Source organism: Danio aesculapii, chromosome 5 (assembly GCF_903798145.1).
Source record: "Danio aesculapii chromosome 5, fDanAes4.1, whole genome shotgun sequence".
Lineage (NCBI taxonomy): Eukaryota > Metazoa > Chordata > Actinopteri > Cypriniformes > Danionidae > Danio > Danio aesculapii.
The window spans coordinates 10186590-10249089 of NC_079439.1; the positions used below are offsets into that span (position 1 = coordinate 10186590).

Sequence of the window (62500 nt, forward strand, 5' to 3'; positions counted from 1 at the left end):
TACTGATATTGAAGTTTAAAACAGCGCTTTCTTATAATCACACACACACACACACACGCACGCGCACGCACACGCACACGCACACACGGATTTAGTGTTTAGCTGGACGGTTGAGTGATGGGGTCATGTTAGCTTTGAGATGCTGTCGTAGTTGTGAAGGATTTCCACATGGTGACCGGCTGTTTGTGGAGGAGTGTTTATGCTGGAGAGCCGCATCACTCACAGATGAACTTCATACACACAGCAGGTCACATACAAACACACACACCGAGAATCCCCCTCCAACATGGACATCCCCGATACTCTTTATAGGCCAAATAATGGACTTTTAACCCTTAATAATTCTTTTATAGTGGAAATAAACATTATAATATTTGCTTGATATTAAATAAAGGCTAATATCAATATATTTTTTTTCTTTATTATTGATATTATCATCATCATTATTATTATCATTGTTATTTTATATAATTGTCATAATTTAGATTTATTATTATTTTTATAGTCATCGTCAACACTGAATAATCTAATTTGATTTTTAAACATTTTAAATAAATAAATGTGTGTGAATGGGCCTATATATAATCATTATTTAAATACATTTTATATATAAATATAAAAATTTTATATATAAAAATTTATATAAAATGTATATATATATATATATATTTATATATATATATGTATGTACATATCAGAATTCAGAATTTTTACCCAATTTCTGTTTAACGGAGAGATTTTTTCAACACATTTCTAAACATAATAGTTTTATTATTTAACTTATTTCTTATAACTATTCAAGACACTTCTATACAGCTTAAAGTGACAAAGGCTTAACTAGGTTAATTAGGTTAACTAGGCAGGTTAGGGTATTTAGGCAAGTTATTGTATAGTGATGGTTTGTTCTGTAGACTATTGAAAAAAAAAATAGCTTAAAGGGGCAAATAATTTTTACCTTAAAATGGGTTTTAAAAAATTAAAAACTGCTTTTATTCTAGCCGAATTAAAACAAATAATATTATCAGACATACTGTGAAAATTTCCTTGCTCTGTTAAATATCATTTGAGAAATATTTAAAAAAGAAAAAAAATTCAAAGGGGGGCTTGTAAATCTGACTTCAACTGTATATGAAAATATATATATATATATATATATATATATATATATATATATATATATATAGGAACAACAAATAATAACTTGACCAATAGTTGATCGTTTGGTATCAGAAGTGACTTATATGAAAGGAAAGTCCTCTAGATTACACTTATTTTATTTTACACTTATTACACTTACAAAATAAAATATGATCATGCCTTGATTTTTAATGATTTCATTAGGACAGTAAGGTCTGACTTTGCTTAGACAAAAGTCTTGTCACTTAACAGAAATAATGTAGAGAATAGAATATAAAGTCATGCTGCAGTGGAGAAAGAATGAATATTGGGTATGACTCCCATGAGCTTGGATGACTGCATCCATACATCTCTGCAATGACTCAAATCACTTATTAATAAAGTCATCTGGAATGACAAAGAAAGCGTTCTTGCAGGACTCCCAGAGTTCAACAAGATTCTTTGGATTCATCTTCAATCCCTCCTCAATGCCTTACCCCAGACATGCTCAATAATGTTCATGTCTGGTGGCTGGGCTGGCCAATCCGGGAGCACCTTGACCTTCTTTGCTTTCAGGAACTTTGATGTGGAGGCTGAAGTATGAGGAGCAGCGCTTTCCTGCTGAAGATTTTGCCCTCTCCTGTGGTTTGTAATGTAATGGGCAGCACAAATGTCTGGATACCTCAGGCTGTTGATGTTGCCATCCACTCTGCAGATCTCTCACATTTCTATGAGAATATTGGGTCCATGCGGGTTCCAATAGGTTTTCTGCAGCATTTGTGATGATTGGGATGCAGTTCCACTTTTCCAAATGATCAACTGGAAGTCAAGTTATTATTTGTTGCTCTTACAACTGAAATTGACGACAAGACTTTTGACAGGTAGTGTATATATACACATACTATTTAATATTGTATTGTATTGTGTATTTAAAACATTGTGGATTATTTTTAATTATTCCAAGTATAAATGATACAATATACAGTTCTAAAGGAACTTTAGAGACTACTTCAACATGGTCATCGCTTGTCTAGACTTGCCATGTATGGGTTTCTATTAAAAAAATAGTAATTTCATGTGATTATTCACAGCATTTCTTTGCAGAAAAAAATAGTAATATGTCACTCTCCGAATATTTAAGAAAACAGGCTCTGAAAAGTTTAAAGACTTGTTTCTTTTCTGCTTATAAATTCTCTAAATGAAAAAAAAATGTACAATATAAGAGGTTTTGAAAAAGACATTAAAAGTTTATAACATAAAATACACACAAATATTTTACACAAAACACACAATTATTAATATCAAACACAGGGAACTCATCATAACTTGTGGTCTCTTCATTTTTTTTCCAGAGCTGTAGCCAATATCTGTTTAGCGGAGACATTTTTCTTAACACATTTCTAAGCATAATAGTTTCAATAACTCATTTCTAATAACTAATTCTATTTTATCTTTGCCATGCTGACATTTAAAGGCTTAACCAGGTTAATTAGGCAAGTTAGGTTAATTAGGCAAGCCATATAATGATAGATGTTCTGTAGACAACCGAAAATATAAATGCTTAAAGGGGCTAATAATATTGACCTTAAAATGTTTTATAAAAAATTAAAAGCTGCTTTTATTCTAGCCGAAATAAAACAAATAAGACTTTCTCCAGAAGAAAAAATATTATCAGACATACTGTGAAAATTTCCTTGCTCTGTTAAACATCATTTGGGAAATATTTAAAAAAGAAGAAAAAAAAGGGTGAATCATTTTGACTTTAACTGTATATATTACATATATTACAGATGTTTGATGTTTAAAGTGTGGTTCCGGCATGTCCAGTCATGCAGTCTGATATATCTTATACTCTTATAAACAGGCTGCTGTAAATAAACAGAATGAGTTTGGCTCAAGGTGATCAATCACAAAACAAACTAGATGTTGTTTAGATGTTCAGTGAAGAAGTGAGTGCTGCAGGAGCCGACAGAAGCGCACTGCTCTACTGTTGTCTGCGGTCGTCAAGACACTGGTTTGCAGTTGCTAAGGTGTTCTTAGCGGTTTTCAACATGTCGTTAGGTGGTTTCTTCCTGGCCTGAGATTAAAAGAGCCCAACCCAAAGTCTCTAGAAGATGTTCTGGTGCCTAAATAGGCCTCAGTGTACAGTAAGCATGTGTTAATTATTCACCTTTTATAGCCTGACAGAAAGAAAATCGATTATAGTTCACAAATCATTCAAGTGATCGCTTTTTTTTAATATTCTTACAGCGGGGAAAATAAGTATTGAATACATCACCATTTTTCTCAGAAAACATATTTCTAAAGGTGCCGTTGACTTGAAAATTTTCCCGGATGTTGGTAAGAACCAAAGAAATCCATATATGCAAAGAAAACAGAACTAATTTGTTTGCAAATGAAGTTATGCGTGATAAAATGAAACGACGCAGGGAACAAGTATTGAACACATGAAGAAAGGAAGGTGTAGAAAGGCAGCGAAAGCCCAGACAGCAGCTGAAATCTCTCAGTAGTTCTTCAGCAACCCTCTGCCCTTCCTCATTGTAAATGAATATTAACTGCTTCAGTCCAACATCTACATTAGCAGTAGATACAACAGATTGTATAAGCAATCGAAAATTGTGACAGTAGGCTACATATTTGCAATATACTGTAATCTAAGTGTCAATTAATATTGATTTTGAGAGTATTGGGGCTAAACTGTTTAGTGTTTTAAGATAAGCCATTCAAAAAAATCATGATGATGATCTTATTTTTTTTGTATACAGTTGAAGTCAGAATTATTAGCCCCCCTGAATTATTAGCTCCCCTGTTTATTTTTTTTCTCCAATTTCTGTTTAACGGAGAGAAGGTTTTTTTCAGCACATTTCTAAACATAATAGTTTTAATAACTCATTTCTAATAACTGATTTATTTTATCTTTGTCATGATGACAGTAAATAATATTTGACTAGATATTTTTCAAGACACTTCTATACAGCTTAAAGTGACATTTAAAGGCTTAACTAGGTTAATTAGGATGTTAATAAACGATGGTTTGTTCTGAAGACAGTCGAAAAAAAAAATATAGCTTAAAGGGGCTAATAATTTTGACCTAGCCGAAATAAAGCAAATAAGACTTTCTCCAGAAGAAAAAGTATTATCAGACATACTGTGAAAATTTCCTTGCTCTGTTAAACATTATTTGGGAAATATTTAAAATGTAATGTTTTTATATCAAGATAAGACATACAAAAAAAAAGATGAAAGTGTTGGACGGTTTACATAAATTGCATTCACATTACATATATTTTATCGAATGAGACAATATAAAACGTTTTAAAGACATCATAGGTTTATAACATAAAATACAAATACAAATATTTTACTCCAAACACACACCTATTAAAACCAGAACTAATCAGAACTTTTTGGTCTTAATTTTTTCCAGAGCTGTACAGTATATGTATATATTATATTTATTATTAAATGTCTTAAACGTCAGTGTGGATGTTACTTAAATTGTATTCACATTACGTTCAATACATTTATTTAATCGAATGAGACATATTTAGGCATGTTTTAAAACCATTAATGGCCAGGAAAGCCCTTATTCTCTGAAATGATAATGTACAAGTTTTTTTCTGGAATGTTATAGTACTTAATTTTATTTATTTAATTTAATAGTATTTAATAGTGACAGGAATTGAATCGTTATTGTATCATCCCAGTTTTTAGTTTTTAAACAATTTTTGTTTCCCAGAATGTGCTCTGTTGGTTAACCAGGAACGTTATTTATGCAGATATAATATTCCCTCTATATTGTTACAAATGTATCTCTGAAATATTCTGTAAAGCTTAGATTTTGGTTACAATAGAGAACATAATGTAATGTGTATTTATATAGCGCATTTATCGTGTATGGCCTTACACCCAGAGCGCTTTACAATCAGGGGGGGGGGGGGGGGGGGGGGGGGGGTGTTCTCTTCCCCAAATTCCTTCCTGGAGGGAATTTGGCCAGGACAAAGGGGTTACACCACTACTCTTTATGAGAAGTGCCATGGGATTTTTAATGACCAGAGAGAGTCAGGACCTTGGTTTAACGTCTCATCCGAAAGACGGCACCCACTGACAGTATAGTTTCCCCCCTTCAATATACTGGGGCATTAGGACTTACACAGACCACAAGTTGAGCGCCCCATGCTGGCCTCACTAACACCACTTCTAACAGCAACCTAGTTTTCCTATGTGGTCTCTCATCCAGGTAAGAACCAGGCTCAGCCCTGCTTAGCTTCAGTGAGTTACCGGTCTGCTGCAGGGTGATATGGCTGTGGCATACAGGGGTGATCTGGAACTGGTGTGTGTGTGAGGTGCCTGATGGGATATGTAGTTCTTTAAAGTGGTGAATGTGTAGTTCTCCAGCAATCTGCAAATGCTGGTGATTGTAACAACATTCAACACATATTTAATCGAATGAGACCTATATAGGCATGTTTTCCAACGATTAACGGCCAGGAAACCCCCTATTCTCTGAATTGATAATGTACAAGTTGTTTCTGGAATGTTACTGTATTTAAATTTATTTATTTATTTAATAGTATTTAGTAGTGGTGTTTAACAGCAATTTAATCATTTTTAGAGTAGGTATCATCCCATTTAACAATTTTCATTCCCAGAAAGTTCTCTGTTGGTTTACCATGAAAGTTTTTTTTTTATACAAATAAAAGTAATCCCTCAAGGTTGTTACAAATGTATCCCTGTAATATTCTGTAAAGCTTAGCTTTTGGTTATAAAACAGAATGTACTCAGAATGTTCTTATATGGATAAAAATACACACACACACAAATTGGAGCCAACCAGAAAACATACGGCTATGAAACTGTTATGGGAATGCACTGTGTGAACTGGAGAAAGCTATTTGTGACAGCGAATATGAGGGAAAATTCAGCATAATATTTCTTTCATTCATTTTCCTTCAGCTTAGTCCCTTATATATCAGGAGTTGCCGCAGCAGAATGGACCGCCAACTATTCCAACATGCATTTTACAGAGGAAACCCACGCCAACACAGGGAGAACATGCAAACTCCACTCAAAATTACCAACTGACCCAGCCTGAACTCGAACCAGTGACCTTCTTGCTGTGAGGCGACAGTGCTAACCAGTGAGCCACCATTTCCACCAATTTCAGTTATTTTTTTTATAACTTCATAATTATCTTCAGCTTATTCACCTAAAAGTAAATCTAGCACTAGGAAAGTTCAAGAATTAGATTGGGACTCTCATTCTCCCTTAATAGTGACACTGAGTTTCCTCATTTTGGTAAAATGAGTGTGTTTTGATAGTATAACAGGTAACTGATCTTGCTGAAATAAGTAGGTCAGTGATGTTTGTCATTCATAACTGTGAGAGTTTCACATTTTGTGTTTTCAATGCGTTTCAGTTCCTGATCTAAATTTTGTAAGTTCTTATCCGCTTTGCTCCATTATGTTTTCCTGTTTCCTGTTTGCAATTTGAAAACATCAGCATAAAGTAAATGTGCAGATGTATTGCACAGTAAACCACACCCGAACCGCAGTACTGAAGCAGTGGAAAGTTCTGGTGCATTGAAAAGATCCAGTTAAGCAAGATCCTCAGTGGCCAAGAGAGTGATTCTGATGGAGTGGAAATTCACGACACCTACAAGTATTTTTTTTTTTAAGTGGTTAGCTGAAATGGTTTCTGCCCTCAAGCTGGGAAGGTTACGTTTCCCTAGATTTGGCAAACAGAAGTTATATGATAAAATATGGGGCCTCTTCAATAGATGTATATTTAACAATGTCTCTAACAATTTTTTTTTCTGTAATAATTTTTTACATGTCATTCTGTTGTGTTTATTCCATTAGTCTGGCTGAGATTCTTTTGATGGTGCTGTATAATTGCTGTATTGTTTGCTAGTGTTTTGGTTAGGGATATCTAGATCCGATCACGTGATCAGAAATCGGGCCCGATTATGCGGTTTCAGACTCAATTGGAATGATACGTTACATCATACCTGCCAACACTCCTGTTTCTCAGGGAGTCTCTTGTATTTCAGACCCATCTCCCGCCACCCTCCTGTTTTGTCATTTCTCCCGGAAAACTTTCACACCTCCCTTCCCCCTCAGCTTTTTGGTATATAGTCTCTAACACCCCTGGATCGCTGAATTTGGTATAGGATCCAATCTCAGCGGCTACGGTCTGGAGGTATTGTAAAGTTGATGACGACAACATTGCCATAGTAAACTTTGAGATATGTAAACTTGGCATTGCAAGAGGTGGAAAGAAAAAGACTACATTTACCACAACAAACCATGGGGCACCTCGAAACCCGACACAATGAAGAGAGTTTACCCAGGCAACCCAACCGAAGACGAGTCAACTCATGCTGCAGGAGATAAAAAAAAAATACTCTTTAACAATGCGAATGCACAGGGCATCACAGCCAATATAGCACTAATGATCGCAATGAGTGGCTTGTCATTCGCTTTTGTAGAGAACCCTGGATTTCTTATGGAACACATATAACCTCGATTTAATTTCACTGAGAAAGCTCTGCAAGTCATTTATAAGAAGATTTCTGACAAATTACATCTCTTGTTATCAGATGCACCCCATGTTTCGTTCACCACAGACATATGGAGTTTGTCCGTAGCTCCCATGTCTCTACTAAGCCTTACAGCACAATGGATTTCTTCACTCTTCTTTACTCTTTTTTTTTAAATGTATTTTAGAAGTATCAGATCGGGTTTTGGTACTGATGGATACTCAAAATCAAATGACTCAGATTGGAGGGCAAAAAAACCTGATCGGGACATCTCTAGTTTTGGTGCAGGTTCTAGTTGGTATCAGGTAATAACACTGAGATAATTTTGCTAACATATGATGTGCACTATTGAGTGTTTTGTTTTCATAAAAACTTCTATAAATAAAGTAAAAAATAAAGTAATATCCTCAATTATGGTGCAAAACATGGTAATTTTGCCTTAAAGGAGACCTATTATGTCCCTTTTAGCAAAATGTAAAAGTCTCTTATGTTCCTATGTAAAGTTTCCGCTCATAAATAATGATTTATAGCTCTTTAAACTGCGCCTGCTAGTCTTTGACCTAAATTGTGCCATTTTGGTAACTGTCACTTTAAATTCAAATGAGATTGTGCTCTTTTCAAAATAGGGCGGAGCTACAAATGCCTGTGTGTCAGCATAGTGGCAGGTTCAAAACATAATGTTATCTCTGTGAAAATGAAAATGTCAAAAGAAGTGGCTCAGAAAAATCCTAAAACTCCCCATTTATAATCCTCTTCGTCACTCTAATGGCAAACAGCTGCTTCTCACTCAGGGCTGTTTATGCTGATGAGACAGAGATCATCTCTAATGTGCGGGGCTTTCCCTTCTGATCAATTGCATCAGCAGACTGTTTTTATCAAGTGTGATTATTCATTCATCCGTTTTCCTTCAGCCTAGTCCCTTATTTATCAGGGATCATCACAGTGGGATGAACCGCTAACTATTGCAGCATATGTTTTACGCTGTGGATGCCCTTTCAGCCACAACCCAGTACTGGGAAACACCCATACACTGTCATATTCACACTCACAAATACACTATAGTTTATCCAATTCACCTATAGCGCATGACTTTGGACTGTGGGGGAAACCGGAGCACCCGCAACAAGCAAACTTCACATAGAAATGCCAACTGGCCCAGCCGAGACTTGAACCAGCAACCTTCTTGCTGTGAGGCGACAGTGCTAACCACTGAACCATTGTGTTGCCAAATGTAATTCTAAAAAATAGAATTAATGAGTTTTACTATTAGACTCTGGCTACATTCATACACTTTTTCCACACAGCTGTGCTTAAACCCCTTATAAATGTGATATTTGTATAACAGCTCCCCTTTAAAGCCAGATTAAAGTATGAACAGTAGAATAAAGCCTTGAAGAAGGCAGAAAACATTATTATGACAATAATATTAATATAAAAACTCAATAAATATTGTATCCATACACATTTCTACCATACTGCAGTGAAAAGCACTTATATTTGAAAGCATGGAAAGTTTGTACTTTTGTAGTGATTTCGTGACAGTTTAAAGTTCCAGTTTAAGCTGTGTTTCACTTCCTGATTTACTCTGCACGTTTTGTAATTTCTCATCCAGTTTTCTCTATTAGGTTTTCCTATTTCAAGTCTTGATATTTGCAACTTTAAAACTGGTATCAGATTTTCTTGTTGTGATTAATTGCCGAGTTTTTATCATGTAGAGTTATTAGCCCCCCTAAATTATTCCCCCCTCCTTTTATTTATTTTTTTCCCCAATTTCTGTTTAACAGAGAGCAGATATTTTTCAACACATTTCTAAACATAATAGTTTTAATAACTCATTTCTAATAACTGATTTCTTTTATCTTTGCCATGATGACAGTAAATAATATTTGACTAGATATTTTTCAAGACACTTCTATACAGCTTAAAGTGACATTTAAAGGCTTAACTAGGTTAATTAGGTTAACTAGGCAGGTTAGGGTAATTAGGCAAGTTACTGTATAATGATGGTTTGTTTTGTAGACTAAAAAAAATAGCTTAAAGGGGCTAATCATTTTGACCCTAAAATGCTTTCAAAAAAATTTTAAACTGCTTTTACTCTACATGAAATAAAACAAATAAGACTTTCTCCAGAAGAAAAAATATTATCAGACATACTGTGAAAATGTCCTTGCTCTGTTAAACATCATTTGGGAAATATTTAAAAAAGAAAAAGAAACTCAAAGGGTTAATTCTGACTTCAACTGTATATAGTCACAAGATTGACCAGTGATTGAACTAGGTATTGCACACCTGGTTCAAAACACACGCAAGAGCAGGTTGCCAGATTGACAACACCAACAGCAGTGTGCCTGATTGTCGAGCCTAAAGGCTGATTTAAATCGTGTTCTATATAGGCCAAAAGCAACGGCACATGATAGAAGAAATATTCTCCATATTCAAAGGAGTTTTTGTCCTTACCAACACCAGAAGTTCAAATTTCAGAAACGGCTGCTATTTCTTGTTGCTGAACTCCAGCATAAACTGACAATGATCACCTCAGGTACACCTCATGTGCTTTATTTAGTGTTAAATGCTAATAATGTGAGTTTGAATGCTATTTTACAAGATATTTATTGCCATATTACTGTAAACAGCAGCAGATAGTTCACCTCAGATCTTGAAAATAAAATAAACCGTTTGAAATTGAACTTTAGAAATATGACAAACCAACACATATCAGTGATTCCTCATGTATATTTAATAATGTTAAAGAGGTTTAATATGTATTAATTAGATTATAAACCTTACCATTTCGTTGGAGTGCAGTGAGTGCACTAGTGTCTGCTTCTGAATGACTGTATTTATATTTCTGTTGTGTTTTGTCTGGTACAAACAGTCCAATTGCTTATCACTGCAAATCTTTTCATGTACAGTGTTTTTAGGACACGGGTTACAATGTAACCTGCTCACCTAATGTTTACATTTCTAATGTTTATGTTATTTGCTTATTAATAACCACCTCATGTGAAACTGAATAATTGGCTAAACTGGCAGGGGGCGGGTTAAATGACCAAAACAAAGACAGACATTCTGGCACGTAACGCACATTTTCAAAGCCGAATATCTGACTTCAGCATTGTTTTTCAAATAAACAAGAATGTTCACTTAGGATGTTTCTTAAATATCTGCAAACATATTATGGTGTATTTATGCTTAAGAAGGGTCAGAAACTTACATACAGCACCTTTAACAGGTATAATAGCAAAAATACTTTTCTGTATTGCTTTATTGTATATAGATGTTTAGAGCAAACAATTTGTTCAACCAAACTGAGTAGCAAAATTATGATAAAGTTACAATAGAATATTGTAAAGTGTTACAACAGGTAATAAAATCTCATTAGTAAATTAGATTAGTGAAATATAATCTCATTAGTTAATGGATTAAAATCAGCAGTGAAACATAGCCTTATTAAAGTTGAATAGACTTTAAGTTGATAAAAAAATACATCTGAGTTTTATAGTTATTAGCTTCCATTGACTTGGTTGATCTTAACAAATGGAGCCGTAACAAAATACATATAAATAGTCAGAGAATGTTCAGTGCTGTAGGCCATATTAACACGTTAAATTGGTAATGTATGAAATTAAAATAGTCTATTAAATATGTATGCATTTGGTGCTGTGATGAACAACTAAAACAACAATCTGAATACTCCTTTAAACGGCACTCCAAAAGTTTATAATAAATAATTAATCACTGTATTTTTAAGTGCCCACACTGTAAAAAATATTCACAAATTAGTCGTTTTTTTGTATTTTATGATTCATGTTTTTATTTTTCCCCATTTATTTATGCCTTTTAACTTTGAAAAGTTGGAAAAAGTGACTTCTATTAATATTTTTAATAGTTTAAAGTAATACATTGTCTGGGTTGGTGTTATATATTACGCTACAAAAACCTTGTAATAAACTGCCTGGACATTTTCTATCATTTAACAGACTTATTTCTCTATATATTACATTATCTTACACATTATATTATTCCAAACAACTAAAACGCCAATAAAAGTCCCTTTGTCAAACTGTAGAGTTGAATTTTTAACATCAAAAGTCGACAGAGCAGAGATCAACATCCCATAATGCAACTCAATAAATGGACAACACGTGTGAATCACAAAATACAGAAGCTGTTCATTACCAGCTATGTTTTACAGTGCATTATAGCTTGTTCCTTATGGTGATATTCTGAATTATTGAAAACTGTCATATGTCTACTTCAGCAAATGTGCAGATGTATTGTACAGTATAATCCACATCCAGGCCGCAGTAGTGAATCAGTGGAAAGTTCTGGTGCATTTAAAGTTCCTGTTGCAGTAAAATCTTTGGCAGCTACGCAGAGTTATTCTGGCTGAACCACAAAACGCAGGAATGTGCCGGTCTCCATCTCCACCTTCCTTCTCATATTAACTCTTAGGGCTCAATAACTGCACATAATGTAAAAATCAGACACACTATCAGACCTTTATATGCATGACCTGCTATAACTTTACACTTTTCATCATATTTTATTATTCGATCAAATGACATAAAGTGCTTCTTTTGCAAATTCTCCAATCTGCTGTACTGTATTATCTATTTTTATTTGAAAGAGACAAACATTTGACCCCTCCAGCACCTCTGCACTTTTCCACCCTTGTAACTTTTTTGATTCCCAGCGATTTACCTTAATTGAACTGTCTGTAAATGCTGCTGTCAGGATTATGCGTGCCTGAACATTGATACTGGCATTATTCAACCACCACATGTCACACGCTTTATTTGCAATCAAAAGCGGGAAAGGGTGCAGTGAAAAAGAAATGAAAGTATCAACAGCGGAATTAGCGTGTGGTGAAAACGTGACAATGGGTGAAAGACATTTTGATGCTCGCAAAAAAATGAAAAATACTCATACATAGAAAGCATGTCAAAATATGCGTCAAATAATGTTCGTCTACATTCGGCATATCCAGATGTTTATGTAGAAATGAAACAATATATTTATACCACACTATAAAACGTGAATGGTTACTTTAAAGGGAGTAAAACTGTTAAGTTGACTGAACGTAATTTGTATGATTATTCATTCATTAATTTTTTTCCCAGCTTAGTCGCTTTATTAATTAGGGGTCGCCACAGCGGAATGAACCGCAAACTTATCCAGCATATGTTTTACGCAGCGGATGCACCTCCAGCTGCAACTCATCACTGGGAAACATCCATACACACTCATTCACACACATACACTGCGGACAATTTTAGCTTACGCAATTCACTTATAGTGCATGTCTTTGGACTTGTGGGGCAAACCAGAGCACCCAGAGGAAACCCACGCGAACACGTGAAGAACATGCAAACTCCAGACAGCAATGCCAAATGACCCAGCCGAGGCTTGAACCAGTGACCTTCTTGCTGTGATGCGACACAGCTACCCACTGCACCACTGCGCCACCCTTGTATAATTATACACAGTTAATTTACTTATTGAAAATCAACGGGCTTACTCAAGTTTTCTGCGTAAAGTCAACTAATCGCTTTAAAAACAACAGGTTTACTCACTTTTCCTGAGTAAAGTCAAAAAATGACTTTAAAAGCAACTGGATTACTCACCTTCTCTGAATAAAGTCAACTAATCACTTTAAAAGCAACAGGTTTACTCACTTTTCCTGAGTATAGTCAAGCAATCGCTTTAAAAGCAACAGGTTTACTCACGTTTTACTGAGTAAAGTCAACTAATCGCTTTAAAATCAACAGGTTTATTCACTTTTCCTGAGTAAAGTCAAAAAATGACTTTAAAAGCAACTGGATTACTCACCTTCTCTGAGTAAAGTCAACTAATCGCTTTAAAAGCAACAGGTTTACTCACGTTTTACCAAGTAAAGTCAACTAATCGCTTTAAAAGCAACAGGTTTACTCACGTTTTACAGAGCAAAGTCAACTAATCGCTTTAAAAGCAACAGGTTTACTCACGATTTACCAAGTAAAGTCAACTAATCGCTTTAAAAGCAACAGGTTTACTCACGTTTTACAGAGCAAATTCAACTAATTGCTTTAAAAGCAACAGGTTTACTCACGTTTAACTGAGTAAAGTCAACTAATCGCTTTAAAAGCAACAGGTTTACTCACATTTTCTGAGTAAAGTCAACTAATCGCTTTAAAAGCAACAGGTTTACTCACATTTTCTGAGTAAAGTCAACTAATCGCTTTAAAAGCAACAGATTTACTCACGTTTTACTGAGTAAAGTCAACTAATCACTTCAAAAGCAATGGGTTTACTCACTTTTTTGAGTAAAGTAAGCTAATTGATTTAAAAGCTATGCGTTTACACAACTTTTCTGAGTAAAGTCAGCTAATCGCTTCAAACGCAACAGGTTTACTCACCTTTTATGGAGTAAAGTCAACTAATCGCTTTAGATGCAACAGGTTTACTCACGTTTTACTGAATAAAGTCAACTAATCGCTTTAAAAGCAACAGGTTTACTCATGTTTTACTGAGTAAAGTCAACTAATCGCTTTAAAAGCAAGGGGTTTACTCACTTTTTTTGAGTAAAGTCAGCTAATTGATTTAAAAGCAATGCGTTTACACACCTTTTACTGAGTAAAGTCAGCTAATCGATTTAAAAGCAACGACTTTACTCAAATTTTCTGAATAAAGTCAACTAATCGATTTGAAAGCAACGGGATTACTCACTTTTTAGAGTAAGGTCAACTAATCGATTTAAAAGCAATGAGTTTACTCGACTTTTCTAAGTAAAGTCAACTAATCGCTTTAAAAGCAATGGGTCTACTCACCCTTTTCTCAGTAAAGTCAACTAATTGCTTATAAAGCAATGGGTTTACTCATCACTAATTCCACTAATGTACCTAATAATAAAGTGAATGTGCTACATTTTATTGTAAAATAAATTAAAAAAAAAAGATACAAAACTGTAATTTTTAAGAAACAAATGGCTATCACTGGGGTTATAAACTGAATGCTACCCTTTAGTACTGCTATTTTACAGTTTATAACCGTTTAAAAAATTTAAAAAAAGAGTTTATAAAATACCTTAAGATTCATCGCAGACTGTTAAGGGTACAGTTATATATTTTGTATTTCTGGATGCAAAATTGTAACTTCATTGTACATACTTCTGTCAGTGTATTTTAAAAGATTAAAAACTTCCCACTGACAAATGGGTAAAACTTGATGGTTTGAGGGATTGAGGCAAAGTATAAAGATTTAAAATCAGATTTAGTCTTTTTGAACTGTGCTGTGATGCTTAAATATAGTCTTTTAATATGCTCTCAAATGATTATTGTTCTAAATATTTCTGACAAGATTTATTGTAAAAAAAAAAAGTGTTTTATAAAGTGTTTAAAAAGTATTGTATAAAGTGTTGTCACAATGTTAGTTGGTGCCTTCTGTAAATTATGCAAAATACAATGAAATTAAAAAGGAAATCTTCAAAGTTGTATACAGAAATATACAAAACTAGTTGAAGCTTGTTGTATGCACAGAATAAATATATAATACAATATTTAATAAGAAATATTTATGCAAAATCATGAAAAAAAGCACCATTTTAATCTTATATCATTGTTATTCCTAAATTATGATGCAAAACATGGTGTATTTTGCCTTAACGCCATTTTAATAACAGGCTGAAGTATGATATAAAGCCTTGAAGAATGTAGAAAACATCAATATGACTCTGAAAACTCAATCTATATTGTATCCTTACACACAAGTGTACCATTCTGCAACAGAAAGCACTCGTTTTTAGCTTCTTGATCCTTCTAATGTGTTTATATTTTATTATGTTTCTATGTTGCATCCTTGTATTTTATTACATGTTTGGTTTTCTCTGTTGTAGAGCTATTGGTTTCAGAAAAGCTTATATATATATTATATATTATATATTGCTTATAAATAAAATGTATTATTATTATATTCGCAGGCATTTGGTATATAAAGTGTGTGCTTATAGCACGATCGCGTGACATAGAGTTTTCGGCCGTGTGTTAAAGTGATTAAAGTGGATCTTGTTGTGTTCAGCATTCTCAGACAGATGCTTTGGGCTGTGTAATTGGGATCCAGAATGATTTGTGGTGGTAACCAGGCTTCTGTCTCACACAAATGAACACACACCAGGGTGAAATCAAGATCAAGCTGCCAATCACAGTGCGGGAAACAAACCCCCAAAAAACCAAGAGAAAACAGCAGAGCAGGCCACAAACAAAAACAAAACAAACAAAAAAAACAAGCTGATGCATTTAAGGTTTTGCTATTTCTTTTGCGTTTGAGATCAAATGCAATATATACATGTCAGGGTTTCACTCTTAAAAACCAAGCTGCTAGGAAGAAACAAAAAGGAGGGATGTTGAAGAAGAAACTTTTAGTAAAAAGTATTTCAAAGAATAAGTGCTTCCATCCACCTTTTTTATACAGATTTTGCCAAGATGTGCATAAATTTAGAAAAGGAGCATGAAAAATATATAGGATTGACTGAGTAGGATAAACTTGTTCATCCAATATGAAAACATTTGCATAAACTACCATGAAAACGCAATAAATTAATATATTCCTGTATGCGCCGGGGTGTAACGGATGACGGTTGATCCGTGATCACAACCTACATTTCAGAACACATGTGACCTGTGGATTAATCCAAAATTTTTAACGATCGCAGAGAGATCACCTCTCTTGTCATTCAAATCACATGTATGAAAGCATTTAGGCTTTCCTGTAAAATATTATGATGACAGAAGAAGTTGTGGTGGGTTATTCAGAATGTGGTGGGTTTCTTAAGTTATTAAAGGTGTTTTCTGTCACTACTTGTTTAGCCTGCATTAATGCATTCAGTGTAAGCTGCACAATAAATCATTAAAATATCAGATCTAAACACCCATGCAACATTATGAATGATGGTGATTTGCATACATTTATTAATCTTCCGAATCGCTGCATACAAATCTGTGTTCGAAAAAACGCAAAAATTAAAAAAAGAGATTGAGTCTTTAGTCATTTGAGTTATGAAGATACATACAGTCAAATAACACAGAAGTACCGGGATAACAGTTTATAGTTTAGATATAACCACTGATGTTTATGGTAAAGGTTAAAATCATTGTCATATGCATTTAACCTGATGCTCAAAAATGAAAGCTGTAGGCAGCAATTACATTATTTAACCAATAGGTGGCGACAACCAACCATCAAAAATATGCCACTGAATAATTCTTCAAAAATGACACATCTAGCAAAGAAACAACTGAATCATGTATTGAAAATGAGACTAAAAATAAATATGGGTTGTACAAATTGTAATGTTAGATTTCTACATTTAGCGTTATCAGCAGATCTTAATTTGTGAATTGCGAGGTCCCGGAACAGATCCGGCATGTTACCCGAGGATGTAGAGGTAATTGCGCACGAAAGTAGAGAGCGGGGGCCGGGGGGGAAGGGAGGTGTGGGGGGAATGCGGGGCGTTGGGTGCCGGAGCGGTGTCACGGGCGAAAGTGAACGTGAACAGCGCACAGGCGAGTAGTGCAGTTGAGGAGGGAGATCGGTAAAATGAGGTGGCGGCACCGGATCCGGCGTGTTCCGGCACAAATTAAGCCCTGGTTATCAGCAACAGTAGTAGTAACAGTGAATTTTTCACAGTACTAAATATTTTACAATTTATGTTTATTCAGCTGATTATTTCTTCATTTTATTTTTAATAAAATTACTAAAAAGCGTAATGTGATCCGAACCGTGAGATTTGTGATCTGTTACATTGCTAATGCACATCAAAATAGTCATTTAATTTTGTTTCAAAAGATGAAGTGATTACAAAAATTTGTACAATTGTACAGCATTAATGGACAAACCAGTGGACCGACCACATTTTAAAACATCTCAAATGTTGCATTTCATGCTTACATTTGAACACAAATTCATGGACAATCAAATCTCGTACTTATACATTATTCTACGCCATTTTGTAGTATAAATAGTGTAAGTAGTGCATTCACACTGAAAACTATTAAAGAAAAAAGAATAAGTGCACTTTTAATACCCAGATGATGCACTTCTTCAGCCATTAAATTGAAGTGTGGAATGTTGGACAGGTCATGCACTCAACAGCCACCGCTTTGTTTACGTAGCGGAAGGGGCGGAGCTTTCGGGCACTGATGTTGGATTACTTTATTTTGGATTGTGAAAGCAAATTTTTCTCCTATGAGAGTGATTATCGCATCTCCCGATGATGAATGTGGTTATATTCATAGCATGTATTATTCGGTAGTTTGGTCATTTACTTCTCTAATTTGGCATCCGTCAAACGTGATCTGGAAAACGGTTTGAATTTCAGCTTAGTTAAAAAAAATTAGTGTTCCATTTGGGACAACACTACATACATATACTATGCTGCTGAGTGTGTAAGGGCATAAGTGCATAGTGTGTCATTTGGGATGCAGTTCTAGACTGATTCAGTCCAGTAAGTGTTTATGTTGAAATTTGACCTAATTTTGCACGTAAGATTGGGCGAGACCATTCTAACCTAATTGTGTCAAGACTTGCAGTCTCATTCACTTCCATTCATTTTTAGCTGTACAAAACAGCTCGTTATAGTGCTTGATTTAGCAAATTGTTCTTTTCTTATCATTCATTTGTTCATTTTCTTTTCGGCTTAGTCCCTTTATTCATCAGGTGTCACCACAGCGGAATTCCAGCCGCAACCCAACAGTGGGAAACACCCATACACACTTGCATTCACACACATACACTATAGCCAATTTAGTTTATTCAATTGACCTGTACCGCATGTCTTTGGACTGTGGGGGACACGGAGCACCCAGAGGAAACCCACACAAACATGCAAACTCCACACAGAAATGCCAATTGACCCAGCCAAGGCTCGAACCAGCGACCTTCTTGCTGTGAGGCGATCGTGCTACCCACTGCACAATTTTAAAGTTTAGCCATTAACACACTGCTTTGTACAGCAAGTATACTTTATTAGTTTATTGCCATTTCTAGTAATCTACCCAAACACTCTCACAAATAATGGTACGAATGTCATCACTGAGGTGATACTTGTAAAATGCTCAGGATTGTTGACCACTCTTTGTATTAACCCTGAGATATCTTTTTGGTTGGCCATCCATTTTTCTAACGGGTTCTCTTGACTATATTAATAACAGGCTGAAGTATGATATAAAGCCTTGAAGAATGCAGAAAACATCAATATGACTCTGGAAACTCAATCTATACTGTATCCATACACATTTGTACCATTCTGCAACAGAAAGCACTCATTTTTAGATTCTTGATCCTTCTAATGCGTTTATGTTTTATTATTTTTCTATGTTGCATCCTTGTATTTTATTACATGTTTGATTTTCTCTGTTGTTGTAGTGCTTTGGGTTTTACAAAAAGCATATTATAAATAAAATGTAATATTATTATATTTGTATAAAGGTACAAATAATGGTACAATGGTATAATGGGAATCCAGCCAAAACCAGCTATGTCCAGCTTAAACCAGGCTGGTTAGCGGGTCATTTTCCAGCCTGACAAGCTAAGACCAGTCTGGAAATGGCTGGAAACCAGCCTGGAAATGGCCAAAACCCCTCTAAAACCAGGCTGGTCAACCAGCTAAAACCAGCCTAGTCTGTTTTAAGCTGGATTTTTCAGCAGGGATTTACTCAAATCAGATTCAGGCCTTGTTCATAAGTGGAAATGTATCTGAAATGAAATGGATCTGTGCCCTCGTGTCTGCAGTGTAAGCAGGTAGATCGGATTTTCACTTGTCAATGCGAGTCGCACGTCATTAAAAACCATAGCGAATGACGTCAAGTCCCAAACCTTAAATCTCATACACAAGCACTTAAACAGCTTTTATATTGTCATATAGCACAGGTATTTAAGCATGTTAACGACAGCGAGAGAGCGCAATGTCTGCCACGTAACCAATATAAACTAATATAAAACTAGAGCATAAATCACGCCATGGACATGACATTAAGATGCCCACTGGTTTAAAAAAAAAACTAGATATCAAAAGAAGATGGACAAATGAGAACATTTCTGCCATAAACTATAGTAAAACAGCTTGTCAAAAGCTGCGAACAGATTACATACAGGAATAAAGAAAAGAGCACTCTTTAATTATCAGCTGTCAGTCAGCGCCCGCTCTTTTTTTCTGGTCATTGCGCCTTTGCCGTGTGCTGTGTAAATGCAGACGATCGGATACAAGTCGCTTTTAAAAGATGATGTAAGCAAGGCATCAAAAAATCGGACACAGTCACAAAATCGGAATTGACCATCAAGATCTGCAGTGTAAATTCAGCCATAGTGTATCGAGTGTGAGATAAAACTCAGGCATTTATACATTATAAGTTGGCCACTCTTTGTAATAACCTTGAGTTACCTTTTTGGTTGGCTATCCATTTTTCTAACGTCTTTATTTATCACAAACACAGCAGTACCATTTTAAAAGGTATGCATTTGCATTTAAATGGTACACATTAGTTCTAAAAGGATCCATATTGGACCCTAAAGGTACGTTAAGTGAAGTTTATTTATAAACTAATTTCGAGAGGATCACGTGCTTATGATTCCTTGCGGCTGGTCCTGCATTATTCAATTCATGATTCACCAATCGGACGATTCCTAATCCACTTTAAATACCCTAAGTTCCATATAACAGCCATGTTTGTTTTGAAGAATCCCCCTTCCAGCCATACCCCTTATCCTTTCATAGAAGGGTGGCATGGTGGCCCAGTGGTTAGCACTGTTGTCTCACAGCAAGAACATCACTGGTTCTAGTCCTTACCAAGTCAGCCGACATTTCTGTGCGGAGTTTACTTGTTCTCCTGGTGCTCACATGGGTTTCACCCGGGTTCCTCCCACCATCCAAAAACATGCAACTTAAGTTAATTGACTAATCCAAATCGGGACCATAGACATGCACCTTGTAAGTAGTTATCTCTTAAGAGCAAACACTATCTGTTCTACATGCGACTACAGTAGGGGAGTTCTCGAGAGCTACCTGAGCTCAAACTCCCCTCTTGCCTTCCAAACGGAGGGAGTCCCAGGCTCAAGGATCTTATGAACTCAGGGCTCTCTCCCGGTACAGCATGCCAAACAAGCTTAATAATCAATCATCAGCTAAGTGTGAACTCTTGAAAAGTATAAATTAGCACTCTAAATGTACAAACATGTACTATTTGGCAGGGTACAACCACAGTGACAGCTTTTTACTCTTCATTTCTGTAGATAGCTGCTATGTTCATATATGGTCTTTCCTGTACCCTGATGAACACGCAATTTCCCTATCCGGGTTATGTACAAGTGGTTAATGTTATGAGCAGCCGAGCACGTGCAAGCTGAGAATAAAGAAGCATATTGTTGTTCCTGATAACTGTCTTTGTTTTCATATCAACAAACTACATGGTGTCAGAAGTGAAAAAAAAAAATAATAAAGAAAAGAAAAGAAGTAATAATGGCCGAGGGATTTCGCCGACCAGACCCGCTGATTTTTGACGGCAATATAGCTGAAAACTGGCGAAAATTCGAATTGGAATTCGACATATTCATCGCGGCAGCTCACAGCGACAAGCCAGAAAAAACTAAAGCCTACATACTCCTCAATCTTGCGGGACCAGAGGCGATCGAGAGAGAGCGTTCGTTCACATACGCTCCAGCAATACTGGCGGACAATGGTCAAGATGTAATCACACCAGCGGAGTCAAGAGAGAATCCTGAATGTTTAAAACGAAAATTCAGAGAAGTGTGTAATCCGGAGACAAATGTGACGATGGAGAGACATTCATTTAATACCAGGAATCAAAAACCAGGGGAAACTATCGAAGCTTACGTGAGTACACTTAGAAATAAAGCAAAAACATGTCATTTTGGTGCTCTCACAGACGAACTAATAAGAGACAGACTAGTGTGTGGCATAGACAATGATAGCGTGAGAAGAGTGCTGCTCAGAGAAAGTGATCTGACGCTTACGAAAGCAATTAAGATATGCCAAATCAGCGAATTGACCGAACAGCACACGAAAGTGCTGGCTGCACCGCGCAGCGGGTTTGCGAACGTCGACGCAATACACTTTAATGCAAAGGGGAAAAAAAAGGCAGTTGAGCACCAGCAGCAACCGCAACGAAAATACACCAGTGGGACAAAGAACATTGTTAACTGTAAAAATTGTGGAGGAAATCATCCAGCCAAACGTGATCAATGCAAAGCTTTTGGACAACAATGTCACCGTTGTAAAAAGTTTAATCATTTCAAATCCCAATGCAAATCTGCGTCATACGACAATTTCAAATCCATTCATCAAATCACTGACGCAAACACAGACAGTAGCGAAGAGTCATTTCATATTGATGGTCTGTGTCTGGGTGCCAGTGAAATAGATGCAATCAGTCATCATATGATAAACAAGCAAGAAATACATTGCAGCCTAACAGTAAATGGCAAGCCACTTGAGCTTAAAATTGACACCGGAGCAAAGTGCAATGTCATCTCAACTGAAACATACCAAACAGTGAGAAATGATGAGACAATCAAGGAGAAGTCAAAAACAACATTAGTGGCATATGGAGGCACTGTGATTCAAACACAAGGAACTGTGATGATGCAATGCTGGACCAGCAAACAAAAATCACATCTGTTGCAGTTTCATGTTGTTGATAAAAATGTCAAATCATTGCTGGGCCTGCCAGACTGTTTAAAAATGGACCTGATATCTCTTAAGGAAGAAGTGCATGGAATAGATCTCAGTAAAAATCTAAATTTGCCACAAGAAATATTTATAGAATATGCTGACCTGTTTGATGATAAGCTAGGCACCTTACCTGTGACATATTCAATGAAGATAAACCCGGACATTACCCCTGTAGTCCGCCCCCCTCGCCGAATACCTGTGGCAATGCGGGACAAAGTGGAAGCTGAATTAAAAAACATGACAAAGCTGGGGGTCATAACACCCATTTCAGAGCCCACACAGTGGGTGTCCTCAATGGTTGCCACACATAAAAAAAGACACTGACAAGATTCGTTTATGCATAGATCCACGGGATCTAAATGAAGCCCTCATGCGCCCTCACCATCCTATGCGCACAGTAGAAGAGGTGGCTTCACAAATGTCCAATGCCAGTGTCTTTTCAGTGCTTGATGCTAAAAGTTCATTCTGGCAAATAAAGTTAGATCACGAGTCCTCCCTGTGCACCGCTTTTGCAACTCCCTTTGGAAGATTTCGTTTTTTGCGCATGCCTTTCGGCATTAATTCGGCATCGGAGGTGTTCCAAAGGGCAATGGAACAGATCTTCTCAGGATTTCCATGTGCCATAATTGTAGATGACATTATCGTCGGAGGAAAAGGGGAGAAAGAGCATGATGAAAACTTAAAGAAGGTTCTAAACAGGGCACGGCAGGTGAATCTGAAACTCAACCCACAGAAGTGTAAGTTCAGGCTCAGAGAAGTCAGTTATGTGGGCCATCTGTTCACAGAACAAGGATTAAAACCAGACCCAGCCAAAATACAGGCCATTACAGAAATGCAACCACCAAGTGACAAAGCTGCTTTGCAACGTTTTTTGGGCATGGCTAACTACCTCTGCAAATTCATTCCAAATTTTAGTGAACTGGCAACACCACTACGACAGCTGCTCCACAGGGACGTAGCTTGGTGTTGGTCGCAGCAACAGCAAGAGGCATTCAACATGCTAAAAAAGTGCATCACATTCCCACCAGTGTTGAGGTATTTTGATGTAAGCAAACCTGTAACCATCACGTGTGATGCTTCTCAATATGGATTGGGCGCTGCATGTCTACAGGATGATCAGCCTATTAGCTTTGCCTCACGCACTCTCACTGAAACGGAAATGAGATATGCTCAAATCGAGAAAGAGCTATTGGCTGTGGTCTTTGCCTGTCAAAAGTTCTACGATTATATCTATGGGAAACCGGTTCTGGTGGAAACAGACCATCAACCCCTTGTCACAATTCTGAACGAACCTCTACAATCTGCTCTAGCACGACTACAGCGAATGATACTGAAGCTACACAAGTTCGATTTGACCCTAACCTACAAAAAAGGAAAACAGCTTTATCTGGCTGACACTCTGTCACGTGCTCCCAGAAAGGTGACAACAAAAAATGAGGAGGAGGAGTTCGATGTCATGGCTGTCGAAATGATTTCAGTCAACCGGCTACAAGAGCTCAGAGAACACACTGAAAAAGACAGCTCTCTGCAAATTCTGTGTAACACCATTAAGCATGGCTGGCCGAGAAAAATTCAAAGTGTTCCAATGCAACTAAAACCTTTCTTTCCTTTCAGGGATGAGCTCAGTGTTGGGGATGGAATCATCACAAAGGGAACAAGAGTTGTAGTTCCTCACAGCCTGCAGAGTGAATATTTGCAGATTTTGCACAAAGGCCACGCAGGAGCAGAAGCGACCAAACGCAGAGCACGCGATGCTGTTTTCTGGTTGACTATAACACAGGATGTTGACAAATTTGTACAGTCCTGCAGCATATGCAATGCTCTGAAGCCCCATCAACAAAAAGAGCCATTGCACCTACACGAGATACCAGAACTGCCTTGGTCAGTTGTTGCCACTGACATATTTGACTGGAACAGCCAACAGTACTTAGTGCTAGTGGATTCATACTCTGGCTGGTTTGAGATAAATTCACTTAAAAACATATCCTCACAAAACATCATCAGCAAACTAAAAAGGCACTTCTCTGTGCATGGTATTCCCCAAAAGCTTATCACCGATAATGGCACGCAGTTCACAAGCCAGATTTTCAGAGACTTTACGAGTTCATGGGACTTTTGTCACATCACTAGTAGTCCTGAATACCCTCAGGCGAATGGCCTCGCAGAGAGAGCCGTTCGAAGTGCGAAGCGCCTGCTTGAAACTACTAAAAGGGATGGGACGGACCTGTATTTGAATTTGCTAAACATCCGCAACATTCCTCGGGATAAGATTCTGGGTTCACCAGCACAGAGACTGCTGTCAAGGGTAACACGTACCAATATGCCAATCAGTAAACAGATGCTAAAGCCAAGGACGAAGGACACAGTGAAGGTAAAAACACAACTTTCCAAAAAGAGACAAATGCAAAAAATGGCCTACGACAAAAGGAGCAAGCCACTCTCCCCACTACATGAATCCCAAGTAGTAAGGATGCAAACAACAAAAGGACATGACAAGATTGGAGTTGTTAAAGCCCATCTTGCCAAGCCCAGATCATACATTGTGGAGTCCGATGGCAAAGAATATAGGAGAAATCGTCGACATCTGCTTCCTGTAAAAGAACCACTGCCACACTGCAGACAGGCCGATCTGGAGGACTTGTTGTCACAACTCGAATCTATGCCAGACAGCAACAGCTCACCTAAAGATGTGGTGCGTACGGAAGAGAACATTCCAGCTGAGCCAACTGATCAAAAGTTGCCTTATCGCACTAGATATGGTCGGGTTTCAAAACCTAATCCAAAGTACTCTGCTTAACTAAATGTTGTTGAGAACTCAAAGTAAAGACCGTGTTATTGCAGAGAGTAATTCTGATAATTTGTTGTTATTTTCACTTGCATTTTAAGTTTTGCTATTTCTATAAGTTATTAAGACATTTGTAAAGTTATAAGAGTTTACACTTAGAGGGAAGTACAAAAAAGCTAAAGAAAGGGGATGTAGATAGCTGCTATGTTCATATATGGTCTTTCCTGTACCCTGATGAACACGCAATTTCCCTATCCGGGTTATGTACAAGTGGTTAATGTTATGAGCAGCCGAGCACGTGCAAGCTGAGAATAAAGAAGCATATTGTTGTTCCTGATAACTGTCTTTGTTTTCATATCAACAAACTACAATTTCTGAGAGTGTAGACAAATGAATTGGAAGTCTAACACATCTGCAGAAGAGTCTTACTTCCACATTGCAAAATGAGGTGACTTTTACTTTCCTTCACAAACGGACTTCCCAAAAACACTATTAGCAAAGCGTATCGACATTTTACAATAGAAAGTTTGCCTTTTGTTGACCTTTCTAGAGATTAATTTTGAAACTCAAAGTAGTTTATGTTTAAAAAAAGTCTTTATCTGCCCATTTTGTGATTTGATCATCACTTAAACAAACACAGAGAAAGGCACTTACAATAGCAGTAGCCTGTATGCTAAATATTCAATTGCAAACCATTTCAAAAAGTACAGACTTGGTGTTAATTGGAGTAAAGTTGATTTTATATTTGCACATTTGTTCAGTGACAACTTGTGACATGCTCCCTATATTGTTTACCATGCTATTTTGAGTTTTGGGTCTGAAATAGCATGTAAGTATGACTTGAAAACAACATTAGCACTATTTATTTGACTGTGAACAATGTTGTGCTTTGATAGTCATTGGCTGCTAATATGACTTCACTATTTAGAATTGGCAAAGACTTTTCTGAAAATGTATTATTAAGGAGAAAGTCCGAATGTGAAATATAATACCAACTTTACCTCAATATGGTGATAGAAATGCTTACTGACCTGGTTTGTGTGAAGGTATATTCAATCCTTTAACTTCATTCTTGGTGGGTTAATTGTGAAACTTCCATACAATATGCAAAACTATGCACAGTAACACGATGTAACAATCAGTAAAGCACTGATTACCTGGAGCAAACTCCACCCACAGGAATTACATCAGAAACGTGTGACCAGAAGTTCATCCAGCTTCCTCTGCTTCCCCAAAAGAATTTGCATAAGAAGTTTACCCAGTTTATCTAATAAATGCCAATTTATATGACTGACCCAATTATGTTAGTCCTGAATTTCATTATAATTGCACAAATTATTATAATTATTATTCTGTATGTTTCGCTGAATTTACACATGAACTGTTAATTCGGTTCTACTATTTTTTCTCAACTTAAGGGTTGTTTGACACGAAACAAGTTAAAGAAAAATTAAAACAAATCTTCTTCTCACACAATCTTTATGTGTGGTTTATTTATAAACTAATTTCGAGAGGATCACGTGCTTATGATCAACACGGCTGGCTCCTCATTAGCTCCGTAATCTGCCCTATTAGATGATTACGGAAGCATTATAAATAACCAGAGTTCCCCCCAACCTCCACCCCTACTTCCCACCCTTTTTTCCGATAGGGCGACACGGTGGCCCAGTGGCTAGCACTGTTGCCTCACAGTAGTGGTGGGCAAAGCGAGGCTTCATGAAACACTGAAACAGTTGAAGCATATGTGTCGAAGCTGCGAAACGTTTCGAAACCCCACTCTACAGTGATGCCTAGTGGTCATTTTTTTTTTTTTGTTTTGCACTGGAACAGCTTCAGCAAAGAACAGTTGAGCAAATTGAGGTATTAAACCCCACTTTGTAGGATTGACCCCTCAAGTGATATAGTGGAGTGATTAGGGTTCCTGACTGGTCATAAAACAGGGCTGTTGATAGATCAGATACAGTTGTGGACAGAAGTTAACAAGAATTATTTATATTATTCATTAAATTTCCCATTTATTGTATTTTATTGACGTCTACCTCCACCTAAACCCAACCATCACAGTACTGTAAAAATATTAGTTATTGTTTTACAGTTACAAAAACGATGGTGAATTGATGGCGTGTCTGCAGCTGTATCCTATCTAGACTACACCATAACAGTAACATGATTAAAATACATAAAATCATGATTTTGGAGTATTTGTACTAGTCGGGATTCGAACTCAAAAGTCATTTGAAGCCTGTAACAACACGCACGGTCCACTAGGCCATACGCGACAGAAACTTGAGTCTGACCCTGTCAGTCAAATGCAGATTCTCCAGGTCTCGAAACGCTTCTGAACTGATCAATGCTTTGAATCGCTTTAGTCACGTGACCAGGTGTTTCGAAACACTATAGTCACGTGACCTGGGTGTTTCGGATCATGCTTCGGTACAGTGTTTCGAAACACTTGCGCTTCGGGATCTCAACACTGTGTCGAAACGTCAGTTTCACGTCAGCCATCCCTACCTCACAGCAAGAACACCGCTGGTCCAACCTCCTATCGGGCCAGTTGGCGTTTCTGTGCGGAGTTTCCATGTTCTCCCTGTGTTCGCGTGGGTTTCCTCCTACCGTCCAAAAACATACACCATAGCCAATTGACTAAACCAAATTATCACCCAAGACAACCTTAGTTTACACTTCTCACACGACGACAGCAGGAGAGTTCTCAAGACCTACCTGAGCTCGAACTCCCGTCTCGCCCTTCTAATGGGCGGGAGCCCCGGGCTTAAGTATATTACGAGCTCAGGGCTCTCTCCCAGGACAGCATGCCAATTGCGCTTTATTGATTATCAGCCAAGTATGAACTCTTAAAAAAGGCATATATAGTATATACAGGCCGTGTTGCCAACTTTTTTGAAGTTTGTTGCCAGACTTAGCAACTTTTCATACTACCCTAGCAACAAATTTAGCAATTTTTAACATTCATTAGGCTACTTTTAGCAATTTTTAAAAAGTGACTCAAAAGAGCAGTGGCTGCAGGCTTCACTCAACACACACAGATATCACATTCAAGGTAAATTAGCTCAGATTGTTTTTCATCAGTGTTAATTTACTGATATTTGTTAACATGTATAATTGTTGGTAATTTAGGTAGCAATAAATTCCAATAGTGCTATAATTGTTGTCACTTTCACAAATGTGTTAATTTCACAAGTTAAAAAGAGTAAGTACACAAGCTGTGATTGTTTAAAAGAATGTTCATTATCAGTGTTATACTTAAAAATAAAACATTCTTATCAAAAAGTGTTTGTATTTTACAAATAGTCAACTATATTTTTCTTTCAAATGTAAATGGACATATTTCCTATAATGTTTTTGCTGAGATGGCCAGTCAATTTGAGAAAACTAATTATTTTGTATACTACATAAAGATGTGTATTTGAGTTGTGATTACTCAATGACGTCATCACGCACAGTAATATGTTAATAAGAGCCTTTTTATTGTGCATCTGGATGTAATGTTTTAATAGAATATAATACACGGCGCCTGAGAGAGAGGAGACATGACGGGCTTACGCCTGTCAGATACTACGGGATGATGTCAGTGATATGCAAATTAGTTTGTGATCTGGCAACATTTAGCTACTTTTCGGACGGGCTTTAGCTACTTTTCAGTAGAAATAGTTGGGTATACAGGGTTCATTACAGTATTTCATTGGAATTTTTTAATGGAAGTCAACATTTTGACAATTTATTTTTAACATTGCTAATCAAAAATAAATGTATTTACTCATAAATACAGTACAGTGCTTTTTTTGTCAAAGTATAACAATAATTTACCCTACAAGTCTAATTAAACCTAAATCTACCATGAAGAGTAAACTTGATTACGGTATTTGACTGACAAAAAGTTTGGTAAAACAGGGAAATTACAGCTTATCACTGAATATATAGAAATGCATTATGATCATAAAGTATATGGAATACAACATATTGAGTTAATATTTCATTGGTTGTCATTTTATTTCATTAGCAGTGATTCTCCAGTGCATTTCTTTCTCAATAGGCATTCATTCAATGATTGCATTCATTCACCTGCACCGTGCACTTTTTGAAATTTCATTAGCTCCTTAAATAACTTTTACTTACCAATGAAATTACGAATTAAATAAGGCACTTACATTAGCAGTATGTCATGCAATAAATATTCAAGTGCACACCATTTGAAAATGTACAGACTACATAAAGTGATAGAAATGCTAACTGAACTGGTCTGTGTGCAGGTGTATTCAATCGTGTAATTCAACTTCATTCTCATAGTGACATATAATGTTGATAAATTGCATTAGTTTACTTAAGAGCAGGGGTTTTCAAACTGTGACATTGAGGCGTGCACTCGAGTAAATTATGATGCCGATTTATATGCGTTCACTAGAGTGAATATGATTAACGTTAGTTTCACAGCTAACAGTCAGGCACTTGTAGAGTTAATGTGTTCCAGTAAAAGATATACAAATAAAATGGACTGGGTGCATTTTAAAATGAATGACGGTGAATGAAAGTAAAACCGGTGAGCGTCTGAGCAGGATGCCCTTCTGGATCTTTCACTTACTTTGAAGACATACTGACAACGTTTACACGGACATTTGTAATAGTTATTTGCCTTAATCTGAATAAGACAATAATATAAGTAAGGTTTACGTCAAGTGCTTTTTGAATGTTGCGTCACCAGGCTATCCACGTTTCCTGCAGAGTCTCATGTAATTTTGGGTGTTTCATCTTAAATTTTTCGACTTTAACTGCAGTTCGGCAGCTTCACTTTCACTCATGAGCATTTCATTCATGCCCCCATGACAAACTCGGGTATTTGACGCGAATATGAAGTACGGACTGGTGGAAGAGTGTTGTTTTAATGGAATTTGATACTGGACGCCGAATGGAAAGAAAATAAAACTTCTGCATTTCGTGATGTGTGTGTCTGTGGTATTTACAGCAATGATCTTGTCACAAAATGCGGCAAAAAGTCCTACATGACTGTAATAATTTGATTGCGGTGTTTACTTCAATAATGCCACTAATATATGCATACTCCACATCTTAATTCCATTTCTATTTAGTGCAGTTATGACTTTAGTCGGATTAAGGTGATCAAAAATCGCTGTTTACATTGTGACTCTTAATCAGAGTATTGTTTTAATCATTTTAAAATCCTATTAAAGTATTATTGCCCATGTAAACATATTCACTGTTCGACTCAAGCACCATCAGGGCTCTGCGATCTTTTGCGGTTTATTTTGCATTTTCTGTATGTACGTACATCAAAAGCAAGTATGCTATGGCTCACACTTATTGGCAGTGGAAGATGATTTACGGTTAGTCGTGTCAGGAATCCAACCACAGATTAGCATGTTGTCCTCACAGAAACAGGTTCAGCATCACACTGAATCAGGTAAGCTGTATATTTATGTTTAATTAATTCTATGCACTTTAAACGCAGCAAGTAATGTATGAATGATGTTTGCGCAAACAAACTGGGGGGGGGGGATGTTAGAGAAAATGTTTATTTAGAAAACAGTGGGTGTGGCTTGTTTTTTTTTCGACTGTGAGCTGATTGGATGTGGAAAAGTAGGCATTTCATTAAAAAAAGATGGGGAAAATGGTTTGAGGAGAGTTATGACAGTCTAACAGACACCCCCTGCCCACCATTTCTGCTTGTTGTCAAAGCTGAGATTTGGAGGGGCATGGTTAAGATACTTAACCAATACCTCAGACAGACCTAATCTGACAATTTAACTGAAAACAAACAGGAAGTGCATTTTCAGATTTCAATTAAGTATTACAAGGCCAAACATTAAAATTTTCCTTAACGACATGCACAGATATATTGTTCACCACAAAACTAGCAATGTGAGCTAACAAAATCAATACGGTTAGTTTTGATTTCAGGTGTACTTTAAGAAAATAATGGCTGTTAAAAAAATCCTCTCTCAAAGCAGGTTGACTTTGGCCACCACTTGTTTGCACCCAGTTTTGGCGTACTGTCTCCCAGCCACTCTGTGATAGGCCAGCTCATCCGCCAGACTCTCCACATGACCGGGATCAGGATAAAATCCTTCGAGGGTCATCTCTTCCAGAAAGCACTGTATGATATGCTCCCGTTCCAGTAAGGACAGCGCTATAACCTCGACCGCCGGCTCCATCCACAGAGGATGGAGGAGAGTCAGGGCCTGACTGAGGGATTTATGGGCTCCGGCGGTGGAGGAGTTTTGAAGAACGTGAGCTGTGATCTCGCTTTGGCCCAAACTGCTGAGGAAAACATAGACCACGTTGAGAAACTCGTTGGTCTGATCTGACTGAAGAAACATCTGCAAGGTGTCGAGCAGCGGAGGAGCCATTGCTTCCACCTCATCCAGGATGATAAAGGGGATCTGCTCCTCTTCCTCGGCTCGAGTCACTACCTTAAAGGTCCCATGAAATTAAAAGAAAGTTTTTTAGATGTTAGTATCAGTATTGTTTATTTTTAGCATATCTATAAGTAAAACAGTGACAAAAATAGTGTTTAGAAGATGTAAAATTGCTAAAAACAGGTAACGCTTGTAGTTTGTCAGTTCTGCCTAAACGAATTAACAGTTATATTTACCTCACCTCATACTTCTCATCAAAATCTTGACCAATCAAAAGTGTGCGACATGTCCCGCCCCCTTTAAGACGCTTCTCATTTGATGAGCTTGAGCTTAACCACTTACAAGGTCAGAGCTGTGCATACCTGCCAACACTCTTTTTTCCGGAGGTCTCCCATATTTCAGATCCATCTCCCGCCACCCTCCCGTTTTGTTATTACTCCCTGAAAACTCCCCTAAATCCCTTAGCTTTTTGATACAGTCAACAAAAAACAATAGTCCAGTAAAGTACAGATACAGCCTTTTAGTACTTAAGTACAGCAGTGAAGTAGTTCTACTTCGTTACTTTACATCTCTGTACATATGGATGGATGGATGGATGGATGGATGGATGGATGGATGGATGGATGGATGGATGGATGGATGGATGGATGGATGGATGGATGGATGGATGGATGGATGGATGGCCTCTAATGCTAGATGGATGGATAGCACCACTAATATTGAGATAGATAGATAGATAGATAGATAGATAGATAGATAGATAGATAGATAGATAGATAGATAGATAGATAGATAGATAGATAGATCTTTCCCTACGTTAAACAGCTCAAATAACGAACTTGCAAAAGATATGTAAATGTTTCATATTACTTAAACCAGCTTATAACTTGAATATATGTGAAAGACACAGTGTTATTTTAGAGAGAAGGCATGAGGTTCAGCTGTGTCCTCTTCATTTTCTGTCTGATTCAGGCTCAAACTGATACGGCTAACAGTTACACTGACTGACAGTATTCACACAACGGCAAAGCGCATGCTAGTAGAGGCATGACGCTTCCTGGTGACGTGGGGCCGGTCTGCGAATCACAGCACATTATGTTCAATAGAGTCTGGCTGCAAATTTGCACCTGCACCTCCAGGCTTGCAGGCTCGGACTTGCACGCTCAGGCAACTGCGCTTCCTCTGCAAGTGACGTCATTTACAATCGCCACCTGTGGCCGCTTGCATGAAAGTCCTTCAGTAATTTAACTTAAGGGTGTCCCTGAGGCAGAAAAATCTCTAAGGTAACGGAATTTATTAAGATCGTTGCAACAAACTTCTTATCGGTCACCCTTACTCAAGTGCCTTTTTGTCTAAGCGTTTCACTGTAGTTTCTGGCAACATACGGTGACGGGCGCCACAGTTGCTACAGTTATGTTAACAGATCGTAACGGACCACGAATGCTTTCCTTACAACACCTCTGCAGTAATGTTACACATCATCTGTGCTGATTTCTTTCCGTTAAGCGAGTCGAGACGTTCCCTTATCGAGTCGACCTCGACATTATGTGTGGAGGACATATAAAACTGGGCTGGGATCATGTAGAGACTGCACTGAAACTGCAATTTCATATGGATGCACTCCTGCGCAGACATGCAAATCAACACGTATATATTAGTTTATGTATTAAATTGTGGGATTTTTTATAAGGACTTAATGCAAACGGGTCCTGCACTCTCCTGCCACGTCACTTGCATCAACATCTGCATTCTTGTTTGCAATCGTCCTGGGAGCTGCTGAATAAAGAATAGTTTCCCAAGTCGTTCAAGAATCATTGCTGTAAGTCCATAATGTGTATCTGTTAGTGTATCTGTTACTACAACTCCTTGAAATGTTTAAAATAAAAACTAAAATTTAAATTTTCCTGGTGTTTTTTTATTCATAACTGTGGAAGAATACCTTGTGTGTATATTTCGACCTGATAGTTCATATAAATAAATAATAAGCTTTGCTGGTATAAATGTTAATAGTAGCCTGCTTTGGTAAATTTACATTAAAACATAACCATATGATGAATATACTAACCGCTTTTCAGGGGGTGGGGGGGGTCTGTCATGGTGTACAACTTGAGTCCTTAAAATTATTTGACAACGTTGTCACTGTCAACGCAATCAAACTGGAAACTAATGGTTTATCTGTGTTGATTTCAAGTGATGTTACAGGTGCTTGTGTCGATTGTAAATTACGTCACTTGCACAGGAAGAGTGGGTGCCTGAGCATGCAAGCCTGAGCATGCAAGCCAGAAGGTGCAAGTGCACCTCTGCAGCCAGACCCTTCTCATTATGTTAGCTGACCAATCAGAGCCTCTTGAGGGCACGCTTTCGGATGAACAAGGAAACATGACAGTCGTTATGTTAGCTGAATAGCTGTGTATAATCAAAGTAAGAAATATGAAAAAATAACAGATTTTTTACAAATGAAGCATGAGCACACATTGCTTTGCACTCCATAAACAGAACCAAACCTTAAAAATACACTCTGGACCACCTCTTTAAGAGGTGTGATTGGGATTCTTTTATTTTATTCTGATTCTTTTATTCTGGACTTGCCTTTAATATTCGCATTACACTGATCTGAACTAAACCTCAACAGTGACAGTTACACTAAACTGAGCTGAAGCAGTTTTAATTTAACAATCTGACATATTATAGTTCTTACTCTCCTTTCTTCATCTAGTAGGATAGTTCTAGGGGATCTAGGGTATAGTTCACCCCAAAAATGAAAATGTGCTCATTATTTACTCACCCTCAAGTGCTTTCAAAAGTTAGGCTAAAGAAGATATTTAGGAGAAACCATTGACTTCCATAGTAAGAAAGATAAATACTATAGATGTCAATGGTTACAGGTTTTTAACATTTTTCTAAACATCTTCTTATTGTGTTCAACAGAGAAAAGAAACTCATCAAGGTTTGAAACAATTAAAGGATGAGTAAATTATGACATTTTCATTTTTGGGTAAACTATCCCTTTAATCTTAAAGGCTAATCTTTAGGACTTTAGTCTTTTAGACTTCTAGGACAACAAATACACTTAATACACAAATAAATTTCATTGAAGATCTACAAATAGACATCATCTATATACAATATAACTGCAGGTTAACTATGTTTATAAATAATAACTTTAATTATGCTAAATTAATGCTTCTTTTATCCTCACTTATAAGTTGATTTGGAAAAAAACATCTGCTTAATGAGTAAATGTAATACACTACCTCTGTTATTCGCCTGGCGAGTGTGGAGGCGCAGTGTTGAGCTTCCTCCTGTAGGGGGCAGTGGTGTTTGGAGATATAATGCACTACTAGTTTATCGTCCACTATGGAGCGGAAGTGTCGGGCTAGTAGGCGACCCAGATGGCTCTTGCCGACGCCGCATGGTCCGTGTAGAGACAGGGCAAGGGGCTGCTGGTGGGCGTAAGTGGACAGGTAGTCATTCAGATGGCCCATTAGCTCCTCCAGCGCCTCCTGTTGGCCAAACACTTCCCTGTGTAAGGATCTCTCTAAACCCTCCAGATCGTACTTCACTACATGGTCGTCCAGATTCTCGATGGCGTTGTAGACCTGGGAGAATTGGAAAAAGATGATTAACGTCTGTACATATTTTATGTTTAAAAGTTAAACCTGGATTGTGTTACATGTCTAACACATCAGAGGGGTGAGTAAGCGCGATACATGAATGTGCACCCCATACTGACACTAAAGAGAAGAAATTGTTGAATAAAATATATATTTTTTGTTTCATATGATCACAGAAGTATTCTCATAGCTTGATATTATTCAGATTGAACCATTAAAGGCATATCATGGACTAAAATAGGCATTATAGACTCACCGGCTACTTTATTAGGTACACCTGTCTTACTGCTCGTTAACAAATGTCTAATCAGCCAATCACATGGCAAGCACTTGGTAGACATGGTCAAGACGATCTGCTGCAGTTCAAAGCGAGCATCAGAAAGGGGAAGAAAGGTGATTTAAGTGACTTTAAACGTGGCATGGTTGTTGGTGCCAGAAGGGCTGGTCTGAGTATTTCAGAAACTGCTGATTTGCTGGGATTTTCACGCACAGCCATCTCTAGGCTTTACAGAGAATGGGTCGAAAAAGAGAAAATATTCATTGAGTGGCAGTTCTGTGGGCGCAAATGCCTTGTTGATGCCAGAGGTCAGAAGAGAATGGCCAGACTGGTTCAAGCTGATAAAAAGGCAACAGTAACTCAAATAGCCACTCTTTAGAACCGAGGTCTGCGGAAGAGCATCTCTGAACGCACTACATGTCCAACCTTGAGGCAGATGGGCTACAGCAGCAGAAAACACACCGGGTGCCACTCCTGTCAGCTAAGAAAAGGAAACTGAGGCTACAATTCACACAGGCTCACCAAAATTGAACAATAGAAGATTGGAGAAACGTTGCCTGGTCTGATGAGTCTGGATTTCTGCTGCGACATTCGGATGGTAGGGTCAGAATTTGACGTCAACAACATTAAAGCATGGATCCATCCTGCCTTGTATCAATGGTTCAGGCTGGTGGTGGTATAATGTTGTGGGGATACTTTTTCGGCACAATTTGGGCCCATTAGTACTGATTGAGCATTGTGTCAAAAGGGGGTCCTACCCAGTACTAGTAAGGTGTACCTAATAAAGTGGCTGGTGAGTGTACATCAGTCATGTATAATGTGCATTGAAAATGAAATGCACATGAAAATGAAAATGCCTATGAAAATGAAAAACCTCATAAAAATAAATCTTAAAATATTTGAGAAATAATTCTGTTACAAAAACACACATCAATAATCGTCCTAAGACATGCATTAACCCCTGGAGGTGTACGGGTTAGTTTGCCAATTGATTCATGTGCTTTTGGAAGCCACAAACAATTAATAAATTCGCAAACCTGCTCACGAAAAATACACACTTAGACCTCATTTACACTAATACGTCTTAGTTTTAAAATGCCATTTTAGAATGAAAACGATCCACGTCCACAGCGGCGTTTCACCTAGCATTTCTGAAAAGCCCTCTTTCCACACTTTACCGCTGAGAACGAGCATCACGTGACCACACACACAAAAACACACAGGCATGCGCTGCAGCATACACGCAAGTCGGAACTCCAGGCAGTAAGCAGGCACAAAACCGCAGAGAACAGCGCACGTCGGACAGTTTATCAAGGATGTACCGCTGGATCGCATCTCACTATAGTTGTTAAACGTGATATTTAATTAATCTCGTCTCTATCTAACGACACTTCGGTCTTTTGAATCTATCATGTAACGTGTCACAGCGTCAGTACACTGCTTCAATCGTTCGCCTTCACGCTTGTACTTAATAATTTTAGCGAAAACCTCAGGTACTGTTGGTTGGTTCCTGTTGTTTGTGCTCCTTTTTTACCAACCAAGTGTGTCGACGCCATTATAACGACACAGATCACTCTGCCTATTCATGCCAGAGTCCTGTGGAAAAAGTGATTGACAGGTGGTAATTTGTGTGTAACTAATCTTTATTTAATTAGGATTTGGTTATGGGTAAAATAAAGACCACGCGGGTCAGGTAATTGAAACGGTAGGCTACAAATAATTAATTCGTTATGAATTAATTAATCATTCATGAGTAATTCACCTATGACGACGATACCATCACCTATCTCGATGTTTCACATTAGACATCGTACGTAAGTGTGACATCATCATTTTTAAAGAGTTTAGTTTTGGGGTGTTTATGGACAAGATGACAAAGGACAATGTTTTCAATTTCAGATTTATGCATTTTCAGTCTTAAAAAAACGCTGTTTTGTGTAAACCTACAGGCATAACACTTCAAAATTGTCCAGCTTTAGGCTTAAACCACATAAACGACCCCACAATTTTCAATCCCGACTACATCCATGGCCAGAGCCTGTTTACATGACAACGCTTTCAAAACAATCAGTCAACACATACCTGTGAAAATGGCTAAAACCCCTGTATTATGTATACCAGGAAAGCATTTGCTGAGATTTAAACACAGTCTTTTCATCCTAATCACTGCAAAGCACAGCTGTTAGTGAAGCATTTGATCAACCTACTTTCAAGCCAGTGGTGTTGTTTATGTAGGATTTGATCTGTGTTTGTCTGTGATGTGTATAAGAATAATGCTGCGGTCACACTAGAGTTCGAGCTTGCAAAATTCTGTAGTATGGAGCTATGATAAGTTGCAGGATTAAACAAGATGATTAGACATATATAAAAAAAAAGCGAGCGATTGGTCCATATTTAAAATTTCTGTCCAGAGAGGACATGTTTTGTTCTTCGATTGGATTTACGCAGTCACGTGATGCGATTTCGAAGGTCAGAGTTCACCAAGCTTGACCTTTGCCCCGCAGCGAACTGCGAAACCATGCGTTACCGGTGTGACGCATTCGTGTGTGTATGAATGGAAGCCTATTGTGAGAAAAGGCCAGCGTGACTATGGCTTAAGTTCACTTTTTATCTTTTACAAATTTAGGTTGATTGAACGTAAAACAATTAAGTTGTGACAAAAAAATTTAAGAATTGTGTTGTTTGCGTTCATTTTAAACACTGTAAGTAGTTTGAACAAACAAAACGTCATTGTTTTTGAGCACACTACCACAAGGGTGTAGGTTTGCACTTGACATTGGTGGGATTGGGTGAAAGAAATCCCCCTATATCTATATATATATATATACAGTGAGGTCAATAAGTATTTGATCACCCTGTGATTTTTCAATATCTCCTACTTAAAAATCATGGAGGGGTCTAGAATTTTTGCATTTCCACTTTCAGAGACAGAATCTAAAAATAAAAATCCAGAAATCACGTTGTATGATTTTTTAAACAATTTATTTGTAAATTACTGTCACATAAGTATTTGATCACTTGAGTCAAAAATGTTTAATATTTGGTACAGAAGCCTTTGTTAACAATTACAGAGGTCAAACGCTTCCTGTAGTTCTTCACCAGGTTTGCACACACTGAAGGAGGGATTTTGGCCCACTCCTCCATGCAGATCTTCTCTAGATCTGTCAGGTTTCGGGGCTGTCGCTGAGCAACACAAAGTTTCAGCTCCCTCCAAAGATTTTTTATTGGATTTAAGTCTGGAGACTGGCTAGGCCACTCCAGAACCTTGATATGCTTCTTACAGAGCCACTTCTTCTGTGGGGCCCCAGTCCGAGGGACATTGACAGTCATCATTAGCCACTTCCACTTTCTGACAATTGCTCCAACAGTTGTTCTTTTTTCACCAAGCTGCTTGGCAATTGCCCCGTAGCTTTTTCCAGCTTTGTGAAGGTCTACAATTTTCTCTCTTGTGTCTTTTGATAGCTCTTTGGTTTTGCCCATGTTGCTACTTAGACTTTTGACTGATTTTGGGGTGCAAAGGTGTCTTTATGACAGCTAACGACCTCAAACAGGTGCGACTAAATTAGAATCATGAGCAGAGTGTAGCTGGACTATTTAAAAGCAAAATAACAAGTCTTTTAGGGGAAGAAATCTGGCTGAAAAGCAAGTGATCAAATACTTATGTGACACAGTAATTTACAAATAAATTGTTAAACAAATCAAACAACGTGATTTCTGGATTTTTATTTTTAGATTCTGTCTCTGAAAGTGGAAATGCACCTATGGTGAAAATTCTAGACCCCTCCATGATTTCTAAGTAGGGGATATTGAAAAATCACAGGGTGATCAAATACTTATTGACCTCACTGTATATACTGCAATTAATTATTTAACTGCTATTAAAATATATCATTAATTAATCCTCTCTTCACACAATTTAATAAGTTAAATAAATAGTCAGGCCCATAGCCAAGGGGGGTTCAGGTGGTGTGAAAGGCCAAACGTTGGATTATTAATATTTAAAAATTTTTATTATTCAAATGGCCAAATTCTGACTGAGAAAAGTTGAATTAACTGGTCAGTTTGTTATTTGCCTATAGGTATCAGTTTTTCATTTAAAACAAGTTTTAACAGATTTCTAAAATAAATTAAATGTAATGATAGATGATAATAAATTTTTATTTTTAAAAATAAGTATCTTTTCATATTTCTTTATTAAAAATTGTCATTAGTTATAAAACTGTAATATAAAACTTACAATTTAAATGCACATTGGTAAATAAACAAATTTAACTTTAACTTAAAATTGTATGCTAAGCAATTTGACAAAATGGCAGGACATATTTTGGTACATCAAAAAGTGTGGTTATGACGACCATCTAATATGATGACTAGCTAATCCAGCAAAAATTAGTTCTTAAAATGTCACTAAAATGCAGTATTTATACCTCATTATCAAATAGAAAATCAAGCAAATAACTGCAAAAAGGTTCAGTTTTTCAAAAAAAACCCATCCCTTTCAATAAGCTGGTTATGGGTCTGATAGAGTAATGTTAAAAGAATGTTTATTAACCGATAAAGAGAGAGTTTAATAAAGACTGTTTAATTTAGCCATAGTGCAAATGAAACATGTCTCATATTTTATGTCTATACACAGGCTGTATTTTTTTCTGACTAATTGTTTTAACCGAAATTGGACATGCTACTCTGCAGTTAGTTTTCAGGGCATATTATTCACAGACTATATCAGCCTGTATAACGATAGACTGTGCGTTAAAGTGGAGAAAAAACACGAGCATTATCGGCATTATCATGATGGACTCATTCAGTAGCGAACTTGCGTTTATGTGACTTACACTTTTCCTTAAAAATACGTAATGACTACGTTATTTTGTTGCTGCCGCCATCCGAGCCTGATCTCACGAGAAAACGTAAGTATTTTTTGTTTTGTCAGTTTAGTGGCTAATTCGTACGAATTCGTACGAGTTCAGTCGTACGAAATTGTACGATTTTAAAAAGGAGGCGTGGCACCTAACCCCACCCCTAAACCCAACCGTCATTGGCGGATGAGCAACTCGTACTAAATTGTACGAATTAGATCATACGAATTCGTACGAATAAGCCACTAAATCAAAAAGTTATAATTGCCGTGAGATTGTGTTGCGCCATCCTCGCTTGTGTGCGTCACCCAACACACCTTATTCTTGCACGGAAAAAAAAACAATCCACTGCGTTTGGCGCTGCTTGTATCTAAACCCAGCCACACCCCCTCACATGACAGCAGGGAAAGGCACAGCCAATCAAAATGTCCAAATGTATTTTGGGGGCGGGAGGACTCGAGGAGAGATCATCATTTAACCCTTTCTGCTTGTCTAAGTTAACGTTGACAGCGCGATTTTTTTTTTTTTTTAAGGTGGATTAAATTATTGGTGGGGACAATTCAATGGTCCGTGGATATTGGTGAAGACGCATTTTCTCCGTCCACCCTAAATCTACGCCCCTGCACTACCATGTACTTACTATTGTGCCTGTTTGTGTTTAACATTAAAACACGACATCAACATTTTAAAAGAGTTTAGTTTTGGGGTGTTTACAATGACAAGAGGACAAAGGACAATGTTCAACTACAGATTTTTGCTTTTTTAGTCCTAAAAAACACTGTTTTGAGTAAACACACAGACAAAACACTTCAAAAGTGTCTAGTTTTTAGCTGAAAAACCACATAAACAGCCCCTAATTTTCAATTCCTGACTACATACATGGCCAGAGCTTGATTACATGACAACGTTTTCAAAACCATTCATGTTAACACATACCTGCAAGAAAACCCTGTGTTATGTATACCAGGCCAGTATTTGCAGAGCTTTAAACACAGTCTTTCCATCCTAATCACTGCTAAACACAGCTGTTAGTGATGTATTTGATCAAGCCCTTGATGCTTTTTATGTAGAATTTGTTCTGTTTTTAATGTAATGTGAAGTCACACTTTGCTAATGAGCCAAACACTTGCGCAACAACAACAACAAACTGTAAAAAATGCTGAGTTCCACACAATCAATTTGTGTTAGGACAACTCGAAAGAATTAAGTTAACTTATTAGTTTTTACATATTTAACTGGATTTAACTTAAAACAAATAAGCTGTCGCAAAGAAAATCAAGAGTTGTGTTTGAGCTGGTTTTAAATTAGCAGTTTGAACAAACAGAAAACATCATTGTTATTGAGCACACTAGCATGTACTTCTCCATTGTTGTATGCTTGTTCACGCTTTACATTTAAATGTGAGATCATCATTTTCATTTAGTTTTGGGGTGTTTACAGTATAGACAGGACTTTAAAAGTGTCTAGTGTTTGGCTTAAAACCACATAAACAGCCCCTAATTTTCAATTCCCGGCTACATTCATGGCCAGAGCCTGTTTACATGACAACATTTTCAAAACAATCCGTGCTCACCTGTGAAAAAGGGTGAAACCCCTGTATTATGTATACCAGGCCATTATTTGCTGAGCTTTAAACACAGTCTTTCAATCCTAATCACTGCAAAGCACAGCTGTTAGTGATGCATTTGATTGACCTACAACCCGCTCTTAAGATTTAAATGTGAGATCATCATTTTATAAAGAGTTTAGTTTTGGGGTGTTTACACAGACAGGACCACAAAGGACAATGTTTTCAGTTTCAGTTTTATGTATTTTCAGTCGCAAGAAAACTGTTGTGTGTAAATGTACAGGCAAAACACTTCAAAAGTGTCCCGTTTTTGGCTAAAAACCACCTAAACGGACCTTAATTTTCAATCCCTGATTATGATCATAGCCATGACAGCCTGGGGTGCGTTTCCCAAACAACGACGTATGAATGTATCATAGTATGATGCATCGTTTGGGAAAAGAACGACGTAGTGATGAGTGTTTCCCAAAACCCGTAGTTTCTCTATCGCACATCCATTGTTTGAACCAAGTTAGTTATAACGTAAAACACCCATAACGATGCTCTAAATGGGGTCGAGTTACTACTTATTTACAGAAGAACCCCATCATTTGTTTGTGCAAATTATATTGTTTTACACACACTCACATTTAAAAAAAACAATATTAGTTTTGGTAAAAACATGCACGCGTTTTGCATATTAATTGAAATAAATGTAACTGGCACATATAGAGCCTATGTTTCCTTTACAAATATTATTGAGAACATTACATATTCTATTCTAAAACATAAAATCACTTACAAAAGCTAACACGTAATCTAGTATCATATATAAATCATAAAAAAATAAATAATGAGGCAATTTATTAAGAAATGCAATTTATTATTTATTAGGAAATGAAAAAAATATCCTACTTTAATAATAATATTAATAATGTTAATAATAATGACGATTATTATTATTATTAAATATGATATAGTTTATTTTTTTTTAAAGTCTACTTTTACAATTTGACATGCAAACCACTGCATAAATGTTCTAACTACTGGGCCCGAGTCATATACAGTAGAGATACTTAATAAATAACCTACTATAAATTAAAAGCATTAATGCTATGTTTTTTGTTTGTTTTGTCACAAGAGGCGTAACATAAATTCTGCTTATAAATAATATGTCACCTGTAGCTTCCGTCATAAGCCATGGCTATGTTCACAATTACATCAATGTTTTCAAAGTGCACTGCGAAGGGAGCGCAATTGTAAACATGAAGATCGCTAAAACTGAACTGTAAAAATACTTTGAAAGCAAATGACACCTAAGAGAGATGACTTGTTTTTTTTTTATCATTCCAAGTTCAAATGTTAGAATGTTCAAAACTAATAGGGTATAGGGGGATAACTGGCAATAGAACACAGCCAGCAACTGTTTCTAACTACAGCTCCAGAGGTGTAGTTGAAAGCATACAAGTTTGCAACGCAGTTTGCGAATGTTCGTTGGAACGATGGATTTGGGAAACACGAAATCAGTGAACTATGTTTGTATCGATGGAACTTGTGACCTTAGTTGATTGATGATGGGTTGCACACCCCTGTTAAGCTGACCAAAATGTCAAATAAAATAAAAATGCCACAAAAGGAGGAGATATGACCTGTACAAAACACTTTGAAAGCTTTCAGTTTTAAGTCTTTAAATGGGCTAGATGTACTATAGAGGTCAGTTGTTAACATTGAATATAGCCCTTTTAACATAAATGTAAATTGGTTTATTTTTGACACGTGGCTTTAGGGGGCAGTTCACCTAATTCAAAATTCTGTCATTATTTACAGAGCCTCAACTTTATTATAAAAATAATAGATAATTAAAAAAAAAGCTGGAAACAACATTGTTGCGTAAATGGACCTGAATTATCAATCCCTGACTATGGCCATGATAACCTCTTTAGCTGACTAAAAAAATTTATAAAATAAAATAGAAATGCCACAGAAGGCAGAGATGAACTGTACAATACTCTTTGAAAGTTTTCAGGTTTTGGCTAAGAACATTGCCATGTAAACAGCCCCTAATTTTCAACCCCTGACTACAACCATGGCCATGATAGCCTGTTTAGCTAACCAAAATTGTCAAGTAAAATATAAATGCCACAGAAGTCGGAGATATGACCTGTACAAAACACTAAGAAAGCTTTCAGTTTTTGGCTAAGTCTTTAAATGGGCTAGATGTACTGTAGACGTCAGCTGTTAACATACTATATAGTCCTTTTAACGTAAATGCAAATTGGTTCATTTTTAACACGTGGCTTCAGAGGGCAGTTCACCCCAAATTGAAAATTCTGTCATCATTTACTAAGACTCAACTTTCTTCTGATGAAGAGAAAAGAAGATATTTAAAAAATTTGGTAACAAAATTGTTGCGTAAACGGACCCTAATTTTTAATCCCTGACTATGACCATGGCCATGATAGCCTCTTTAGCTGACTAAAAAATATCTAAAATATAATAGAAATGCCACAGAAGTTTAAGAGATGAACTGTACAATACACTTTGAAAGTTTCCAGGTTTTGGCTTAAAACATTGTCACGTAAACAGCCCCTAATTGTCAATCTCTGACTACGACTACGTACGATCATGGCCATGATAGCCAGTTAAGCTAACAAAAAAATATATAAAATAAACTAGAAATGCTACACAAATTAGAGAAATGACCTGTATGAAGACGATGATGCTGAAGAGCGTGAGGAAAGGTTTGGCTCGGCTGCGCTCCTTCTTTGGCTTGAACATCAGTGTGTCGTTTGGGAAAAGCACGCGAGACCTCCTGCGCCTGAGCTTCCTGTTTTGAAGATGTGAAGCGACGTCGGAGATGCCAGAGTTCGCCAGTCGGACTGAGTTTGTCCTCTTCAGGTATTTCTTCTTGATGCGGATCATGGCTTTAAGCTGTGGCGATAGGAGAGACATGCTTTGAGCTCCTTCTTTTGGCTCGTCTCCTTGATCTTTCAACACCTGATCCTCCATTGGAGTCACTGTGGAGTCTGAGAGAAACACACATTGTAAATATTTGACTCGCCTCATTCGATAAATGCCTATTTAAATATTCCCTTGGTATTGAACTAAAAAAATTACATTTGCTCTTTGTTCAAACTACTTATTTAAAATGAGCTGAAACATTTTAACAATTCTTGAGGACAAGGGAGGACAACTTAATTGTTTTAAGTTCAATCAACTTAGATTTGTAAAAATAATAAGTTAACTTAATTCTGTCATTGTCATGATCACCAGTGATCCAGCCCTTGCAGATCACTGGAGAACACTTACTATCATTCATGCTACTACACATCTGCCACTGAACTGGACTACATATCCCATCTTGCACCTCACTCACACACCAGTTCCAGATCACCACTGATAGACCCTTTTCACATGATGCTACATATCGTATCGTTACTTTTGCCTACACAGAAATCGCCATACAGAACTCACCCAATCAGCTGTATATTTACTACAGATACGGTTAGACTGTGACTACGGCTGTTTTCTGTTGTCTGCATTTAAAGTGAGACGTCTGAAATGTAAAAAAAAAACTTACAGATCATCCAGATTTCCGCCTAAACCAAGAAAATGGGACTTTAAATAAGTTAATTGCTTTATGTTGCTGTTATTACTGCAGAGGAAGTTGGTATGTACTAGTATTTGTCAAATGATGACTTCAGATGTTTACATGGGTGCTATACATTTTTTATGTCAAATTTATTTTTATTGTGTTTTTGTGTCGTGAAAAATAAGTAATGAATAAAGGTGTGGGTGTTTTACTGTGGTTGTTTACAGTGGACAGCTGATTCACAAACACATTCATATTAGCCACATTCTACTGCTCAGTTCTCTGACCTTTTTTCTATATAAGTATTTTATTCATGAACATAAAACATTTATGTCTATTTAATATTCAAATGAAATGAAATAGAATAACAATGTTAAATGTGACTCTTACTAATCAAACGAAATCATTATAAAAATGTACAATTGCAAAAATAACACCAAGAAGACTGCATGGATTTTTTGGTAACATTATTAATTAAAAGGTAGTACAGATATCAAATTAAACCCACCCAAAATGTGGCGGCAGGACATAATTCATTCATTCAAATGGAGAATCTGAACAAAACATTAATGGATCAATAAGTAATAAATGATGCCTCTGATTGCATTTATAGACATACTTAGGAGGTAATATAGAAAGATTTAACAAAGAATTGTACTCATGCTGGAACATTTACATTGCAAATGGCCTCCACAGTCACCAGATCTCAATCCAATAGAGCAAATTTGGGATAGCAGCAACTGTGTGATTCTATCATGTCAATATGGACCAAAACTTGCAAAGGTCATACAGTTCAACAGGCCAAGACAGTTAGCGTGACTGACTCTAGTTTCTTTTTATTTTCACTGTATCCTGGCCAATGCGTGATAATTAGAGGTAATTAAGACTTTGTGTGTGTGTAGAGGGTGGATGTAGAGCATAAACCTCAGGCCTAATTACATTTTTAAAGTTCAAATAGAGGCTTATAAATGGATTTGCTCTAACAAGTACATTCAGAAAGTGATGATATTACATTATGTTCCCATTGAAAGCTCTTTTGTCTGAAACAGGCTATAATGTGCTCTTTATTTCAGGGCAGCTGAATGCTTGATTCTGATTGGCTGACAAACATTGTAAGGCATGCAAGTGGTTGTGGAAAGTTTATATCATTATGCCAAATTATTTCAGGTATTTTACAGAGCATTACAATTGACAACAGCAAAAGAATAAAAAAAAACAATTATATACAGTTGACGTCAGAATTATTAGCCACCCTGTTTATTTTTTCCCCCAATTTCTGTTTAACGGTGAGAAGATTTTTTCAGCACATTTCTAAACATAATAGTTTTAATAACTCATTTCTAATAACTGATTTCTTTTATCTTTGTCATGATGACAGTAAATAATATTTGATTAGATATTTTTCGAGACACTTCTATACAGCTTAAAGTGACATTTAAAGGCTTAACTAGGTTAATTAGGTTAACTAGGCAGGTTAGTGTAATTAGGCAAGTTATTGTATAATGATGGTTTGTTCTGTAGACTATTGGAAAAATATATAGCTTAAAGGGGCTATTAATTTTGACCTTAAAATAGCTTTTAAAAAATTAAAAGCTGCTTTTATTCTAGTCGAAATAAAACAACTTTCTCCAGAAGAAAAAATATTATCAGAAATACTGTGAAATTTTCCTTGCTCTGTTAAACATCATTTGGGAAATATTTAAAAAAGAAAAAAAAAAATCAAAGGGGTACTAATAATTCTGACTTCAATTGTATATACACACATCCTATCGAACAATAGGATCAAAAAAACAAGAGAATTACATCATGTTTTACTCACAAAATTACATTTCATTATCTATGCAAAGCACATTCTTTTTCCTGATATCTCTTTAAAAATATATTTAAAAAATGCATAATTAACTAAATGTAAAAAAATAATCATCATTATTTACTGTCCATATTAACCTCATCTCATCTCTTTTTTGTCCACTTATCCGGGGACGCGGGGGCAGCAATCTTAGGAGAGAACCCTAGACTTCCCTCTCCCCAGACACTTCCTCTAGCTCCTCCAGGGGGATCCAGAGGCGTTCCCAGACCAGCCGAGAGACGTAGTCCCTTCAGCGTTTCCTGGGTCTTCCTCGAGGCCTCCTCCTGGTGGGACATGCCTGGAACACTTCCCCAGGTAGGCGTCCAGAAGGCATCTGAAACAGATGCCCGAGCTACCTCAGCTGTATTCTCTCGATGTGGAGGAGCAGCTGCTCTACCCCGGGCACCTCTTGAGTGAAAGAGCTCCTCACCCTATCCATAAGGGTACACCCTGCCACCCTGCGAAGGAAACTCATTTCGGCCGTTTGTATCTGAGATCTTCTCCTTTCGGTTATGACACAAAGCTCATGACCATAGGTGAGAGTAGGAACGTAGATTGACCTGTAAATCAAGAGCTTTGCCTTTCGGCTCAGCTCCTTCTTTACCACAACGGACCGGTACATCGACTGCATTACTGCTGCCGCTGCACTAATCCGCCTGTCAATGTTCCATCCTTCCCTCACTCGTGAATAAATCAGATCTATATCTACATATTTAAATATCAACCAATTAGAGCACACTATCAAATGCAGTATACTCTGAAAAGCTGCCTATATTAAAAATACTACAGTAATTTGTCGTAAATTCTACAGTGTTTTTAACATTATAGTAAGTGTATTATACTGTATATATTATAACACCTTGTTAATGAATGCTACAGCATAATGTACTAAATAGTTAACTGATAAACTGTAAATACTGTAGTATAACTTAGTTTTTACTACAGTAAATTGTGTATTTTAGTACACTGTAAAAAAATCGAATGACAAAAAGTCAAGACAACAAATATATATATGTTGATTTACCTTGTTTTATTAAATTAATCAGGTTTCAAGTTTTTTTTAAGCTATACAAAGTTTAAAACCTAATATTTTATTCAGTTTGACTGATGTAAGTTGAGAGGACTAGAAAAGTTAAGTTGATTCAACTAAAAAAAATTAGGCAGCAAGAATTTTAGTTGTAGAAAACTATATCTGGAAAATTACTATAGTTGATGAATTACTATAAAATTCCCAATACAAATTGAATCAAGTGCTTAACTATAGTAAGGCTCCTTATTAAATGCTATAGTATTTTATCATGTGGGTGTGTTCAAATACTTTTTTGAAACTTTAAAACCTTTTGAGTAATGCTCTTGAAGTCAATAAATATCAGCGTCATCAATGTGGCGCCTTTTACATGAGCAAATTTTCTTTAGAATATTTAATAAACAAGTTTCAAATTGCTCAAGACGCATACGTGCAGAGGAAGTCCACACACACTTCTAACTAATGTTTTCAACACAGCGCACTGATATATATTTTCCTATACGCTCATCATCTTGAACTTACTTCCTCGTTTTCCACATGCCTTGGCAGAGAAATAAAAGAGGTGATGAGTTTATGATTTTGCATAACTGACTGTACGCTCACACCGGGATATTGCATTACAACAAATTCACAAACCAGAAGCAGATGTATAACGGCTGGATGTGCCAAAACTTTCTTCAGTTAAACAAAGAGAAAACTGAAGTCATTGCATTTGGGAACAGAGATGAGGTTCTCAAGGTGAATGCGTACCTTGGCTCTAAAGGGTCAAACAACTGAAAATAAGGTCAAGAATCTTGGTGTGACTCTGGAGTCAGATCTAAGTTTCAGTCGTCATATCAAATAGTAACTAAATCAGCATATTATCATTTCAAAAATATCACAAGAGTTAGATGCTTTGTTTCCAGTGAGGACTTGTTCATGCTTTTATCAGCAGCAGGGTGGATTACTTTAATGGACTCCTTACTGGCCTTCCCAAAAAGACAGTCAGACAGTTGCAGCTCATCCAGAACACTGCGGCCAGGAATCTGACCAGAACCAGGAAATCCAAGCACATCACGCCTGTCCTCTGGCACATTCAAATCAAGACTTAAAACCCATCTGTTTAGCTGTGCCTTTACTGAATGAGCACTGTGATACGTCCAACAGATCGCACTATTACGCCTTTTCTTTTTCATCCCTTTAAAACCTGTTTTAACACATTTTAATCTGATTTTAATCATTTTTATTCTTTGTTGTTTGTATTTCTTACACTCGTCTCTTTTATTCCTGTTTATGTAAAGCACTTTGAATTACCATTGTGTAAGATATGTGCTATATAAATATGCCTTGCCTTAACACAATATTGAAAAAAAATGACACTTGCGTCAAATCATTTGGAAAAAAAAGTGAAAATGTAACAATACAGGCTTGTTAGACATGTGTTTCAGCCTCTGTTTTGTGAAACCACAAAACGTACTTAACTGACAGACTGCAGCTTCTTGGTAAAATGAACACTAGGGGGCAGAATGACGATAACAAATTTAGTCAACCCAGGCACTTTCTGAAAATGTACCTCTATATTCATTTCTGGGAACTTTTTATTGTTGATCATCAGTTACTGAACAAAAAAGCGTATTTTCTGGCTTTTAAATAGAGTTTAATGAGTGTGTTTGTATGTGTGTGTGTGTGTGTGTGAGAGAGAGAGAGAGAGAGTGTGAGAGTGTAAGAGAGACCTTTGCACATTTATCTTGATATGTCTGATAAAATCAAAATAAGCAGCTCAGCTCTCAGAGTAAACATAGTAAATTTATTCACGCACACTATAATCTGCTGTTTTACTCACTTGCACAGGCCTATCTAAAGGGTTATTTGTGCCAACAGATGATCAACAGTAAAAATGACAAGTTTGACCTCTTCCCAACAGGGAAAACCACCAACAATTAAGAATGCATGATTATGTGCTGTTAAGGCTTGGCAACAAAAAATGTGATTATAATGGAAGTCAATGAGGCAAAAACAGCCTCCAACATAACGAAAGGATTTGAACAATACACAAGGGTTAAATGTCATATCCGAAAGGGATTGCTGATTATTTTTGGGTAATTTAATTACAGTTACTCATACTGTACATAAATTGGACAGATCTGCATAAATCAATTCAGAGCAAAGTAATTGTATTCATTTGTTTTACAAATATATTTAGCTAAATAACTCAGTTTTCCTACTAATAAATGTAACATTCATCAATACAACTGCACGTGCTTAAGAAAAAAAAATTACGTGAAAATGAAATATTGTAATGGTGTATATGAAATATATTGGGAGACTGAATTAAGGACAGTAACGAGACAGGAAGCGAAATTGGAGAGAAAGAGGGGTGGGGAGGAAGGGTTGGGAAATGACCTTAAGCCGGGATTTGAACTCGGGACACCCAGATGTGCTACTGCACCATATGTCAGCTTGCTAATCACTAGGCTATTCCGCCGACCGGGTGTCATGTTTTGATAAATATAATGTTTAAGTGTTTTCTATTAGCAGATAACTCTATTTAATCTGTTATATATTAATCTACTCTATTAACTCTATTTAAATCATTTTATGTTTACTATTAAATGATTAAATGTATGTTTTTAATAAAGCTGAAAACGCCATGTTTGATGCCAGTTTGGAAGAATTGAAAGAGTTTATTTCTATTGTCTGTGCATGAGATTTGCAGGGATTTTAAATACAGTCATGTAATTCAATTCCTAAACTCTGGAATAGCCTTCCTGATAATGTCCAAGGCTCAGACACACTCTCACAGGTCAAAACTAGATTAAAGACCTATCTGTTTAGTAAAGCATACACTCATTACATAACGAATGAGTACGAATGAATAAGTATGATACATGAATGTGCCCCATGCAGGTTTTTGCATCTCGTTTATATACACTATGAACAGCAGCTACGCTAATTATTCTCTTTATTCTCTATTTCCACCCCCAGAGACCCGCGACGAGATGATCCCAAATAATCCTGGACCAGGCTGTATCCCGTGCAGCTGCTGTGGTGGTCATGGAGGAGTGGAGAGACTGATTCTTGTGACGCTCTAGGGACAGACGAGTCTCGCTGACGTCCAGCTTATCCAGCCTCCGGTGCCAAGACTACAGCTCTGCACAAGACGTTTGACCAGAGGAGAAATGGTCGTGCCCAACTGAGCCTGGTTTCTCTCGAGGTTTTTTAATTCCTCACTTTCACCAATTGGTGAAGTTTTTTCCTCGCTGCTGTCACCACTGGCTTGCATGGTTCGGGATCTGTAGAGCTGCGCATCGATGGATTTGGTCTTCAGTGTTTGAACTCTCAGCAGTGAATATTAAACCACACTGAACTGAACCGAACTTAAACTCTGAAAACTGAACTACACTGTTTCAATTTACTATATCTTCTATGTGAAGCTGCTTTGACACAATCTACATTGTAAAAGCGCTATACAAATAAAGATGAATTGAATTGTTTACTAAAATCATTTAAATACTTTTATAATCATGTAATTACTGTACTTTTTGAAGTAACTTACCCAACACTGATGAACACAGCCAATGCGGATGCGTCTATATAAAAGCATCACTGTATCTTATCTATACAGATATGGCTAAGAATGATGTTTGTTTGCACACAGCTCTGAGGTCAGTTATGCAAACTTTACCATGCAAATGTGCTTGTGCTACACAGAAACCGTAGTATAAAAATGCATACAGATACACGATCTGAAAATACGGACAAAACATGTTTTTTGCATCGTATTTTAACATCAAAGTCAGACGCCTGATTGTATACCAGTGAAATATGGGCCTTTATCTTGCATGCATAAGTTAGTGAGATAAAGAGAAACACGAGACATCAACAATCAAGAAGATCAGCCCAAAAACAAGCAGATGAGAAAGAAAACATGGGTTATTACCTTCAAAATCAGACGTGATGTCTACTTGCTGGATTCTTCCTGAGTGTTGGTGTTTTCCTTAAAGATGATTGTTTTGATGTGGATATCTGATGTGCGATTGACCGCTGGTGTACACCTGTCTGCTACCTGTCCAATAGTGCTTCAATCAGTCCATCATCTGTGAGTTTAAGCTCCGCCTCCTCATTCCACTCTCACATCATGTCTGTTTTTCCATGTTTGTCTTTCCTTATGCAATGATGGGAATAAAAATACAGCAATATCAGGGTCGCTGTACAACTGCGGTGGCACGTGCATATGGAAAAAGTCTGTACGTGCACAATCTGTATTTCTCTTACAATAAATGCTGGTCTGTGTTCTAAAGCTATTTTAGACAGTAAACTGGGATAAATATGTACAGCTTGGGTAAGGTTATGGAAATATTTCAGTTAGTGCTCTAATCTGTTAAAAGCAAAGATTTCAAAAGCTGTTTACTCCTCAGGGATGCTATAGGACGAGTTTTGCTAATGTGAGGAATATTTTTAAAATAAAAAGCTTTTCGTGGAATGTAAAGATTGTAATTTTAAGGTTCTTAAGCTGTGTCTCATTTCAGAGGTTGCATCCTCCGAAGGATACATTCGAAGTACGCTGCGTCAATGAATTATTTTATTAGTTAATTTAACTTGTTTTCTAGGTTTAATTTACTTGAATAGCTAAACATGTTAATAAACAAAAAGTGTATGATATGTCTTACTAAAATGCAGTGGAGTAAAGTATGCAGATGCAGAAAAGCTAGTCCATGCTTTTATGACGTCAAGGCTGGATTACTGTAATGCTCTGTTTGCTGGCTGCCCAGCATCGTCTATTAACAAACTTCAGATAGTACAAAATGCAGCTGCCAGAGTTCTTACCAGGTCTAGAAAATTTGATCACAAACCCCCCAATTTTATCCTCCTTACACTGGCTGCCTGTTAAGTTTCGTATTGAATTTAAAATATTGCTTCTTACATATAAAGCTTTAAATAATCTAGCTCGTTTATCTAACCAACCTTCTGTCTCGCTACAATCAAAACTCAGGGCTTCCGCTAGTACCTAGAACAGCAAAGTCGAGTAAAGGAGGTCAAGCCTTCTCATGTATGGCTCCTAAACTCTGGAATAGCCTTCCTGATAACGTCCAAGGCTCAGACACACTCTTGCAGTTCAAAACTAGATTAAAGACCTATCTGTTTAGTAAAGCATACACTCATCACATAACGGTATGATACATGAATGTGCCCCATGCAGGTTTTTGCATCTCGTTTATATACACTATGAACAGCAGCTACACTAATTATTCTCTTTATTCTCTATTTTCAACCACAGAGACTATGCAGCGCCACTGATTCGATCCAAGACCCGCGACGAGATGATACCAAATAATCCTGGACCAGGCCGTATCCCGATCAGCTGCTGTGGTGGTCATGGAGGAGTGGAGAGCATGAGACTGATTCTTGTGACGCTCTAGGGACAGATGAGTCCAGCTTATCCAGCCAGTAAAGTAACTAATTACAAATACTCAAATTACTGTAATCGAGTAGTTTTTCCTAGAAATGTTTATTTATTAAGTAGTTTTAAAAATGTGTACATTTACTTTCCCTTGAGGACAGTTTTAGTGCTGTGTTGGTACTTTTACTCCACTGCTTTCCTTCAACCTGCAGTCATGACTTTATTTTTTCTTGTCTTTCAAGAGTTCACACTTAGATAATGCTCGACTATTGGCATGCTGTCCCGGGAGAGAACCCTGAGCTCGGAGATAGATGAGCCCAAGGTTCCCGCCTGGTCAATGAGCATTAGGAGGGATACGAGATCAGGTGTTTTTCGAGTGCCCCCTTTTGCTATGTATGCGCTAAGTGCTTTTGACTGTATAATAGTTCACTTATGTACATGTTTTTAGACTGTGGGAGGAAACCGGAGGACCCGGAGAAAACCCATGCAAACACAGGGAGAACATGCAAACTCCATGCAGGGAGTGCCGACTGGCTCAATTAGAACTTGAACCTGTGGCCTTCTTGCTGCGAGGCAGCAGTGCTAACCACTTAGCCACAGTGTTGCCCGATCATGAAAGAGGAGGAGGGAGAAGGGAAGGATGGGGGGGTTTCCAAAAGCGGAATGAAGTTTAGGCAGGATATTTATAGAAGTTTTAGAATGATCTGATAGGCTAGCTAATGATTAGCAAGATCATGAGGATCAGCTGTAGTCAATCATATCACGTGCTCCTCTCGAAATTAAGGTGCGGTCACACTTGACTTTTCCTCCCATAGACTTCCATTCATACGCACGCGAATGCGTCAGACCGGAAACGCAGGATCCTGCGATGGGTTTTCGCACTTCGCTGCGTGAAGTCTAGACAGGATACAGCTTCAGATACGCACTTTACTATAGGATCATTTCTGTGACACTGCATAGCAACAATTAAATTTTTTACAGTACTGTGACGGTTGGGTTTAGGGTTGGGGTGGGGTAGACGGTGATAAAATACATTTATTAGGAAATTTAATAAATAATTTAAGTACATTTCTTTTAGTTCCGGCCGCAACCGTATCTGATGATCTGACCTCTAGCAACAAAGTTCGCTGCGTGGCAAAGTTCAAGCTAGGTGAACTTTGAACTGCGAATTTGCTTCAGGTGGTGCGTGAGACCAATAGAAAAACAAACCGTAGCATGACCTTTCTGTTCAGAAAAAAAAATGGAGGAAGCTCTAATTATATCCGTGTCCCATCGCCCTATTTTATACAATACCTCCCTAAAGGATTATAAAAATCAAATTAAAAAAGAAGCAGCTTGGTTCGCGGTCTCTGTGGAAACGGGAATAGATGGTACATTTTAAAACTACAATGAATGAATGAAGTAACACTTTTTTTTCAAAGAGTCAAATGTCAGAATATTTTGAGAACTCAACAGTGTTTCTAAAGATGTTTGGTGACCACACTTAACGGATATAATAGTTTGATAAAACTGTTTTGGTAAATTGCACCAACATATTTTAAACTGAAACATAGAAAAATATTAATTTTCATAGTGCCAACTTTTATATATGTGTGTGTGCATGCACACACATACAGACAGACAGATACAAAGACATATTATATTTGTATATGTGCGTGCACACATTGCATAGTCTTATATTTAATATAAATATAATTATTGTATGCATATAAAAATGTATGTTTATTAATATGTAGATCCTAATGTTTTTTTTATCTTGCAGTTGAAACTTGCAAGAAAAAATGGCGTGGCCTCAGAGATACGTACATGAGGGAGAGAAGGATAGAAAGAGACAGTAAGAGAAGTGGTAGTGAAGGAGGAGAGAGAAAAAAATGGAGGTTTTTTGACATCATGAGATTTATTGAAGTGTTTGTGGTGGAACGAACCACAACTACCAATTTCCCACAAGAGAAGAGGATGACTCAACAATCAGGCACATGCCAGCAGGTGCACCAACAAGTGATTCATTGTTTTTTAATATGATTTATGAAAAATAGAAATGCATTGTATATGTACCAGGATATGCACTACAGATATTTGTTGAAGTACTGAAATACTTTCAAATATTTTGAAATTAAAATAGCAGGTTTCGCATGGCAATGGGAACCCTGTGACAGGCAGCAGCAGTCAGGTCCTTGGTGTCATCACTCAGGTCCCAGGAATCACAAGACAGGTACATGTCAGAAGACAGTTCTGTATCAAATCATACGTTCACTACATTTTTCCATGTTATAATAAAGCATCTTTAATTTTAAAAGGATTACTTATGACCAAAATATTTCATGGTGTTATTGAATTTTTTAAAATATATTTCTCAGGTTTAAGTTCCCTTGTGTAGGAGTGTGTGCTACTTGACAATGTAAATGTCATAAAAACATTTGCTGACAAATTAAGGTCTTTTCAATGATGCAGGTCTTCGACAGTGAGGTGCTAAGCAGCCAGTTCCCCGGCAGTCAGGTTCTCAGCAGGCAGATCCCCATCAGCGTGATTGCTAACAGCCAGCTCCTCTGCAGCAGCCAGGTCGTCAGCAGCGGAAGCAGCAGTCAGGTCCTAAACAGCAGCAGCACCCAAGTCCACAGCAGCAGCCAGGTCCTCCACAGCCACATTCCCAGCAGCAGCCAGGTCCTTCGCAGCCATCTTCCCAGCAGCAGCCAGGTCCTTCGCAGCCACATTCCCAGCAGCAGCAAGGTTCTCTACAGCCAGCTGGTCCCCCCCAGCCAGGTCCTCTATAGCCAAGTCCCAAGCAGCCAGCAGGTTCTCTGCAGCCAGATTCCCAAAAGCACCCAGGTGCTCCAGCAGCCAGCAGGTCTTCTGCAGCAAGGTCCGCCCCAGCGAACAGCAGCCAATAGGTCACCCGCAGTAGCAGTCAGCTCCCCTAGCAGCCGCCAGCAGGTCGCCCACAGCAGCAACCAGGTCCCCCAGCTGCAGCCAGGTCGGCCGGAGCAGCAGCCAGTAGTTTGCCGACAGCAGCAGCCAGCAGTTGGCCCACAGCAGCAGTCAGCCATTTGCCGACAGCAGCAGCCAGCAGTTGGCCCACAGCAGCAGTCAGCCATTTGCCGACAGCCAGCAGTTGGCCCACAGTGGCAGCCAGCCGTTTGCCGACAGCAGCAGCCAGCAGTTGGCCCACAGTGGCAGCCAGCCGTTTGCCGACAGCGGCAGCCAGCAGTTGGCCCTCAGCAGCAGCCAGCAGTTGGCCCACAGCAGCAGCCAGCAGTTGGCCCACAGCAGCAGCCAGCAGTTTGCCAACAGCAGCAACTAGGTCTGCCAGCAGCAGTCAGGTCCCCCAGCAGCCAGAGCACATTTGGATCAAAAAAGAGGAAAAGAAAAACAGGTGATATAGATGAATTTGAAAGCCAAATTTTGGAAATTGTAAAAGAGAAAGAAAAAAAAAAGGATGAAGAAGTTGACAGCTTTCTTAGCTGCATTCGTCCAGCACTCATCCGAATAACAGGGGCCAAAAGAAGCAATCTACAAATCAAAATAATGCAGTTAATACATGAGGCTGAGTTCAGTTCTGAAATGTAAAAAAAAATTTAAATGTTAAATAATGACATTTCTACCATCACTCTGCATGACTTTCAGTAAATGCATTAAATGATTTCAAACTAAAAAGTATACTGTCATATTATACTGAACTTTATGCGATTACTTTTAATGGTCTTTCTCATTACTATACTTCAACATTCCCAACATTCCAACATAATTCATATAACATAAAAAATTATATATAGTAAATATATATAGTAAATTATATAATGCAGTGTTATGTGTACTTATGTGCTCATTTATTGAACCATTTCTAAACGTATTTAATAACCTTTCAGATGTTTTTTACTTACTTAATAACCTACTTCATTTGGATGACGTTTAATTTTGGGAAATAATTCAAATCAATGCAAATCACCGCGCTCTTCGTGCTAAATAGGCGCTGAGACCGAAATTATTTAAAACAAGACTGTGGCGCGGAACAGGATTTAATAGTGACTTTCGTATTCATGCCGTTATCCGCGGGACTTCCACAATACAGATTATAAACGGATGAAAACAAATGAAATGATGCCACTTAAATACGCACAGAAAAAACAAGTATGCATTTAAGGTCTTTAAAGACGGGAGGCGGACGGAGGACTCGGTAAAGGCATTTTCTTTTTGTTCAGTTGATCGCGCCGCGGCTTTGGGTCTGATCATTACAAAAGTGGTCATCAACAGTGTCCGATTAGTATTGGCTGAAATCTAACACAATGTTGATGAGTGTTTGTTTTCTGATAAGAGAAATAGTTTCATTTTAAACAGGCTATTGCCGACTTGCAGAAATGGCTGTAATTAAATTTTTATAATATTGTGTCTATATCAAAACTTTTCACTGAGCTCAAGGAAACGTTTTTTTATTAGTTATTAATTTTCTGTTCAATAATTTGTTAAAGCCAAAACGAATGGTAAATTGCAGGTTGTAATATATTTTTATATAGACTACTTTAAATTAATACAATTTATTTTAATAGCCTATACAAGTAAATATATTACATGTAATAATATAATATAAACGGACATGCGTATATTTTCAGAAAAAAATCTATCCATCTTATATATATATATATATATATATATATATATATATATATATATATATATATATATATATATATATATATATATATATATATATATATATACACACACAGAAAATGGCAGACGTTTATCCTATTCCGTGTATTTTAAGAAGCAGTCAACACGTGCACTGAAAAAAGGTCTTACAACTTAAATAGCCTATTAATAACGGATATAAACATAAATAACTTTTGTGAAAGCAAGGGAAAATCTTGCGGGAGTGCTGTTATATAGGAGTCTTAAATTACCAAGAATTTTACCGCAACACATTTTATTCTAGAACATTTCAGCTGGTTTAAGTTCTTATTTATGTATTTTTTATTGTTTTTTCATTTTCTTTTTGGGTTATTTTATTCTTACAAATCGTTTTATTTAACTTGTTTGTTAATTAAATCCAGTTTTATTATTTAGCCTATTATTGTTATGCAACAAAGTTGCAAATTAATTTGCTATGAGACGTGGCTGTGGCCATCACGTGCAGCGCTCGCGTCACCTGCTGCTGCAGAGAGAGAGCGCAGAAGAGCGATGGAAATACTGCATTTTTCGCATGCTGTGAAATTGCGAATACATGTCTATAACAGCCTTGCAATTTTACAAATTATTGTATTTTTTCCTTTGAGTAGGCTATTGTACTTTTAAATTTATGCTAAAGATGCATGGTGCTGCTGTCCAATTATTTGTAGTTTATTATTATTAATAATAATAATGAACAAAATAACAATACTATTTCTTTCATTTAATAATGTAATTAACATAATTAATAGGGTAGGTCTACATTTATGCAAAACGAAGTAAATATCGTCTTTAAAATCGTCATAGGTCTCAGCGATATCTTTGCCTTTAGGTATATATATATATATATATATATATATATATATATATATATATATATATATATATATATATATATATATATATATATATCGTAGATACATGATAGTCTATCGGCATAACACAAATATATATATATATATATATATATATATATATATATATATATATATATATATATATATATATATATATATATATATATATATATAGGTGTGTGTGTGTGTGTTAAAAAACAGATCAAATTACTGAAGTTTCAGATCCTAGGTGTAATCATATCATTGTACTGGAGATGTTCTTCATGGCTGTAAAAATACTTCATTCCTACAGATGGCTGGTAACATGCATAAAGCCAGAACAATCATAGAAATACATATTTTTGCATCCATGTCCTCAAAGATTTATTTGCATTAGAAATGTACTACACAGTAGTTCTTCTAAGTGTTCATAAGACAAGAATAATAAGTATTGTTCAACAGTTTGAGGTAAACTTCAAAGTAACGTTTTTATCCACTAAGTTGGTCACACATACACCAAATAATTGACTGCTGTGGTCCTTTACAACATGTGTATGGAGTATGTGACCCTACTAAACACACAAAAACATTGGAATAAGCTCTTTCTTTGATCATGAAGTGGCTCTGAAAAGAGCCTTTTTATGGAGGGCAGGCTGCCTCAAACCTGGTTGTACTGCCAGTGAACTTCACCACATGGGGAGTTAAAGTATTCTCTATACTTCTCCCTCACAGCAATGGCCTCCTGCGATGCTGTGTTGCTCCCCATCCGTCCACACGCATTTAGTGCAACCCCTAGATCAGCACATCCAGTCATGGAGGAAGCATTCCGCTGACCCCATCTCAAGAAGTTGTGGAGGATGGTGGTTGCTTGCACTATTTTTTCCACATTACATGGCAACAACTCCATCACTCTGTGGTAGACACGGAATTGAGCTGCCATGATGCCAAATGCATTTTCCACAATCCTCCTTGCGTGTGATAGACGGAAATTAAAGATGCGCTGGTCAGCAGGGATTGCTCTTCCTGGGTAAGGACGGAGAAGGTGCTTTTGAAGGGGAAATGCTTCGTCCGCTACAAACACAAATGGAACTGGACCAAGGTGTTGGCCATTCGGGAGGGGCTCATCTGCTGGCAGATGGAGCATTCCATTTCTAAGAGCTCTTCCAAAAGAACAGGCAGACAATAAACCACCATCACTACTCTTGCCATAGCCACCAATATCTACCACTCTAAACAGGTAGTTGGCATCCACCACTGCCAGAAGAACAATAGAAAATTGGCCCTTATAGTTATAAAAAAGGGACCCAGAATTAGCAGGAGCTTTAATTGTAATGTGCTTCCCATCAATGGCACCGAGGCAGTGAGGAAAAGCCCATTTAGCAGAGAACCCCTTAGCAATCTCCCTCCAATCTGATTCCTGGGGCACGGGCATGTACTCTTCTACCAAACTCTCCCAAATGGCCTTAGCTACAGATGGCACAATTCCAACAACAGTGGATTTGCCCACCCTGAAGCTCTTGGATATGGTTTGGTAGGAGTCACCAGTTGCCAAAAATCTAAAATTAAAGAAAAAATTCTAAAAATTAGTCTTTTTCTTTCTTGATACAAAAAATATTTTCATGAACGTGGCAGCGCATTTTCTTTGTAATTATATTATCAAATTAATGTTAACACTTAACAAGTAATTATATGGTAAAGAATGAGGTGGTGTGGTAAATAAATATGATATGAAAGATGCATAATTTACTAAAAAACTTTTAATCTATAGTTTGTAATGTATATTACACACCTAAACACGTTATTCACTAACAGATGTCGTGACATTTAGTTTTCTGACGTTAAAATACTGACCGTAAACATATAGCAAGACGTTCTGCTGGACCTATTGCCTGACGCAGTATAGTGTCTTGCTTCTCTATTGCCGGGGCAACCATTGTAAGCAACCGATGAAAATCGGTGGTACTGAGGCGAAAATACTCCTTGTGGCGTTCTTCATCCAGATGAAGCTCTTGAATAAGGGAATGAAACTCTCCCCGCTCATTCCTTGTCTGGAGAATAGGGTGAACCCACAATCTCTTCCTTTGCAGGCGTTTTCGTCGTCGTCGCAGCAAACACAGCAAAATTACGTCGGAATCCATCTTCTGTACAAATCTAAACCATTTGACGTGTGACGTCATATCCTATTACCCGCCCATATTCGCAGCGCCGTGCGACAGAATTTCGCACACACAAAGCCCGGTGTGACCGTAGCTTTACTTTGTGAAACTTCACATAGTGATTAGAAAAATCAGTCATATGATTCCTGTCCAATCAAATCGCTCATAGAAAGTAAATCGCATCATGATGAACTGCCTGAAGACGTGAGCGATTTATAATTGCAGTAAACTTTGGAAGTATTAAAAGTGTCCAGGTGGATGTCCACAGTTTTTACATGCATTGACACAGAGACTGTTTTTAAACACCCAGTAGGCACAAGAAATCAACATGACATCAGATTGACGTTGTACCCTAACGTTGTGGGGATGTTGCATTTTGTTTGGAAATGAAAATCGGGCTGACGTAAGAACTCATTGTCAGACCAACGTCAATGTCCAACATCCAACCTAAAACCAACCAAATATCAACGTCTAATGATGTTACAGCCTGACCTTGTGTTGACGTTACCACTATGACGTCTATCAGACGTTGGATTTTGGTTGCCATACCTGATGAATAAATGTCAGTATTTAATGTCAATATGACGTTGGTTTAAGATGTTGGCTTGATGTTGGATTTTGATCACTTTCCAACAACCTAAAATCAACCAAATATCAACGTCATTTGACGTCATTATTGGACATCAAAATAACGTTGTCCTTAGACACTGGCTAGACCTTGAATTTTGGTCACCTGACATCACAACCTTAATCTACCTTTTAACGTCTTATGTCTTATTACAACAGATACTTTTACTCTACCTGCACTACATTTTTAGGCAAGTAATGGTACTTTTACTTGAGTATGACTTTTTTAGTACGCTTTCCACCACTGCTAAAACGTGATTTTATAGATCGTTTACATTTTAAGGTGTACATGTACGGATCAAAGAAAATATATTTCCAGATTTTGTAAACCTTTTTTTTCTTGCCTTCAGATCGCTTAAAATAAAGCAAAAATTGTATTACCGCTTATTAACAGCAGCTGTTGCGGTTGCCTGGTGACGAGATCTATCCTCTGTAGGCTAGATCGTCTCATTTCAAAATGCTCGGTTCAGCCTGTGAAGATTTTGAAGGACTCACCTTTGAAGCCTGCATCCTTCGGAGGATGAG

At 37.2% G+C, this 62500-nt stretch overlaps 1 protein-coding gene across 1 annotated transcript; it reads right to left on the bottom strand.

The window, feature by feature from the left end:
• Positions 1-29065: 29065 nt before the first annotated feature.
• Positions 29066-52350, bottom strand: tor4ab (torsin family 4, member Ab). The gene is made up of 4 exons (XM_056456840.1): positions 52237-52350; positions 44553-44875; positions 34808-35152; positions 29066-31607 (listed from the first exon to the last, which is right to left on the bottom strand). Exons 2-4 carry the CDS (start codon positions 44856-44858, stop codon positions 31137-31139), a joined length of 1122 nt encoding a protein of 373 aa, XP_056312815.1. The 5' UTR covers positions 44859-44875; positions 52237-52350; the 3' UTR covers positions 29066-31136.
• Between the last annotated feature and the right edge of the window lie 10150 nt (positions 52351-62500).

Excerpts from the sequence above, each read along its gene's own strand:
- tor4ab (XM_056456840.1), bottom strand. The coding sequence starts at position 44,858 with ATGGAGGATCAGGTGTTGAAAGATCAAGGAGACGAGCCAAAAGAAGGA. Across the intron at positions 35,153-44,552 it reads GCATCATCGTCTTCATACAG|GTCTACAACGCCATCGAGAA; the intron begins GTCATTTCTCTA and ends CAATTCTCCCAG. Across the intron at positions 31,608-34,807 it reads TCGCCAGGCGAATAACAGAG|GTAGTGACTCGAGCCGAGGA; the intron begins GTAGTGTATTAC and ends GGGACCTTTAAG.